Raw genomic sequence first — 72,089 nt, 5'->3', positions numbered from 1 at the left:
AAATGAACCAGTTCAAATGAACCAGTTCAAATTAACCAGTTCAAATGAACCAGTTCAAATGAACCAGTTCAAAGTAACTATTTTAAATGAAGTAGTTCAAATGAACCAGCTCAAATGAACCAGTTCAAATGAATCAGTTCAAATGAACCAGTTCAAATGAATCAGTTCAAATAATCAAGTTCAAATGAACAAGTTCAACCAGCTCAAATGAACCAGTTCAAATGAACCAGTTCAACCAGCTCAAATGAACCAGTTCAAATGAACCAGTTCAAATTAACCAGTTCAAATGAACCAGTTCAAATGAACCAGTTCAAAGTAACTATTTTAAATGAAGTAGTTCAAATGAACCAGCTCAAATGAACCAGTTCAAATGAATCAGTTCAAATGAACCAGTTCAAATGAATCAGTTCAAATAATCAAGTTCAAATGAACAAGTTCAACCAGCTCAAATGAACCAGTTCAAATTAACCAGTTCAAATGAACCAGTTCAAATGAACCAGTTCAAATTAACCAGTTCAAATGAACCAGTTCAAATGAACCAGTTCAAATGAACTAGTTCAAATGAACAAGTTCAAATGAACTAATTCAAATGAATCAGTTCACATAAACAAGTTCAACTGAACTAGTTCAAATGAACAAGTTCAGATGAACTAGTTCAAATGAACAAGTTCAAATGAACTAGTTCAAATGAACAAGTTCAAATGAACTAGTTCAAATGAACAAGTTTAAATGAACTAATTCAAATGAACCAGTTCAAATGAACTAATTCAAATGAACAAGTTCAAATTAACTAGTTCAAATGAACTAATTCAACTGATCCAGTTCAACCAGCTCAAATGAAACAGTTCAAATGAACAAGTTCAAATGAACTAGTTCAAATGAACAAGTTCAAATGAATCAGTTCAAATGAACAAGTTCAACTGAACTAGTTCAAATGAACTAATTCAAATGAATCAGTTCAAATGAACTAGTTCAAATAAACAAGTTCAAATGAACCAGTTCAAATGAACAAGTTCAAATGAATCAGTTAAAATGAACCAGTACAAATGAACCAGTTCAAATGAACCAGTTCAAATGAATCAGTTCAAATGAACCAGTTCAAATGAGTCAGTTCAAATAATCAAGTTCAAATGAACAAGTTCAACCAGCTCAAATGAACCAGTTCAAATGAACCAGATCAAATGAACCAGTTCAAATTAATCAGTTCAAATTAATCAGTTCAAATGAACCAGTTCAACCAGCGCAAATGAACCAGTTCAAATGAACCAGTTCAAATGAACCAGTTCAAATTAACCAGTTCAAGTGAACCAGTTAAAATGAACCAGTTCAAATGAATCAGTTCAAATAATCAAGTTCAAATGAACAAGTTTAACCAGCTCAAATGCACCAGTTCAAATGAACCAGTTCAAATTAACCAGTTCAAATGAACCAGTTCAACCAGCTCAAATGAACCAGTTCAAATGAACCAGTTCAAATTAACCAGTTCAAATGAACCAGTTCAAATGAACCAGTTCAAAGTAACTATTTTAAATGAAGTAGTTCAAATGAACCAGCTCAAATGAACCAGTTCAAATGAATCAGTTCAAATGAACCAGTTCAAATGAATCAGTTCAAATAATCAAGTTCAAATGAACAAGTTCAACCAGCTCAAATGAACCAGTTCAAATTAACCAGTTCAAATGAACCAGTTCAAATGAACCAGTTCAAATGAACTAGTTCAAATGAACAAGTTAAATGAACTAGTTCAAATGAACAAGTTCAAATGAACTAGTTCAAATGAACAAGTTCAAATGAACTAGTTCAAATGAACAAGTTTAAATGAACTAATTCAAATGAACCAGTTCAAATGAACTAATTCAAATGAACAAGTTCAAATTAACTAGTTCAAATGAACTAATTCAACTGATCCAGTTCAACCAGCTCAAATGAAACAGTTCAAATGAACAAGTTCAAATGAACTAGTTCAAATGAACAAGTTCAAATGAATCAGTTCAAATGAACAAGTTCAACTGAACTAGTTCAAATGAACTAATTCAAATGAATCAGTTCAAATGAACTAGTTCAAATGAACAAGTTCAAATGAACCAGTTCAAATGAACAAGTTCAAATGAATCAGTTAAAATGAACCAGTACAAATGAACCAGTTCAAATGAACCAGTTCAAATGAATCAGTTCAAATGAACCAGTTCAAATGAGTCAGTTCAAATAATCAAGTTCAAATGAACAAGTTCAACCAGCTCAAATGAACCAGTTCAAATGAACCAGTTCAAATGAACCAGTTCAAATTAATCAGTTCAAATTAATCAGTTCAAATGAACCAGTTCAACCAGCTCAAATGAACCAGTTCAAATGAACCAGTTCAAATGAACCAGTTCAAATTAACCAGTTCAAGTGAACCAGTTAAAATGAACCAGTTCAAATGAATCAGTTCAAATAATCAAGTTCAAATGAACAAGTTTAACCAGCTCAAATGCACCAGTTCAAATGAACCAGTTCAAATTAACCAGTTCAAATGAACCAGTTCAACCAGCTCAAATGAACCAGTTCAAATGAACCAGTTCAAATTAACCAGTTCAAATGAACCAGTTCAAATGAACCAGTTCAAAGTAACTATTTTAAATGAAGTAGTTCAAATGAACCAGCTCAAATGAACCAGTTCAAATGAATCAGTTCAAATGAACCAGTTCAAATGAATCAGTTCAAATAATCAAGTTCAAATGAACAAGTTCAACCAGCTCAAATGAACCAGTTCAAATTAACCAGTTCAAATGAACCAGTTCAAATGAACCAGTTCAAATGAACTAGTTCAAATGAACAAGTTAAATGAACTAGTTCAAATGAACAAGTTCAAATGAACTAGTTCAAATGAACAAGTTCAAATGAACTAGTTCAAATGAACAAGTTTAAATGAACTAATTCAAATGAACCAGTTCAAATGAACTAATTCAAATGAACAAGTTCAAATTAACTAGTTCAAATGAACTAATTCAACTGATCCAGTTCAACCAGCTCAAATGAAACAGTTCAAATGAACAAGTTCAAATGAACTAGTTCAAATGAACAAGTTCAAATGAATCAGTTCAAATGAACAAGTTCAACTGAACTAGTTCAAATGAACTAATTCAAATGAATCAGTTCAAATGAACTAGTTCAAATGAACAAGTTCAAATGAACCAGTTCAAATGAACAAGTTCAAATGAATCAGTTAAAATGAACCAGTACAAATGAACCAGTTCAAATGAACCAGTTCAAATGAATCAGTTCAAATGAACCAGTTCAAATGAGTCAGTTCAAATAATCAAGTTCAAATGAACAAGTTCAACCAGCTCAAATGAACCAGTTCAAATGAACCAGTTCAAATGAACCAGTTCAAATTAATCAGTTCAAATTAATCAGTTCAAATGAACCAGTTCAACCAGCTCAAATGAACCAGTTCAAATGAACCAGTTCAAATGAACCAGTTCAAATTAACCAGTTCAAATTAACCAGTTCAAGTGAACCAGTTAAAATGAACCATTTCAAAGTAACTATTTTAAATGAAGTAGTTCAAATGAACCAGCTCAAATGAACCAGTTCAAATGAACCAGTTCTAATGAACCAGTTCAAATGAACTAGTTCAAATGAACAAGTTCAAATGAACCAGTTCAAATGAACTAGTTCAAATGAGAAAGTACTAATGAGCTAGTTCAAATAAACTAGTTCAAATAAACTAGTTCAAATGAACTAGTTCAAATGAACTACTTCAAATGAACCAGTTCAATCAGCTCAAATGAACAAGTTCAAATGAACCAGTTCAAATGAACTGTTTCAAAGGAAGAAGTTCAAATGAACTAGTTCACATGAACAAGTTCAACTGAACTAATTCAAATGAATCAGTTCAAATGAACTAATTCAAATGAACAAGTTCAAATGAACAAGTTCAAATGAACAAGTTCAAATGAATCAGTTCAAATGAACAAGTTCAACTGAACTAGTTCAAATGAACAAGTTCAAATGCTCAAGTTCAAATGAATTAGTTAAAATGAACAAGTTCTAATGAACTAATTCCAATGAATCAGTTCAGATGAACTAATTCAAATGAACAAGTTCAAATTAACTAGTTCAAATGAACTCGTTCAACTGAACCAGTTCAACCAGCTCAAATGAACCATTTCAAATGAACCAGTTCAAATGAACTATTTTAAATGAAGTAGTTCAAATGAACCAGCTCAAATGAACCAGTTCAAATGAACCAGTTCAAACGAACCAGTTCAAATGAACTAATTCAAATAAATCAGTTCAAATGAACTAGTTCAAATGAACCAGTTCAAATGAACAAGTTCAAATGAATCAGTTCAAATGAATAAGTTCAACTGAACTGGTTCAAATGAACAAGTTCAAATGAACTAGTTCAAATGAACAAGTTTAAATGAATCAGTTCAAATGAACAGGTTTAAATGAATCAGTTCAAATGAACAAGTTCAACTGAACTAGTTCAAATGAACAAGTTCAAATGAACTAGTTCAAATGACCAAGTTCAAATGAACTAGTTGAAATAAACAAGTTCAATTGAACTAGTTCAAATGAACCAGTTGATATGAACAAGTTCAAATGAATCAGTTAAAATGAACCAGTACAAATGAACCAGTTCAAATGAACTAGTTCAAATGAACTAGTTCAAATGAACAAGTTCAAATGAATCAGTTCAAATGAACTAGTTCAAATGAACTAGTTCAAATGAATCGGTTCAAATGAACTAGTTCAAATGAACAAGTTAAATGAACTAGTTCAAATGAACAAGTTCAAATGAACTAGTTCAAATGAACAAGTTCAAATGAACTAGTTCAAATGAACAAGTTTAAATGAACTAATTCAAATGAACCAGTTCAAATGAACTAATTCAAATGAACAAGTTCAAATTAACTAGTTCAAATGAACTAATTCAACTGATCCAGTTCAACCAGCTCAAATGAAACAGTTCAAATGAACAAGTTCAAATGAACTAGTTCAAATGAACAAGTTCAAATGAATCAGTTCAAATGAACAAGTTCAACTGAACTAGTTCAAATGAACTAATTCAAATGAATCAGTTCAAATGAACTAGTTCAAATGAACAAGTTCAAATGAACCAGTTCAAATGAACAAGTTCAAATGAATCAGTTAAAATGAACCAGTACAAATGAACCAGTTCAAATGAACCAGTTCAAATGAATCAGTTCAAATGAACCAGTTCAAATGAGTCAGTTCAAATAATCAAGTTCAAATGAACAAGTTCAACCAGCTCAAATGAACCAGTTCAAATGAACCAGTTCAAATGAACCAGTTCAAATTAATCAGTTCAAATTAATCAGTTCAAATGAACCAGTTCAACCAGCTCAAATGAACCAGTTCAAATGAACCAGTTCAAATGAACCAGTTCAAATTAACCAGTTCAAATTAACCAGTTCAAGTGAACCAGTTAAAATGAACCATTTCAAAGTAACTATTTTAAATGAAGTAGTTCAAATGAACCAGCTCAAATGAACCAGTTCAAATGAACCAGTTCTAATGAACCAGTTCAAATGAACTAGTTCAAATGAACAAGTTCAAATGAACCAGTTCAAATGAACTAGTTCAAATGAGAAAGTACTAATGAGCTAGTTCAAATAAACTAGTTCAAATAAACTAGTTCAAATGAACTAGTTCAAATGAACTACTTCAAATGAACCAGTTCAATCAGCTCAAATGAACAAGTTCAAATGAACCAGTTCAAATGAACTGTTTCAAAGGAAGAAGTTCAAATGAACTAGTTCACATGAACAAGTTCAACTGAACTAATTCAAATGAATCAGTTCAAATGAACTAATTCAAATGAACAAGTTCAAATGAACAAGTTCAAATGAACAAGTTCAAATGAACTAGTTCAAATGAACAAGTTCAACTGAATCAGTTCAAATGAACCAGTTCAAATGAATCAGTTCAAATGAACAAGTTCAACTGAACTAGTTCAAATGAACAAGTTCAAATGCTCAAGTTCAAATGAATTAGTTAAAATGAACAAGTTCTAATGAACTAATTCCAATGAATCAGTTCAGATGAACTAATTCAAATGAACAAGTTCAAATTAACTAGTTCAAATGAACTCGTTCAACTGAACCAGTTCAACCAGCTCAAATGAACCATTTCAAATGAACCAGTTCAAATGAACTATTTTAAATGAAGTAGTTCAAATGAACCAGCTCAAATGAACCAGTTCAAATGAACCAGTTCAAACGAACCAGTTCAAATGAACTAATTCAAATAAATCAGTTCAAATGAACTAGTTCAAATGAACCAGTTCAAATGAACAAGTTCAAATGAATCAGTTCAAATGAATAAGTTCAACTGAACTGGTTCAAATGAACAAGTTCAAATGAACTAGTTCAAATGAACAAGTTTAAATGAATCAGTTCAAATGAACAGGTTTAAATGAATCAGTTCAAATGAACAAGTTCAACTGAACTAGTTCAAATGAACAAGTTCAAATGAACTAGTTCAAATGACCAAGTTCAAATGAACTAGTTGAAATAAACAAGTTCAATTGAACTAGTTCAAATGAACCAGTTGATATGAACAAGTTCAAATGAATCAGTTAAAATGAACCAGTACAAATGAACCAGTTCAAATGAACTAGTTCAAATGAACTAGTTCAAATGAACTAGTTCAAATGAACAAGTTCAAATGAATCAGTTCAAATGAACTAGTTCAAATGAACTAGTTCAAATGAATCGGTTAAAAGGTAAAAATTTCAAATGAATCAGTTCAAATGAACAAGTTCAAATGAACTAGTTCAAATGAACAAGTTTAAATGAATCAGTTCAAATGAACAGGTTTAAATGAATCAGTTCAAATGAACAAGTTCAACTGAACTAGTTCAAATGACCAAGTTCAAATGAACTAGTTGAAATAAACAAGTTCAACTGAACTAGTTCAAATGAACCAGTTGATATGAACAAGTTCAAATGAATCAGTTAAAATGAACCAGTACAAATGAACCAGTTCAAATGAACCAGTTCAAATTAACCAGTTCAAATGAACCAGTTAAAATGAACCATTTCAAAGTAACTATTTTAAATGAAGTAGTTCAAATGAACCAGCTCAAATGAACCATTTCAAATGAACCAGTTCAAATGAACAAGTTCAAATGAACTAGTTCAAATGAACAAGTTCAAATGAATCAGTTCAAATAAACTAGTTCAAACGAATCAGTTCACATGAACATGTTCAAATGAACTAGTTTAAATGAACAAGTTCAAATGAATCAGTTCAAATGAACAAGTTCAAATGAGAAAGTACAAATGAACTAGTTCAAATGAACCAGTTCAAATGAACCAGTTCAAAGTAACTATTTTAAATGAAGTAGTTCAAATGAACCAGCTCAAATGAACCAGTTCAAATGAATCAGTTCAAATGAACCAGTTCAAATGAATCAGTTCAAATAATCAAGTTCAAATGAACAAGTTCAACCAGCTCAAATGAACCAGTTCAAATTAACCAGTTCAAATGAACCAGTTCAAATGAACCAGTTCAAATGAACCAGTTCAAATTAACCAGTTCAAATGAACCAGTTCAAATGAACCAGTTCAAATGAACTAGTTCAAATGAACAAGTTCAAATGAACTAATTCAAATGAATCAGTTCACATAAACAAGTTCAACTGAACTAGTTCAAATGAACAAGTTCAAATGAACTAGTTCAAATGAACAAGTTAAATGAACTAGTTCAAATGAACAAGCTCAAATGAACTAGTTCAAATGAACAAGTTTAAATGAACTAATTCAAATGAACCAGTTCAAATGAACTAATTCAAATGAACAAGTTCAAATTAACTAGTTCAAATGAACTAATTCAACTGATCCAGTTCAACCAGCTCAAATGAAACAGTTCAAATGAACAAGTTCAAATGAACTAGTTCAAATGAACAAGTTCAAATGAATCAGTTCAAATGAACAAGTTCAACTGAACTAGTTCAAATGAACTAATTCAAATGAATCAGTTCAAATGAACTAGTTCAAATGAACAAGTTCAAATGAACCAGTTCAAATGAACAAGTTCAAATGAATCAGTTAAAATGAACCAGTACAAATGAACCAGTTCAAATGAACCAGTTCAAATGAATCAGTTCAAATGAACCAGTTCAAATGAGTCAGTTCAAATAATCAAGTTCAAATGAACAAGTTCAACCAGCTCAAATGAACCAGTTCAAATGAACCAGTTCAAATGAACCAGTTCAAATTAATCAGTTCAAATTAATCAGTTCAAATGAACCAGTTCAACCAGCTCAAATGAACCAGTTCAAATGAACCAGTTCAAATGAACCAGTTCAAATTAACCAGTTCAAATTAACCAGTTCAAGTGAACCAGTTAAAATGAACCATTTCAAAGTAACTATTTTAAATGAAGTAGTTCAAATGAACCAGCTCAAATGAACCAGTTCAAATGAACCAGTTCTAATGAACCAGTTCAAATGAACTAGTTCAAATGAACAAGTTCAAATGAACCAGTTCAAATGAACTAGTTCAAATGAGAAAGTACTAATGAGCTAGTTCAAATAAACTAGTTCAAATAAACTAGTTCAAATGAACTAGTTCAAATGAACTACTTCAAATGAACCAGTTCAATCAGCTCAAATGAACAAGTTCAAATGAACCAGTTCAAATGAACTGTTTCAAATGAAGAAGTTCAAATGAACTAGTTCACATGAACAAGTTCAATTGAACTAATTCAAATGAATCAGTTCAAATGAACTAATTCAATTGAACAAGTTCAAATGAACAAGTTCAAATGAACAAGTTCAAATGAACTAGTTCAAATGAACAAGTTCAACTGAATCAGTTCAAATGAACCAGTTCAAATGAATCAGTTCAAATGAACAAGTTCAACTGAACTAGTTCAAATGAACAAGTTCAAATGCTCAAGTTCAAATGAATTAGTTAAAATGAACAAGTTCTAATGAACTAATTCCAATGAATCAGTTCAGATGAACTAATTCAAATGAACAAGTTCAAATTAACTAGTTCAAATGAACTCGTTCAACTGAACCAGTTCAACCAGCTCAAATGAACCATTTCAAATGAACCAGTTCAAATGAACTATTTTAAATGAAGTAGTTCAAATGAACCAGCTCAAATGAACCAGTTCAAATGAACCAGTTCAAACGAACCAGTTCAAATGAACTAATTCAAATAAATCAGTTCAAATGAACTAGTTCAAATGAACCAGTTCAAATGAACAAGTTCAAATGAATCAGTTCAAATGAATAAGTTCAACTGAACTGGTTCAAATGAACAAGTTCAAATGAACTAGTTCAAATGAACAAGTTTAAATGAATCAGTTCAAATGAACAGGTTTAAATGAATCAGTTCAAATGAACAAGTTCAACTGAACTAGTTCAAATGAACAAGTTCAAATGAACTAGTTCAAATGACCAAGTTCAAATGAACTAGTTGAAATAAACAAGTTCAATTGAACTAGTTCAAATGAACCAGTTGATATGAACAAGTTCAAATGAATCAGTTAAAATGAACCAGTACAAATGAACCAGTTCAAATGAACTAGTTCAAATGAACTAGTTCAAATGAACAAGTTCAAATGAATCAGTTCAAATGAACTAGTTCAAATGAACTAGTTCAAATGAATCGGTTCAAATGAACAAGTTCAAATGAATCAGTTCAAATGAACAAGTTCAAATGAACTAGTTCAAATGAACAAGTTTAAATGAATCAGTTCAAATGAACAGGTTTAAATGAATCAGTTCAAATGAACAAGTTCAACTGAACTAGTTCAAATGACCAAGTTCAAATGAACTAGTTGAAATAAACAAGTTCAACTGAACTAGTTCAAATGAACCAGTTGATATGAACAAGTTCAAATGAATCAGTTAAAATGAACCAGTACAAATGAACCAGTTCAAATGAACCAGTTCAAATTAACCAGTTCAAATGAACCAGTTAAAATGAACCATTTCAAAGTAACTATTTTAAATGAAGTAGTTCAAATGAACCAGCTCAAATGAACCATTTCAAATTAACCAGTTCAAATGAACAAGTTCAAATGAACTAGTTCAAATGAACAAGTTCAAATGAATCAGTTCAAATGAACTAGTTCAAACGAATCAGTTCACATGAACATGTTCAAATGAACTAGTTTAAATGAACAAGTTCAAATGAATCAGTTCAAATGAACAAGTTCAAATGAGAAAGTACAAATGAACTAGTTCAAATGAACCAGTTCAAATGAACCAGTTCAAAGTAACTATTTTAAATGAAGTAGTTCAAATGAACCAGCTCAAATGAACCAGTTCAAATGAATCAGTTCAAATGAACCAGTTCAAATGAATCAGTTCAAATAATCAAGTTCAAATGAACAAGTTCAACCAGCTCAAATGAACCAGTTCAAATTAACCAGTTCAAATGAACCAGTTCAAATGAACCAGTTCAAATTAACCAGTTCAAATGAACCAGTTCAAATGAACCAGTTCAAATAAACGAGTTCAAATGAACTAGTTCAAATGAACAAGTTCAAATGAACTAATTCAAATGAATCAGTTCACATAAACAAGTTTAACTGAACTAGTTCAAATGAACAAGTTCAAATGAACTAGTTCAAATGAACAAGTTCAAATGAACTAGTTCAAATGAACAAGTTCAAATAAACTAGTTCAAATGAACAAGTTTAAATGAACTAATTCAAATGAACCAGTTCAAATGAACTAATTCAAATGAACAAGTTCAAATTAACTAGTTCAAATGAACTAATTCAACTTATAAAGTTCAACCAGCTCAAATGAAACAGTTCAAATGAACAAGTTCAAATGAACTAGTTCAAATGAACAAGTTCAAATGAATCAGTTCAAATGAACCAGTTCAAATGAACCAGTTCAAATTAATCAGTTCAAATTAATCAATTCAAATGAACCAGTTCAACCAGCTCAAATGAACCAGTTCAAATGAACCAGTTCAAATTAACCAGTTCAAATGAGTCAGTTCAAATAATCAAGTTCAAATGAACAAGTTCAACCAGCTCAAATGAACCGGTTCAAATGAACCAGTTCAAATGAACCAGTTCAAATGAACCAGTTCAAATTAATCAGTTCAAATTAATCAATTCAAATGAACCAGTTCAACCAGCTCAAATGAACCAGTTCAAATGAAATGAACCAGTTCAAATTAACCAGTTCAAGTGAACCAGTTAAAATGAACCATTTCAAAGTAACTATTTTAAATGAAGTAGTTCAAATGAACCAGCTCAAATGAACCAGTTCAAATGAACAAGTTCAAATGAACCAGTTCAAATGAACAAGTTCAAATGAATCAGTTAAAATGAACCAGTACAAATGAACCAGTTCAAATGAACCAGTTCAAATGAATCAGTTCAAATGAACCAGTTCAAATGAGTCAGTTCAAATAATCAAGTTCAAATGAACAAGTTCAACCAGCTCAAATGAACCAGTTCAAATGAACCAGTTCAAATGAACCAGTTCAAATGAACCAGTTCAAATGAACCAGTTCAAATTAATCAGTTCAAATTAATCAATTCAAATGAACCAGTTCAAATGAACTAGTTCAAATGAGAAAGTACTAATGAGCTAGTTCAAATAAACTAGTTCAAATAAACTAGTTCAAATGAACTACTTCAACTGAACCAGTTCAATCAGCTCAAATGAACAAGTTCAAATGAACCAGTTCAAATGAACTGTTTCAAATGAAGAAGTTCAAATGAACTAGTTCACATGAACAAGTTCAATTGAACTAATTCAAATGAATCAGTTCAAATGAACTAATTCAAATGAACAAATTCAAATGAACAAGTTCAAATGAACAAGTTCAAATGAACAAGTTCAAATGAACTAGTTCAAATGAACAAGTTCAACTGAATCAGTTCAAATGAACAAGTTCAAATGCTCAAGTTCAAATGAATTAGTTAAAATGAACAAGTTCTAATTAACTAATTCCAATGAATCAGTTCAGATGAACTAATTCAAATGAACAAGTTCAAATTAACTAGTTCAAATGAACTCGTTCAACTGAACCAGTTCAACCAGCTCAAATGAACCATTTCAAATGAACCAGTTCAAATGAACTATTTTAAATGAAGTAGTTCAAATGAACCAGCTCAAATGAACCAGTTCAAATGAACCAGTTCAAACGAACCAGTTCAAATGAACTAATTCAAATAAATCAGTTCAAATGAACTAGTTCAAATGAACCAGTTCAAATGAACAAGTTCAAATGAATCAGTTCAAATGAATAAGTTCAACTGAACTAGTTCAAATGAACAAGTTCAAATGAACTAGTTCAAATGAACAAGTTTAAATGAATCAGTTCAAATGAACAGGTTTAAATGAATCAGTTCAAATGAACAAGTTCAACTGAACTAGTTCAAATGAACAAGTTCAAATGAACTAGTTCAAATGACCAAGTTCAAATGAAATAGTTGAAATAAACAAGTTCAACTGAACTAGTTCAAATGAACCAGTTGATATGAACAAGTTCAAATGAGTCAGTTAAAATGAACCAGTACAAATGAACCAGTTCAAATGAACTAGTTCAAATGAACTAGTTCAAATGAACAAGTTCAAATGAATCAGTTCAAATGAACTAGTTCAAATGAACTAGTTCAAATGAATCGGTTCAAATGAACAAGTTCAAATGAATCAGTTCAAATGAACAAGTTCAAATGAACTAGTTCAAATGAACAAGTTCAAATGAACTAGTTCAAATGACCAAGTTCAAATGAACTAGTTGAAATAAACAAGTTCAACTGAACTAGTTCAAATGAACCAGTTGATATGAACAAGTTCAAATGAATCAGTTAAAATGAACCAGTACAAATGAACCAGTTCAAATGAAACAGTTCAAATGATCCAGTTCAAATTAACCAGTTCAAATGAACCAGTTAAAATGAACCATTTCAAAGTAACTATTTTAAATGAAGTAGTTCAAATGAACCAGCTCAAATGAACCATTTCAAATGAGCCAGTTCAAATGAACAAGTTCAAATGAACAAGTTCAAATGAACTAGTTCAAATGAACAAGCTCAAATGAATCAGTTCAAATGAACTAGTTCAAACGAATCATTTCACATGAACATGTTCAAATGAACTAGTTTAAATGAACAAATTCAAATGAATCAGTTCAAATGAACAAGTTCAAATGAGAAAGTACAAATGAACTAGTTAAAATGAACCAGTTCAAATGAACAAGTTCAACTGAACTAGTTCAAATGAACTAGTTCAAATGAGCAAGTTCAAATGAACTAATTCAAATGAATCATTTCAAATGAACCAGTTCAAATGAAGTAGTTTAAATGAACAAGTTCAAATGAATCAGTTCAAAAGAAAAGGTTCAAATGAGAAAGTACAAATGAACTAGTTCAAATGAACCAGTTCAAATGAACAAGTTCAACTGAACTAGTTCAAATGAACAAGTTCAAATGAACTAGTTCAAATGACCAAGTTCAAATGAACTAGTTGAAATAAACAAGTTCAACTGAACTAGTTCAAATGAACCAATTGATATGAACATGTTCAAATGAATCAGTTAAAATGAACCAGTACAAATGAACCAGTTCAAATGAACCAGTTCAAATGAACCAGTTCAAATTAACCAGTTCAAATGAACCAGTTAAAATTAACCAGTTCAAATGAACCAGTTCAACCAGCTCAAATGAACCAGTTCAAATGAACCAGTTCAAATGAACCAGTTCAAATTAACCAGTTCAAATGAACCAGTTAAAATGAACCAGTTCAAAGTAACTATTTTAAATGAAGTAGTTCAAATGAACCAGCTCAAATGAACCAGTTCAAATGAACCAGTTCAAATGAACAAGTTCAAATGAATCAGTTCAAATGAACCAGTTAAAATGAACCATTTCAAAGTAACTATTTTAAATGAAGTAGTTCAAATGAACCAGCTCAAATGAACCAGTTCAAATGAACCAGTTCAAATGAACAAGTTCAAATGAATCAGTTCAAATAATCAAGTTCAAATGAACAAGTTCAACCAGCTCAAATGCACCAGTTCAAATGAACCAGTTCAAATGAACCAGTTCAAATTAACCAGTTCAGATGAACCAGTTCAACCAGCTCAAATGAACCAGTTCAAATGAACCAGTTCAAATGAACCAGTTTAAATTAACCTGTTCAAATGAACCAGTTCAAATGAACCAGTTCAAAGTAACTATTTTAAATGAAGTAGTTCAAATGAACCAGCTCAAATGAACCAGTTCAAATGAACCAGTTCAAATGAACAAGTTCAAATGAATCAGTTCAAATAATCAAGTTCAAATGAACAAGTTCAACCAGCTCAAATGCACCAGTTCAAATGAACCAGTTCAAATGAACCATTTCAAATTAACCAGTTCAGATGAACCAGTTCAACCAGCTCAAATGAACCAGTTCAAATGAACCAGTTCAAATGAACCAGTTTAAATTAACCTGTTCAAATGAACCAGTTCAAAGTAACTATTTTAAATGAAGTAGTTCAAATGAACGAGCTCAAATGAACCAGTTCAAATAAACCAGTTCAAAGTAACTATTTTAAATGAAGTAGTTCAAATGAACCAGCTCAAATGAACCAGTTCAAATAAATCAGTTCAAATGAACCAGTTCAAATGAACCAGTTCAAATGAACCAGTTCAAATGAACCAGTTCAAATGAACCAGTTCAAATGAACCAGTTCAAATTAACCAGTTCAAATGAACCAGTTCAAATGAAACAGTTCAAATGAACCAGTTCAAATGAATCAGCTCAAATGAACTAACTCAAATGAACAAGTTCAAATGAACAAGTTCAAATGAACTAGTTCAAATGAACTAGTTCAACTGATCCAGTTCAATCAGCTCAAATGAACCAGTTCAAATGAACAAGTTCAAATGAACTAGTTCAAATGAACAAGTTCAAATGAACAAGTTCAAATGAATCAATTCAAATGAACAAGTTCAACTGAACTAGTTCAAATGAACTAATTCAAATGAATCAGTTCAAATGAACTAGTTCAAATGAACAAGTTTAAATGAACAAATTCAAATGAACAAGTTCAAATGAACTAGTTCAAATGAATCATTTCAAATGAACCAGTTCAAATGAACCAGTTCAAATGAACAAGTTCAAATAAATCAGTTAAAATGAACCAGTTCAAATGAACCAGTTCAAATTAACCAGTTCAAATGAACCAGTTCAAATGAACCAGTTCAAAGTAACTATTTTAAATGAAGTAGTTCAAATGAACCAGCTCAAATGAACCAGTTCAAATGAATCAGTTAAAATGAACCAGTTCAAATGAATCAGTTCAAATAATCAAGTTCAAATGAACAAGTTCAACCAGCTCAAATGCACCAGTTCAATTGAACCAGTTCAAATGAACCAGTTCAAATTAACCAGTTCAAATGAACCAGTTCAACCAGCTCAAATGAACCAGTTCAAATGAACCAGTTCAAATGAACCAGTTCAAATTAACCAGTTCAAATGAACCAGTTAAAATGAACCAGTTCAAAGTAACTATTTTAAATGAAGTAGTTCAAATGAACCAGCTAAAATGAACCAGTTCAAATGAATCAGTTCAAATGAACAAGTTCAAATGAATCAGTTCAAATAATCAAGTTCAAATGAACAAGTTCAACCAGCTCAAATGCACCAGTTCAAATGAACAAATTCAAATGAACCAGTTCAAATGAACCAGTTCAAATTAACCAGTTCAAATGAACCAGTTCAACCAGCTCAAATGAACCAGTTCAAATGAACCAGTTCAAATGAACCAGTTCAAATGAACCAGTTCAAATGAAACAGTTCAAATGAACCAGTTCAAATGAACTAGTTCAAATGAACTAGTTCAAATGAACAAGTTCAAATGAATCAGTTCAAATGAACTAGTTCAAATGAACTAGTTCAAATGAACTAGTTCAAATGAACTAGTTCAAATGAATCAGTTCAAATGAACCAGTTCAAATGAATCAGTTCAAATAAAGAAGTTCAACTGAACTATTTCAAATGAACAAGTTCAAATGAACTGGTTCAAATGAACAAGTTCAAATGAACTAGTTCAAATGAACTAATTCAAATGAATCAGTTCAACTGAACTAGTTCAAATGAACAAGTTCAAATGAACTAGTTCAAATGAACTAGTTCAATTGAACAAGTTCAAATGAACTAATTCAAATGAATCAGTTCAAATGACCTAATTCAAATGAACAAGTTCTAATGAACTAGTTCAAATGAACAAGTTCAAATGAACTAGTTCAAATGAACTAGTTCAACCAGCTCAAATGAACCAGTTCAAATGAACAAGTTCAAATGAACAAATTCAAATGAACAAGTTCAAATGAACTAGTTCAAATGAACAAGTTCAAATGAACTAGTTCAAATGAACAAGTTCAAATGAATCAGTTCAAATGAACAAGTTCAACTGAACTAGTTCAAATGAACCAGTTAAAATTAACCAGTTCAAATGAACCAGTTCAACCAGCTCAAATGAACCAGTTCAAATGAACCAGTTCAAATGAACCAGTTCAAATTAACCAGTTCAAATGAACCAGTTAAAATGAACCAGTTCAAAGTAACTATTTTAAATGAAGTAGTTCAAATGAACCAGCTCAAATGAACCAGTTCAAATGAACCAGTTCAAATGAACAAGTTCAAATGAATCAGTTCAAATGAACCAGTTAAAATGAACCATTTCAAAGTAACTATTTTAAATGAAGTAGTTCAAATGAACCAGCTCAAATGAACCAGTTCAAATGAACCAGTTCAAATGAACAAGTTCAAATGAATCAGTTCAAATAATCAAGTTCAAATGAACAAGTTCAACCAGCTCAAATGCACCAGTTCAAATGAACCAGTTCAAATGAACCAGTTCAAATTAACCAGTTCAGATGAACCAGTTCAACCAGCTCAAATGAACCAGTTCAAATGAACCAGTTCAAATGAACCAGTTTAAATTAACCTGTTCAAATGAACCAGTTCAAATGAACCAGTTCAAAGTAACTATTTTAAATGAAGTAGTTCAAATGAACCAGCTCAAATGAACCAGTTCAAATGAACCAGTTCAAATGAACAAGTTCAAATGAATCAGTTCAAATAATCAAGTTCAAATGAACAAGTTCAACCAGCTCAAATGCACCAGTTCAAATGAACCAGTTCAAATGAACCATTTCAAATTAACCAGTTCAGATGAACCAGTTCAACCAGCTCAAATGAACCAGTTCAAATGAACCAGTTCAAATGAACCAGTTTAAATTAACCTGTTCAAATGAACCAGTTCAAAGTAACTATTTTAAATGAAGTAGTTCAAATGAACGAGCTCAAATGAACCAGTTCAAATAAACCAGTTCAAAGTAACTATTTTAAATGAAGTAGTTCAAATGAACCAGCTCAAATGAACCAGTTCAAATAAATCAGTTCAAATGAACCAGTTCAAATGAACCAGTTCAAATGAACCAGTTCAAATGAACCAGTTCAAATGAACCAGTTCAAATGAACCAGTTCAAATTAACCAGTTCAAATGAACCAGTTCAAATGAAACAGTTCAAATGAACCAGTTCAAATGAATCAGCTCAAATGAACTAACTCAAATGAACAAGTTCAAATGAACAAGTTCAAATGAACTAGTTCAAATGAACTAGTTCAACTGATCCAGTTCAATCAGCTCAAATGAACCAGTTCAAATGAACCAGTTCAAATGAACTAGTTCAAATGAACAAGTTCAAATGAACAAGTTCAAATGAATCAATTCAAATGAACAAGTTCAACTGAACTAGTTCAAATGAACTAATTCAAATGAATCAGTTCAAATGAACTAGTTCAAATGAACAAGTTTAAATGAACAAATTCAAATGAACAAGTTCAAATGAACTAGTTCAAATGAATCATTTCAAATGAACCAGTTCAAATGAACCAGTTCAAATGAACAAGTTCAAATAAATCAGTTAAAATGAACCAGTTCAAATGAACCAGTTCAAATTAACCAGTTCAAATGAACCAGTTCAAATGAACCAGTTCAAAGTAACTATTTTAAATGAAGTAGTTCAAATGAACCAGCTCAAATGAACCAGTTCAAATGAATCAGTTAAAATGAACCAGTTCAAATGAATCAGTTCAAATAATCAAGTTCAAATGAACAAGTTCAACCAGCTCAAATGCACCAGTTCAATTGAACCAGTTCAAATGAACCAGTTCAAATTAACCAGTTCAAATGAACCAGTTCAACCAGCTCAAATGAACCAGTTCAAATGAACCAGTTCAAATGAACCAGTTCAAATTAACCAGTTCAAATGAACCAGTTAAAATGAACCAGTTCAAAGTAACTATTTTAAATGAAGTAGTTCAAATGAACCAGCTAAAATGAACCAGTTCAAATGAATCAGTTCAAATGAACAAGTTCAAATGAATCAGTTCAAATAATCAAGTTCAAATGAACAAGTTCAACCAGCTCAAATGCACCAGTTCAAATGAACAAATTCAAATGAACCAGTTCAAATGAACCAGTTCAAATTAACCAGTTCAAATGAACCAGTTCAACCAGCTCAAATGAACCAGTTCAAATGAACCAGTTCAAATGAACCAGTTCAAATGAACCAGTTCAAATGAACCAGTTCAAATGAACCAGTTCAAATGAACTAGTTCAAATGAACTAGTTCAAATGAACAAGTTCAAATGAATCAGTTCAAATGAACTAGTTCAAATGAACTAGTTCAAATGAACTAGTTCAAATGAACTAGTTCAAATGAATCAGTTCAAATGAACCAGTTCAAATGAATCAGTTCAAATAAACAAGTTCAACTGAACTATTTCAAATGAACAAGTTCAAATGAACTGGTTCAAATGAACAAGTTCAAATGAACTAGTTCAAATGAACTAATTCAAATGAATCAGTTCAACTGAACTAGTTCAAATGAACAAGTTCAAATGAACTAGTTCAAATGAACTAGTTCAATTGAACAAGTTCAAATGAACTAATTCAAATGAATCAGTTCAAATGACCTAATTCAAATGAACAAGTTCTAATGAACTAGTTCAAATGAACAAGTTCAAATGAACTAGTTCAAATGAACTAGTTCAACCAGCTCAAATGAACCAGTTCAAATGAACAAGTTCAAATGAACAAATTCAAATGAACAAGTTCAAATGAACTAGTTCAAATGAACAAGTTCAAATGAACTAGTTCAAATGAACAAGTTCAAATGAATCAGTTCAAATGAACAAGTTCAACTGAACTAGTTCAAATGAACTAGTTCAAATGAACAAGTTCAAATGAACTAATTCAAATGAATCATTTCAAATGAACCAGTTCAAATGAACCAGTTCAAATGAACAAGTTCAAATAAATCAGTTAAAATGAACCAGTTCAAATGAATCAGTTCAAATAATCAAGTTCAAATGAACAAGTTCAACCAGCTCAAGTGCACCAGTTCAAATGAACCAGTTCAAATGAACCAGTTCAAATTAACCAGTTCAAATGAACCAGTTCAACCAGCTCAAATGAACCAGTTCAAATGAACCAGTTCAAATGAACCAGTTCAAATTAACCAGTTCAAATGAACCAGTTCAAATGAACTATTTTAAATGAAGTAGTTCAAATGAACCAGCTCAAATGAACCAGTTCAAATGAATCAGTTCAAATGAACCAGTTCAAATGAATCAGTTCAAATAATCAAGTTCAAATGAACAAGTTCAACCAGCTCAAATGAACCAGTTCAAATTAACCAGTTCAAATTAACCAGTTCAAATGAACCAGTTCAAATGAACCAGTTCAAATTAACCAGTTCAAATGAACCAGTTCAAATGAACCAGTTCAAATAAACGAGTTCAAATGAACAAGTTCAAATGAACTAATTCAAATGAATCAGTTCAAATACACCAGTTCAAATGAATCAGTTCAAATGAACCAGTTCAAATGAACAATTTCAATTAAATCAGTTAAAATGAACCAGTTCAAATGAATCAGTTCAAATAATCAAGTTCAAATGAACAAGTTCAACCAGCTCAAATGCACCAGTTCAAATGAACAAGTTCAAATGAACTAATTCAAATGAATCATTTCAAATGAACCAGTTCAAATGAACCAGTTCAAATGAACAAGTTCAAATAAATCAGTTAAAATGAACCAGTTCAAATGAACCAGTTCAAATTAACCAGTTCAAATGAACCAGTTCAAATGAACCAGTTCAAAGTAACTATTTTAAATGAAGTAGTTCAAATGAACCAGCTCAAATGAACCAGTTCAAATGAATCAGTTCAAATGAACCAGTTCAAATGAATCAGTTCAAATAATCAAGTTCAAATGAACAAGTTCAACCAGCTCAAATGCACCAGTTCAAATGAACCAGTTCAAATGAACCAGTTCAAATTAACCAGTTCAAATGAACCAGTTCAACCAGCTCAAATGAACCAGTTCAAATGAACCAGTTCAAATGAACCAGTTCAAATTACCCAGTTCAAATGAACCAGTTAAAATGAACCAGTTCAAAGTAACTATTTTAAATGAAGTAGTTCAAATGAACCAGCTAAAATGAACCAGTTCAAATGAATCAGTTCAAATGAACCAGTTCAAATGAATCAGTTCAAATAATCAAGTTCAAATGAACAAGTTCAACCAGCTCAAATGCACCAGTTCAAATGAACAAATTCAAATGAACCAGTTCAAATGAACCAGTTCAAATTAACCAGTTCAAATGAACCAGTTCAACCAGCTCAAATGAACCAGTTCAAATGAACCAGTTCAAATGAACCAGTTCAAATGAAACAGTTCAAATGAACCAGTTCAAATGAACTAGTTCAAATGAACTAGTTCAAATGAACAAGTTCAAATGAATCAGTTCAAATGAACTAATTCAAATGAACTAGTTCAAATGAACTAGTTCAAATGAACTAGTTCAAATGAATCAGTTCAAATGAACCAGTTCAAATGAATCAGTTCAAATAAAGAAGTTCAACTGAACTATTTCAAATGAACAAGTTCAAATGAACTGGTTCAAATGAACAAGTTCAAATGAACTAGTTCAAATGAACTAATTCAAATGAATCAGTTCAACTGAACTAGTTCAAATGAACAAGTTCAAATGAACTAGTTCAAATGAACTAGTTCAATTGAACAAGTTCAAATGAACTAATTCAAATGAATCAGTTCAAATGACCTAATTCAAATGAACAAGTTCTAATGAACTAGTTCAAATGAACAAGTTCAAATGAACTAGTTCAAATGAACTAGTTCAACCAGCTCAAATGAACCAGTTCAAATGAACAAGTTCAAATGAACAAATTCAAATGAACAAGTTCAAATGAACTAGTTCAAATGAACAAGTTCAAATGAACTAGTTCAAATGAACAAGTTCAAGTGAATCAGTTCAAATGAACAAGTTCAACTGAACTAGTTCAAATGAACTAGTTCAAATGAACAAGTTCAAATGAACTAATTCAAATGAATCATTTCAAATGAACCAGTTCAAATGAACCAGTTCAAATGAACAAGTTCAAATAAATCAGTTAAAATGAACCAGTTCAAATGAATCAGTTCAAATAATCACGTTCAAATCAGTTCAAATGAACAAGTTCAACTGAACTAGTTCAAATGAACTAGTTCAAATGAACAAGTTCAAATGAACTAATTCAAATGAATCATTTCAAATGAACCAGTTCAAATGAACCAGTTCAAATGAACAAGTTCAAATAAATCAGTTAAAATGAACCAGTTCAAATGAATCAGTTCAAATAATCACGTTCAAATGAACAAGTTCAACCAGCTCAAGTGCACCAGTTCAAATGAACCAGTTCAAATGAACCAGTTCAAATTAACCAGTTCAAATGAACCAGTTCAACCAGCTCAAATGAACCAGTTCAAATGAACCAGTTCAAATGAACCAGTTCAAATTAACCAGTTCAAATGAACCAGTTCAAATGAACCAGTTCAAAGTAACTATTTTAAATGAAGTAGTTCAAATGAACCAGCTCAAATGAACCAGTTCAAATGAATCAGTTCAAATGAACCAGTTCAAATGAATCAGTTCAAATAATCAAGTTCAAATGAACAAGTTCAACCAGCTCAAATGAACCAGTTCAAATTAACCAGTTCAAATGAACCAGTTCAAATGAACCAGTTCAAATGAACCAGTTCAAATTAACCAGTTCAAATGAACCAGTTCAAATGAACCAGTTCAAATAAACGAGTTCAAATGAACAAGTTCAAATGAACTAATTCAAATGAATCAGTTCAAATACACCAGTTCAAATGAATCAGTTCAAATGAACCAGTTCAAATGAACAAGTTCAAATAAATCAGTTAAAATGAACCAGTTCAAATGAATCAGTTCAAATAATCAAGTTCAAATGAACAAGTTCAACCAGCTCAAATGCACCAGTTCAAATGAACAAGTTCAAATGAACTAATTCAAATGAATCATTTCAAATGAACCAGTTCCAATGAACCAGTTCAAATGAACAAGTTCAAATAAATCAGTTAAAATGAACCAGTTCAAATGAACCAGTTCAAATTAACCAGTTCAAATGAACCAGTTCAAATGAACCAGTTCAAAGTAACTATTTTAAATGAAGTAGTTCAAATGAACCAGCTCAAATGAACCAGTTCAAATGAATCAGTTCAAATGAACCAGTTCAAATGAATCAGTTCAACTAATCAAGTTCAAATGAACAAGTTCAACCAGCTCAAATGCACCAGTTCAAATGAACCAGTTCAAGTGAACCAGTTCAAATTAACCAGTTCAAATGAACCAGTTCAACCAGCTCAAATGAACCAGTTCAAATGAACCAGTTCAAATTAACCAGTTCAAATGAACCAGATAAAATGAACCAGTTCAAAGTAACTATTTTAAATGAAGTAGTTCAAATGAACCAGTTCAAATTAACCAGTTCAAATGAATCAGTTCAAATGAACCAGTTCAAATGAATCAGTTCAAATAATCAAGTTCAAATGAACAAGTTCAACCAGCTCAAATGCACCAGTTCAAATGAACCAGCTAAAATGAACCAGTTCAAATGAATCAGTTCAAATGAACCAGTTCAAATGAATCAGTTCAAATAATCAAGTTCAAATGATCAAGTTCAACCAGTTCAAATTAACCAGTTCAAATGAACCAGTTCAAATGAACCAGTTCAAATGAACCAGTTCAAATTAACCAGTTCAAATGAACCAGTTCAAATGAACCAGTTCAAATAAACGAGTTCAAATGAACTAGTTCAAATGAACAAGTTCAAATGAACTAATTCAAATGAATCAGTTCAAATACACCAGTTCAAATGAATCAGTTCAAATAAACAAGTTCAACTGAACTAGTTCAAATGAACAAGTTCAAATGAACTAGTTCAAATGAACAAGTTCAAATGAACTAGTTCAAATGAACAAGTTTAAATGAACTAATTCAAATGAACCAGTTCAAATGAACTAACTCAAATGAACAAGTTCAAATGAACTAGTTCAAAGGAACTAATTCAACTGATCCAGTTCAACCAGCTCAAATGAACCAGTTCAAATGAACAAGTTCAAATGAACCAGTTCAAATGAACAAGTTCAAATGAACTAGTTCAAATGAACAAGTTCAAATGAACAAGTTCAAATGAACAAGTTCAAATGAATCAGTTCAAATGAACAAGTTCAACTGAACTAGTTCAAATGAACTAATTCAAATGAATCAGTTCAAATGAACTAGTTCAAATGAACCAGTTCAAATGAACCAGTTCAAATGAACAAGTTCAAATGAATCAGTAAAAATGAACCAGCTCAAATGAACCAGTTCAAATGAACCAGTTCAAAGTAACTATTTTAAATGAAGTAGTTCAAATGAACCAGCTCAAATGAACCAGTTCAAATGAATCAGTTCAAATGAACCAGTTCAAATGAATCAGTTCAACTAATCAAGTTCAAATGAACAAGTTCAACCAGCTCAAATGCACCAGTTCAAATGAACCAGTTCAAATGAACCAGTTCAAATTAACCAGTTCAAATGAACCAGTTCAACCAGCTCAAATGAACCAGTTCAAATGAACCAGTTCAAATGAACCAGTTCAAATTAACCAGTTCAAATGAACCAGATAAAATGAACCAGTTCAAAGTAACTATTTTAAATGAAGTAGTTCAAATGAACCAGTTCAAATTAACCAGTTCAAATGAATCAGTTCAAATGAACCAGTTCAAATGAATCAGTTCAAATAATCAAGTTCAAATGAACAAGTTCAACCAGCTCAAATGCACCAGTTCAAATGAACCAGCTAAAATGAACCAGTTCAAATGAATCAGTTCAAATGAACCAGTTCAAATGAATCAGTTCAAATAATCAAGTTCAAATGAACAAGTTCAACCAGTTCAAATTAACCAGTTCAAATGAACCAGTTCAAATGAACCAGTTCAAATGAACCAGTTCAAATTAACCAGTTCAAATGAACCAGTTCAAATGAACCAGTTCAAATGAACCAGTTCAAATAAACGAGTTCAAATGAACTAGTTCAAATGAACAAGTTCAAATGAACTAATTCAAATGAATCAGTTCAAATACACCAGTTCAAATGAATCAGTTCAAATAAACAAGTTCAACTGAACTAGTTCAAATGAACAAGTTCAAATGAACTAGTTCAAATGAACAAGTTCAAATGAACTAGTTCAAATGAACAAGTTTAAATGAACTAATTCAAATGAACCAGTTCAAATGAACTAACTCAAATGAACAAGTTCAAATGAACTAGTTCAAAGGAACTAATTCAACTGATCCAGTTCAACCAGCTCAAATGAACCAGTTCAAATGAACAAGTTCAAATGAACCAGTTCAAATGAACAAGTTCAAATGAACTAGTTCAAATGAACAAGTTCAAATGAACAAGTTCAAATGAACAAGTTCAAATGAATCAGTTCAAATGAACAAGTTCAACTGAACTAGTTCAAATGAACTAATTCAAATGAATCAGTTCAAATGAACTAGTTCAAATGAACCAGTTCAAATGAACCAGTTCAAATGAACAAGTTCAAATGAATCAGTAAAAATGAACCAGCTCAAATGAACCAGTTCAAATGAACCAGTTCAACCAGCTCAAATGAACCAGTTCAAATGAACCAGTTCAAATGAACCAGTTCAAATTAACCAGTTCAAATGAACCAGTTCAAATGAACCAGTTCAAATGAACCAGTTCAAATGAACTAGTTCAAATGAACAAGTTCAAATGAATCAGTTCAAATGAACTAGTTCAAATGAGAAAGTACTAATGAACTAGTTCAAATGAGCTAGTTCAAATAAACTAGTTCAAATGAACTAGTTCAAATGAACTACTTCAAATGAACTTGTTCAAATGAACCAGTTCAATCAGCTCAAATGAACAAGTTCAAATGAACCAGTTCAAATGAACTGTTTCAAATGAAGAAGTTCAAATGAACTAGTTCACATGAACAAGTTCAAATGAACTAATTCAAATGAATCAGTTCAAATGAACTAATTCAAATGAACAAGTTCAAATGAACTAGTTCAAATGAACAAGTTCAAATGAACAAGTTTAAATGAACTAGTTCAAATGAACAAGTTCAACTGAATCAGTTCAAATGAACCAGTTCAAATGAATCAGTTCAAATGAACAAGTTCAAATGAACAAGTTCAACTGAACAAGTTCAAATGAACTCGTTCAATTGCTCAAGTTCAAATGAACTAGTTAAAATGAACAAGTTTTAATGAACTAATTCCAATGAATCAGTTCAGATGAACTAATTCAAATGAACAAGTTAAAATCGTTCAACTGAACCAGTTCAACCAGCTCAAATGAACCATTTCAAATGAACCAGTTCAAATGAACTATTTTAAATGAAGTAGTTCAAATGAACCAGCTCAAATGAACCAGTTCAAAGGAACCAGTTCAAATGAACTAATTCAAGTTAATCAGTTCATATGAACTAGTTCAAATGAACCATTTCAAATGAACAAGTTCAAATGAATCAGTTCAAATGAATAAGTTCAACTGAACTAGTTCAAATGAACAAGTTCAAATGAACTAGTTCAAATGAACATGTTTAAATGAATCAGTTCAAATGAACAGGTTTAAATGAATCAGTTCAAATGAACACGTTCAACTGAACTAGTTCAAATGAACAAGTTCAAATGAACTAGTTCAAATGACCAAGTTCAAATGAACTAGTTGAAATAAACAAGTTCAACTGAACTAGTTCAATTGAACCAGTTGATATGAACAAGTTCAAATGAATCAGTTAAAATGAACCAGTACAAATGAACCAGTTCAAATGAACAAGTTCAAATGAACTAGTTCAAATGAACTAATTCAAATGAATCAGTTCAAATGAACTAGTTCAAATGAACAAGTTGAAATGAACTAGTTCAAATGAACAAGTTCAAATGAATCAGTTAAAATGAACCAGTACAAATGAACCAGTTCAAATGAACCAGTTCAAATGAATCAGTTCAAATGAACCAGTTCAAATGAGTCAGTTCAAATAATCAAGTTCAAATGAACAAGTTCAACCAGCTCAAATGAACCAGTTCAAATGAACCAGTTCAAATTAATCAGTTCAAATGGACCAGAGTAGTAAGGAACTGTCTGTTTTGGAGCGGAAGTCTGTTTTGGAGCGGAAGTGACGTCACATCCGGTTTAGATAAGGTTTTTTGGGAGTGGAAGTCTGTTTTGGAGCGGAAGTCTGTTTTGGAGCGGAAGTGACGTCACATCCGGTTTAGATAAGGTTTTTTGGGAGTGGAAGTCTGTTTTGGAGCGGAAGTCTGTTTTGGAGCGGAAGTGACGTCACATCCGGTTTAGATAAGGTTTTTTGAAATGAAATGAAGTAGTTCAAATGAACCAGTTCAAATTAACCAGTTCAAATGAATCAGTTCAAATGAACCAGTTCAAATGAATCAGTTCAAATAATCAAGTTCAAATGAACAAGTTCAACCAGCTCAAATGCACCAGTTCAAATGAACCAGCTAAAATGAACCAGTTCAAATGAATCAGTTCAAATGAACCAGTTCAAATGAATCAGTTCAAATAATCAAGTTCAAATGAACAAGTTCAACCAGTTCAAATTAACCAGTTCAAATGAACCAGTTCAAATGAACCAGTTCAAATGAACCAGTTCAAATTAACCAGTTCAAATGAACCAGTTCAAATGAACCAGTTCAAATAAACGAGTTCAAATGAACTAGTTCAAATGAACAAGTTCAAATGAACAAGTTCAAATGAACTAGTTCAAATGAACTAGTTCAAATGAACAAGTTTAAATGAACTAATTCAAATGAACCAGTTCAAATGAACTAACTCAAATGAACAAGTTCAAATGAACTAGTTCAAAGGAACTAATTCAACTGATCCAGTTCAACCAGCTCAAATGAACCAGTTCAAATGAACAAGTTCAAATGAACTAGTTCAAATGAACAAGTTCAAATGAACAAGTTCAAATGAACAAGTTCAAATGAATCAGTTCAAATGAACAAGTTCAACTGAACTAGTTCAAATGAACTAATTCAAATGAATCAGTTCAAATGAACTAGTTCAAATGAACCAGTTCAAATGAACCAGTTCAAATGAACAAGTTCAAATGAATCAGTAAAAATGAACCAGCGCAAATGAACCAGTTCAAATGAACCAGTTCAACCAGCTCAAATGAACCAGTTCAAATGAACCAGTTCAAATGAACCAGTTCAAATTAACCAGTTCAAATGAACCAGTTCAAATGAACCAGTTCAAATGAACCAGTTCAAATGAACTAGTTCAAATGAACAAGTTCAAATGAATCAGTTCAAATGAACTAGTTCAAATGAGAAAGTACTAATGAACTAGTTCAAATGAGCTAGTTCAAATAAACTAGTTCAAATGAACTAGTTCAAATGAACTACTTCAAATGAACTTGTTCAAATGAACCAGTTCAATCAGCTCAAATGAACAAGTTCAAATGAACCAGTTCAAATGAACTGTTTCAAATGAAGAAGTTCAAATGAACTAGCTCACATGAACAAGTTCAAATGAACTAATTCAAATGAATCAGTTCAAATGAACTAATTCAAATGAACAAGTTCAAATGAACTAGTTCAAATGAACAATTTCAAATGAACAAGTTCAAATGAACTAGTTCAAATGAACAAGTTCAACTGAATCAGTTCAAATGAACCAGTTCAAATGAATCAGTTCAAATGAACAAGTTCAAATGAACAAGTTCAACTGAACAAGTTCAAATGAACTCGTTCAATTGCTCAAGTTCAAATGAACTAGTTAAAATGAACAAGTTTTAATGAACTAATTCCAATGAATCAGTTCAGATGAACTAATTCAAATGAACAAGTTAAAATCGTTCAACTGAACCAGTTCAACCAGCTCAAATGAACCATTTCAAATGAACCAGTTCAAATGAACTATTTTAAATGAAGTAGTTCAAATGAACCAGCTCAAATGAACCAGTTCAAAGGAACCAGTTCAAATGAACTAATTCAAGTAAATCAGTTCATATGAACTAGTTCAAATGAACCATTTCAAATGAACAAGTTCAAATGAATCAGTTCGAATGAATAAGTTCAACTGAACTAGTTCAAATGAACAAGTTCAAATGAACTAGTTCAAATGAACAAGTTTAAATGAATCAGTTCAAATGAACAGGTTTAAATGAATCAGTTCAAATGAACACGTTCAACTGAACTAGTTCAAATGAACAAGTTCAAATGAACTAGTTCAAATGACCAAGTTCAAATGAACTAGTTGAAATAAACAAGTTCAACTGAACTAGTTCAATTGAACCAGTTGATATGAACAAGTTCAAATGAATCAGTTAAAATGAACCAGTACAAATGAACCAGTTCAAATGAACAAGTTCAAATGAACTAGTTCAAATGAACTAATTCAAATGAATCAGTTCAAATGAACTAGTTCAAATGAACAAGTTGAAATGAACCAGTTCAAATGAACAAGTTCAAATGAATCAGTTAAAATGAACCAGTACAAATGAACCAGTTCAAATGAACCAGTTCAAATGAATCAGTTCAAATGAACCAGTTCAAATGAGTCAGTTCAAATAATCAAGTTCAAATGAACAAGTTCAACCAGCTCAAATGAACCAGTTCAAATGAACCAGTTCAAATGAACCAGTTCAAATGAACCAGTTCAAATTAATCAGTTCAAATGGACCAGAGTAGTAAGGAACTGTCTGTTTTGGAGCGGAAGTCTGTTTTGGAGCGGAAGTGACGTCACATCCGGTTTAGATAAGGTTTTTTGGGAGTGGAAGTCTGTTTTGGAGCGGAAGTCTGTTTTGGAGCGGAAGTGACGTCACATCCGGTTTAGATAAGGTTTTTTGGGAGTGGAAGTCTGTTTTGGAGCGGAAGTCTGTTTTGGAGCGGAAGTGACGTCACATCCGGTTTAGATAAGGTTTTTTGGGAGTGGAAGTCTGTTTTGGAGCGGAAGTCTGTTATGGAGCGGAAGTGACGTCATATCCGCTTTAGACAAGGTTTTTTTTTTGGAGTGGAAGTCTGTTTTGGAGCGGAAGTCTGTTTTGAAGTGGAAGTGACATCATATCCTGTTTGTATATTTTTTTCAAGGTCACGTGATGACTTAACAACAATAACAACAAACATAACTCTTACATCTCATGGCAATTTTGTTCAAGATCACGTGGTGGCTCAACAACAATAGCTTGAGATAAGAACGTGATGACTCAGCAACAATAGCTTGAGATATGGGTGGAGGCGACGCGTGGAACCAAGATCAAGGTCAGCAGCCAAGATCAAGGCCAGCAAAGCCAAGGTGATGACTCAGCAACAATAGCTTGAGATAAGGGTGGAGGCGACGCGTGGAACCAAGATCAAGGTTAGCAGCCAAGATCAAGGCCAGCAAAGCCAAGTTTGAGATAAGGGGGCGTGAGAGTTTTTTTTGTGAGTGATATGCATGCGTAAAAACAAAAAACAAAAAAACAAAAAAAAGTTGTGATAAGGGGTAGTGATGGCGCGTGGGACCAAGATCAAGGCCAGCAAAGCCAAGCTTGAGATAAGGTATGCATACGTAAAAACAAAAAAAAAATGTTGTGATAAGGAGGGTGATGGCGCGTGGAGTGTGAGAAAAAATGAGAAGAAATGCTTACTAAAATAACCGAAAGAGGTTTTAGAATAGCTTTACATTTTCGGGAAATCACTTCATTGACAAGCGCAAGTGAGTGTAGTGTTTCTGAAAAAATGGTGCGATATTGTGTAACGTGTAATCTGCGTGTAAATAAAACTCGATGGAGCAATCATCTTCGAACAAACGAGCACAAGAATAACGCGTTTAAGTCGTTGGATGGACGTGTAAAGCTGTCTTCGAGCGGCTTTCAAAACCGCATCTGTACATATCGTTTTGAGGCATAGTCTGTGGTACTTGGTCCCTAATACTTCGTACCTAGCAGCTGGTACAGGGGTACCCAAGTCACAATGTACCACACTTCCAAGTACCATTTGTTAAGGTATTACTAATCACGAATCTGGCAAGTGCAGCAAGCTTGCATTTTGATTCATTGGACTGTGGTAATCTATATATAGATATAGATATACATATATAGCTATATATATATATGTATATATTTATATATATAGATAAGTAAGAGAGTTGTATGCAGCACTTCTTTATATGGAAGTCTTATATGCAACGTCTTTTGTTTATGTTTTTTTGTTGTTGTTTATGTTTATGTATGTGCAGTCAAACTTTGGATCTACTCGTAGCATTATCATAGATTATAGTATTAGTTAACTGTGCTTGCAGAACCAAAATCAACTTCATTTTACATTTTGTTTGAAATGCGAAACTTAAATAGTCAGAACTCGGGCTACAAAACAATTTCAAGTTACGTGTAAATGTGTCTTCTGTGTGTGTGTGTGTGTGTGTGTGTGTTGGGCATGATATATGTCTCTAGTTAACTGTTATTGGTGTTTGTGTATTGTTCTTTTAAACGCTTCTGGGAAAACTAACTAACTGATCTGATCTGATCTAATCTGGTCGAACCGGATCGAATCGGATCTGATCTGATCTGATCTGGTTTGCCGATCTAGCTGTGCACAAACTGTTGGAGCAGTATTAGCCATGGCATTGTGATGATTAGTATGATTTGTTGATAACCGTTAGCGAATGAGTATAAACTTTTACTAGAATTGCACATATCTTCCTCACAAAAGCACATATGTCCATTGCCTGAACTTTCCATCATGCACACGTGATCGACCTTGAATAAATTGATTTGTAATTGTGACGTACACATGCGTCGCACCACCTCGTAGGCTGCAAGAACAAGGACAAGCATAAAATCACATATCGGGACGTGTGTGACTCGTGACTCGTGACACGTGACTCGTGGCTCGTGACCCATGACGCGTTACTTACGTGATCGCTGATGTCGCACCATCTTCACACAGCAGCCATTGCAGGTCATCAAAGGCGGCTGATCATGCGGCAGCGCCGTATAGTTGAACGGATCCTTGCAACGTGCATCCGTCCACGAATCGCACTCGTAACAGTAAATCGAACGCGCTGCAGTATAAAGCACAACATATATATTAACGAACAGCATTAATCACGCCTGAAAACAGAATTCGGCTGCTCATCTGGAATACAGCAAGCGTATCACTATATATATACATATATCAACTCTAACTATGTCATTCCTACAAAATTGCATGCAATTACAGTGTTAAATTGGAACAAGTATGCGACAACGTGAAACAGAAAAAAGTGAATTTGTTGGCAAAATTTATTGCAACTTTTATAGCAATCAAATTTTTATATATATATATATCAAATTTTATAGCGATATTTATAGCAACTTTTATGATAACTTTTATAGCAATGTTTATAGCAACTTTTATAACAAAGTCTATAGCGACTAGTATGTCAATTTTTATAGCAACTTTTACATCAACTTTTCTAGCAACTTTTATAAAAAATTTTTTAGCATCCTTTTTACAATTATAGATAATTTTATAGCAGATTTTGTATAGCATTATTGTAGCATTGCGTTAGGTGCATTATCGAAAACCTTTTCATTGTGTTTTGCCTTGGCTGTAAGCGTAAATAATGTTCTAAATATATACAAGATGTTCGACTAACAAATACCCTGCCTTCTTCAATTTATGTACATAAAGTTTTTTCAAGTATTTGCCTATATTGATACTCGTTCAAGGAGTAAGAAGAGTATATTAGCTTTGGAGCAATTTATGTTTATCTTTGTTTAAATGTTGCATGTCATGTCTCAAAAAGTGTAAAGAGATCTGGAAAATTACTTATATAAATTGGATTTTACTTTATCATGCTTAGCATAAAAATTATAATTTTATTGACGAACATCAAATCTGAAATATATCCTTGTGTATAGAGCTTCCCTTTAGAAATTCTTGAAGACCAATTCTTCTTCTTCAACAATTTTGCTCGACAGGAGCTGCTGAGCTTAATTGTTAAGTCACTCTTTATATTTATTTAAAATAATATATACAACACTATTGGAGGGCGTGGCAAATATATAAGAAATATTTTAAATAAATTTGTATTTATACATTTTGTTTAATGATTTGGGGTGGGTTATTCGCTTTGTCTTGGATCTTGAATTGTGAAAGCTTTCTAAGATTACATAGAAACTGCATCTAAGAATAATTTTCAAAATCAAGACCAAAGGCTAGGGAGTCATAATTACATCAGCTTTAGCTGTCAAGAAATCTTCAGATAAGGTCTTCAGATTAGACTTAAAGTTAAAATTTGAGCATAAGCCTTCAACTTAGATATATTGAGGTATATTTCAGCTATACTTGTGTCATCTTTTCAGACTAGCCTTTAAATAGGATGCTATAAATATTTATATATATATATCTGCTCTTTTATGGATCTTCTATTGTGTAACTTAAGTTAAAAGTTTCAGCATTAAATATTTTATAGACACTAATTTTTCGACTACATCTGATTGTTTAACTAATACAGATTATCTACAAGATGCTATTTGATAGGCCAGAAAAAATTGTTTTTTATTTCAATATATTTTTCAATAACTAAATATTAATCATTCATATGAAATGTGAAGAGATAAAAGCAGAAAGAAGTGTTCATTGCACATTCAGTGATAAGGAAATGTGAATTAGTTAGTCAAAGCAACTGCAACATGTGTTATCTAGTTAAACTACCAAATTCACATTTCCTTATCACTGAATGTGCAATGAACACTTCATAAAAGATCCATAAAAGAGCAGATATATATACATAAATATTTATAGCATTCTATTTAAAGGCTAGTCTGAAAAGATGACACAAGTATAGCTGAAATATACCTCAATATATCTAAGTTGAAGGCTTATGCTCAAATCAACTTTAAGTCTAATCTGAAGACCTTATCTGAAGATTTCTTGACAGCTAAAGCTGATGTAATTATGATTCCCTAGCCTTTGGTCTTGATTTTGAAAATTATTCTTAGATGCAGTTTCTATGTAATATTAGAAAGCTTTCACAATTCAAGATCCAAGACAAAGCGAATAACCCACCCCAAATCATTAAACAAAATGTATAAATACAAATTTATTTAAAATATTTCTTATATATTTGCCACGCCCTCCAATAGTGTTGTATATATTATTTTAAATAAATATAAAGAGTGACTTAACAATTAAGCTCAGCAGCTCCTGTCGAGCAAAATTGTTGAAGAAGAAGAATTGGTCTTCAAGAATTTCTAAAGGGAAGCTCTATACACAAGGATATATTTCAGATTTGATGTTCGTCAATAAAATTATAATTTTTATGCTAAGCATGATAAAGTAAAATCCAATTTATATAAGTAATTTTCCAGATCTCTTTACACTTTTTGAGACATGACATGCAACATTTAAACAAAGATAAACATAAATTGCTCCAAAGCTAATATACTCTTCTTACTCCTTGAACGAGTATCAATATAGGCAAATACTTGAAAAAACTTTATGTACATAAATTGAAGAAGGCAGGGTATTTGTTAGTCGAACATCTTGTATATATTTAGAACATTATTTACGCTTACAGCCAAGGCAAAACACAATGAAAAGGTTTTCGATAATGCACCTAACGCAATGCTACAATAATGCTATACAAAATCTGCTATAAAATTATCTATAATTGTAAAAAGGATGCTAAAAAATTTTTTATAAAAGTTGCTAGAAAAGTTGATGTAAAAGTTGCTATAAAAATTGACATACTAGTCGCTATAGACTTTGTTATAAAAGTTGCTATAAACATTGCTATAAAAGTTATCATAAAAGTTGCTATAAATATCGCTATAAAATTTGATATATATATATATAAAAATTTGATTGCTATAAAAGTTGCTATAAATTTTGCCAACAAATTCACTTTTTTCTGTTTCACGTTGTCGCATACTTGTTCCAATTTAACACTGTAATTGCATGCAATTTTGTAGGAATGACATAGTTAGAGTTGATATATGTATATATATAGTGATACGCTTGCTGTATTCCAGATGAGCAGCCGAATTCTGTTTTCAGGCGTGATTAATGCTGTTCGTTAATATATATGTTGTGCTTTATACTGCAGCGCGTTCGATTTACTGTTACGAGTGCGATTCGTGGACGGATGCACGTTGCAAGGATCCGTTCAACTATACGGCGCTGCCGCATGATCAGCCGCCTTTGATGACCTGCAATGGCTGCTGTGTGAAGATGGTGCGACATCAGCGATCACGTAAGTAACGCGTCATGGGTCACGAGCCACGAGTCACGTGTCACGAGTCACGAGTCACACACGTCCCGATATGTGATTTTATGCTTGTCCTTGTTCTTGCAGCCTACGAGGTGGTGCGACGCATGTGTACGTCACAATTACAAATCAATTTATTCAAGGTCGATCACGTGTGCATGATGGAAAGTTCAGGCAATGGACATATGTGCTTTTGTGAGGAAGATATGTGCAATTCTAGTAAAAGTTTATACTCATTCGCTAACGGTTATCAACAAATCATACTAATCATCACAATGCCATGGCTAATACTGCTCCAACAGTTTGTGCACAGCTAGATCGGCAAACCAGATCAGATCAGATCAGATCCGATTCGATCCGGTTCGACCAGATTAGATCAGATCAGATCAGTTAGTTAGTTTTCCCAGAAGCGTTTAAAAGAACAATACACAAACACCAATAACAGTTAACTAGAGACATATATCATGCCCAACACACACACACACACACACACACACACACACAGAAGACACATTTACACGTAACTTGAAATTGTTTTGTAGCCCGAGTTCTGACTATTTAAGTTTCGCATTTCAAACAAAATGTAAAATGAAGTTGATTTTGGTTCTGCAAGCACAGTTAACTAATACTATAATCTATGATAATGCTACGAGTAGATCCAAAGTTTGACTGCACATACATAAACATAAACAACAACAAAAAAACATAAACAAAAGACGTTGCATATAAGACTTCCATATAAAGAAGTGCTGCATACAACTCTCTTACTTATCTATATATATAAATATATACATATATATATATATAGCTATATATGTATATCTATATCTATATATAGATTACCACAGTCCAATGAATCAAAATGCAAGCTTGCTGCACTTGCCAGATTCGTGATTAGTAATACCTTAACAAATGGTACTTGGAAGTGTGGTACATTGTGACTTGGGTACCCCTGTACCAGCTGCTAGGTACGAAGTATTAGGGACCAAGTACCACAGACTATGCCTCAAAACGATATGTACAGATGCGGTTTTGAAAGCCGCTCGAAGACAGCTTTACACGTCCATCCAACGACTTAAACGCGTTATTCTTGTGCTCGTTTGTTCGAAGATGATTGCTCCATCGAGTTTTATTTACACGCAGATTACACGTTACACAATATCGCACCATTTTTTCAGAAACACTACACTCACTTGCGCTTGTCAATGAAGTGATTTCCCGAAAATGTAAAGCTATTCTAAAACCTCTTTCGGTTATTTTAGTAAGCATTTCTTCTCATTTTTTCTCACACTCCACGCGCCATCACCCTCCTTATCACAACATTTTTTTTTTGTTTTTACGTATGCATACCTTATCTCAAGCTTGGCTTTGCTGGCCTTGATCTTGGTCCCACGCGCCATCACTACCCCTTATCACAACTTTTTTTTGTTTTTTTGTTTTTTGTTTTTACGCATGCATATCACTCACAAAAAAAACTCTCACGCCCCCTTATCTCAAACTTGGCTTTGCTGGCCTTGATCTTGGCTGCTAACCTTGATCTTGGCTCCACGCGTCGCCTCCACCCTTATCTCAAGCTATTGTTGCTGAGTCATCACCTTGGCTTTGCTGGCCTTGATCTTGGCTGCTGACCTTGATCTTGGTTCCACGCGTCGCCTCCACCCATATCTCAAGCTATTGTTGCTGAGTCATCACGTTCTTATCTCAAGCTATTGTTGTTGAGCCACCACGTGATCTTGAACAAAATTGCCATGAGATGTAAGAGTTATGTTTGTTGTTATTGTTGTTAAGTCATCACGTGACCTTGAAAAAAATATACAAACAGGATATGACGTCACTTCCACTTCAAAACAGACTTCCGCTCCAAAACAGACTTCCACTCCAAAAAAAAAACCTTGTCTAAAGCGGATATGACGTCACTTCCGCTCCAAAACAGACTTCCGCTCCAAAACAGACTTCCACTCCCAAAAAACCTTATCTAAACCGGATGTGACGTCACTTCCGCTCCAAAACAGACTTCCGCTCCAAAACAGACTTCCACTCCCAAAAAACCTTATCTAAACCGGATGTGACGTCACTTCCGCTCCAAAACAGACTTCCGCTCCAAAACAGACTTCCACTCCCAAAAAACCTTATCTAAACCGGATGTGACGTCACTTCCGCTCCAAAACAGACAGTTCCTTACTACTGACCAGTTCAACCAGCTCAAATGAACCAGTTCAAATGAACCAGTTCAAATTAACCAGTTCAAATGAACCAGTTCAAATAAACCAGTTCAAATGAACCAGTTCAAATGAACTAGTTAAAATGAACAAGTTCTAATGAACTAATTCCAATGAATCAGTTCAGATGAACTAATTCAAATGAACAAGTTCAAATTAACTAGTTCAAATGAACTCGTTCAACTGAACCAGTTCAACCAGCTCAAATGAACCATTTCAAATGAACCAGTTCAAATGAACTATTTTAAATGAAGTAGTTCAAATGAACCAGCTCAAATGAACCAGTTCAAATGAACCAGTTCAAATGAACTAATTCAAGTAAATCAGTTCATATGAACTAGTTCAAATGAACCAGTTCAAATGAACAAGTTCAAATGAATCAGTTCAAATGAATAAGTTCAACTGAACTAGTTCAAATGAACAAGTTCAAATGAACTAGTTCAAATGAACAAGTTTAAATGAATCAGTTCAAATGAACAGGTTTAAATGAATCAGTTCAAATGAACACGTTCAACTGAACTAGTTCAAATGAACAAGTTCAACTGAACTAGTTCAAATGAACCAGTTGATATGAACAAGTTCAAATGAATCAGTTAAAATGAACCAGTACAAATGAACCAATTCAAATGAACTAGTTCAAATGAACTAGTTCAAATGAACAAGTTCAAATGAATCAGTTCAAATGAACTAGTTCAAATGAACTAGTTCAAATGAATCGGTTCAAATGAACAAACTCAAATGAACTAGTTCAAATGAACTGATTCAAATGAATCAGTTCAAATGAACTATTTCAAATGAACAAGTTCAAATGAATCAGTTCAAATACACCAGTTCAAATGAATCAGTTCAAATGAACTAATTCAAATGAACAAGTTCAAATGAACTAGTTCAAATGAACTAGTTCAACTGATCCAGTTCAACCAGCTCAAATGAACCAGTTCAAATGAACAAGTTCAAATGAACAAGTTCAAATGAACAAGTTCAAATGAACTAGTTCAAATGAACAAGTTCAAATGAACCAGTTTAAATGAACCAGTTCAAATGAACTAGTTCAAATGAATAAGTTCAAATGAATCAGTTCAAATGAACTAGTTCAAATGAGAAAGTACTAATGAACTAGTTCAAATGAGCTAGTTCAAATAAACTAGCTCAAATGAACTAGTTCAAATGAACTACTTCAAATGAACTTGTTCAAATGAACCAGTTCAATCAGCTCAAATGAACAAGTTCAAATGAACCAGTTCAAATGAACTGTTTCAAATGAAGAAGTTCAAATGAACTAGTTCACATGAACAAGTTCAAATGAACAAATTCAAATGAATCAGTTCAAATGAACTAATTCAAATGAACAAGTTCAAATGAACTACTTCAAATGAACTTGTTCAAATGAACCAGTTCAATCAGCTCAAATGAACAAGTTCAAATGCACCAGTTCAAATGAACTGTTTCAAATGAAGAAGTTCAAATGAACTAGTTCACATGAACAAGTTCAAATGAACTAAATCAAATGAATCAGTTCAAATGAACTAATTCAAATGAACAAGTTCAAATGAACTAGTTCAAATGAACAAGTTCAAATGAACTAGTTCAAATGAACAAGTTCAACTGAATCAGTTCAAATGAACCAGTTCAAATGAATCAGTTCAAATGAACAAGTTCAATTGAACTAGTTCAAATGAACAAGTTCAAATGAACTCGTTCAAATGCTCAAGTTCAAATGAACTAGTTAAAATGAACAAGTTCTAATGATCTAATTCCAATGAATCAGTTCAGATGAAATAATTCAAATGAACAAGTTCAAATTAACTAGTTCAAATGAACTCGTTCAACTGAACCAGTTCAACCAGCTCAAATGAACCATTTCAAATGAACCAGTTCAAATGAACCAGTTCAAATGAACTATTTTATATGAAGTAGTTCAAATGAACCAGCTCAAATGAACCAGTTCAAATGAACCAGTTCAAATGAACCAGTTCAAATGAACCAGTTCAAATGAACTAATTCAAATAAATCAGTTCAACTGAACTAGTTCAAATGAGCAAGTTCAAATGAACTAGTTCAACTAAACCAGTTCAAACAGCTCGAATGAACTAGTTCATATGAACCAGTTCAAATGAACAAGTTCAAATGAACTACTTCAAATGAATAAGTTCAAATGAACTAGTTCAAATGAACAAGTTTAAATGAATCAGTTCAAATGAACAGGTTTAAATGAATCAGTTCAAATGAACAAGTTCAACTGAACTAGTTCAAATGAACTAGTTCAGATTACCAAGTTCAAATGAACTAGTTCAGATGACCAAGTTCAAATGAACTAGTTGAAATAAACAAGTTCAACTGAACTAGTTCAAATGAACCAGTTGATATGAACAAATTCAAATGAATCAGTTAAAATGAACCAGATCAAATGAATCAGTTCAAATAATCAAGTTCAACTGAACTAGTTCAAATGAACAAGTTCAAATGAACTAGTTCAAATGAACATGTTCAAATGAACTAGTTCAAATTAACTAATTCAAATGAATCAGTTCAAATGAACTATTTCAAATGAACAAGTTCAAATGAATCAGTTCAAATACACCAGTTCAAATGAATCAGTTCAAATAAACAAGTTCAACTGAACTAGTTCAAATGAACAAGTTCAAATGAACTAGTTCAAATGAACAAGTTCAAATGAACTAGTTCAAATGAACAAGTTCAAATGAACAAGTTCAAATGAACTAATTCAAATGAATCAGTTCAAATGAACTAATTCAAATGAACAAGTTCAAATGAACTAGTTCAAATGAACTAGTTCAACTGATCCAGTTCAACCAGCTCAAATGAACCAGTTCAAATGAACAAGTTCAAATGAACTAGTTCAAATGAACAAGTTCAAATGAACTAGTTCAAATGAACAAGTTCAAATGAATCAGTTCAAATGAACAAGTTCAACTGAACAAGTTCAACTGAACTAGTTCAAATGAACAAGTTCAAATGAACTAATTCAAATGAATCAGTTCAAATGAACTAGTTCAAATGAACAAGTTCAAATGAACCAGTTCAAATGAACGAGTTCAAATGAATCAGTTAAAATGAACCAGTACAAATGAACCAGTTCAAATGAACCAGTTCAAATGAATCAGTTCAAATGAACCAGTTCAAATGAAACAGTTCAAATAAACAAGTTTAACTGACCTAGTTCAAATGAACAAGTTCAACCAGATCAAATGAACCAGTTCAAATGAACCAGTTCAAATGAACCAGTTCAAATTAACTAGTTTAAATGAACCAGTTCAACCAGCTCAAATGAACCAGCTCAAATAAACCAGTTCAAATGAACCAGTTCAAATTAACCAGTTCAAATGAGCCAGTTCAAAAGAACCAGTTCAAAGTAACTATTTTAAATGTAGTAGTTCAAATGAACCAGCTCAAATGAACCAGTTCAAATTAACCAGTTCAAATGAACAAGTTCAAATGAACTAGTTCAAATGAACAAGTTCAAATGAATCAGTTTAATTGAACTAGTTCAAATGAGAAAGTACAAATGAACTAGTTCAAATGAACCAGCTCAAATGAACCAGTTCAAATGAACCAGTTCAAATGAACTAGTTCAAATGAACAAGTTCAAATGAACTAGTTCAAATGAACAAGTTCAAATGAATCAGTTCAAATGAACTAGTTCAAATGAGAAAGTACTAATGAACTAGTTCAAATGAGCTAGTTCAAATAAACTAGTTCAAATGAACTAGTTCAAATTAACTTGTTCAAATGAACCAGTTCAACCAGCTCAAATGAACAAGTGCAAATGAACCAGTTCAAATGAACTGTTTCAAATGAAGAAATTCAAATGAACTAGTTCACATGAACAAGTTCAAATGAACTAATTCAAATGAACAAGTTCAAATGAACTAGTTCAAATGAACAAGTTCAAATGAACAAGTTCAAATGAACTAGTTCAAATGAACAAGTTCAACTGAATCATTTCAAATGAAGCAGTTCAAATGAACCAGTTCAAATGAACCAGTTCAAATGAACTAGTTCAAATGAACAAGTTCAAATGAATCAGTTCAAATGAACTAGTTCAAATGAGCTAGTTCAAATAAACTAGTTCAAATGAACTAGTTCAAATGAACTAGTTCAAATTAACTTGTTCAAATGAACCAGTTCAACCAGCTCAAATGAACAACTTCAAATGAACCAGTTCAAATGAACTGTTTCAAATGAAGAAGATCAAATGAACTAGTTCACATGAACAAGTTGAAATGAACCAATTCAAATGAATCAGTTCAAGTGAACTAATTCAAATGAAGAAGTTCAAATGAACTAGTTCATATGAAAAAGTTCAAATGAACTAATTCAAATGAATCAGTTCAACCAGCTCAAATGGACAAGTTCAAATGAACCAGTTCAAATGATCCAGTTCAAATGAACTGTTTCAAATGAAGAAGTTCAAATGAACTAGTTCACATGAACAAGTTTAAATGAACTAATTCAAATGAATCAGTTCAAATGAACTAATTCAAATGAACAAGTTCAAATGAACTCGTTCAAATGCTCAAGTTCAAATGAACTAGTTAAAATGAACAAGTTCTAGTGAACTAATTCCAATGAATCAGTTCAGATGAACTAATTCAAATGAACAAGTTCAAATTAACTAGTTCAAAAGAACTCGTTCAACTGAACCAGTTCAACCAGCTCAAATGAACCATTTCAAATGAACCAGTTCAAATGAACTAGTTCAAATGAACAAGTTCAAATGAATCAGTTCAATTGAACTAGTTCAAATGAGAAAGTACAAATGAACTAGTTCAAATGAACCAGCTCAAATGAATCAGTTCAAATGAACCAGTTCAAATGAACCAGTTCAGATGAACTAATTCAAATGAACAAGTTCAAATTAACTAGTTCAAATGAACTCGTTCAACTGAACCAGTTCAACCAGCTCAAATGAACCATTTCAAATGAACCAGTTCAAATGAACTATTTTAAATGAAGTAGTTTAAATGAACCAGCTCAAATGAACCAGTTCAAATGAACCAGTTCAAATGAACTAATTCAAATAAATCAGTTCAAATGAACTAGTTGAAATGAACCAGTTCAAATGAACAAGTTCAAATGAACAAGTTCAAATGAACAAGTTCAAATGAATCAGTTCAAATGAATAAGTTCAACTGAACTAGTTCAAATGAACAAGTTCAAATGAACAAGTTCAAATGAACTAGTTCAAATGAACAAGTTTAAATGAATCAGTTCAAATGAACAGGTTTAAATGAATCAGTTCAAATGAACAAGTTCAACTGAACTAGTTCAAATGAACAAGTTCAAATGAACTAGTTCAAATGACCAAGTTCAAATGAACTAGTTGAAATAAACAAGTTCAACTGAACTAGTTCAAATGAACCAGTTGATATGAACAAGTTCAAATGAATCAGTTAAAATGAACCAGTACAAATGAGCCAGTTCAAATGAACTAGTTCAAGTGAACTAGTTCAAATGAACAAGTTCAAATGAACAAGTTCAAATGAATCAGTTCAAATGAACTAGTTCAAATGAATCAGATCAAATGAACCAGTTCAAATGAATCAGTTCAAATAATCAAGTTCAACTGAACTAGTTCAAATGAACAAGTTTAAATGAACTGGTTCAAATGAACAAGTTCAAATGAACAAGTTCAAATGAACTAGTTCAAATGAACTAATTCAAATGATTCAGTTCAAATGAACTAGTTCAAATGAACAAGTTCAAATGAATCAGTTCAAATACACCAGTTCAAATGAATCAGTTCAAATAAACAAGTTCAACTGAACTAGTTCACATAAACAAGTTCAACTGAACTAGTTCACATGAACAAGTTCAAATGAACTAGTTCAAATGAACAAGTTCAAATGAACTAGTTCAAATGAACAAGTTCAAATGAACTAGTTCAAATGAAAAAGTTCAAATGAACTAATTCAAATGAATCAGTTCAAATGAACTAATTCAAATGAACAAGTTCAAATGAACTAGTTCAAATGAACTAGTTCAACTGATCCAGTTCAACCAGCTCAAATGAATGAGAAAGTACAAATGAACTAGTTCATATGAACCAGTTTATATGAACCAGTTCAAATGAACTAGTTCAAATGAACCAGTACAAATGAACAAGTTCAAGTGAACTAGTTCAAATGAACAATTTCAAATGAACTAGTTCAAGTGAACAAGTTCAAATGAACTAGTTCAAGTGAACAAGTTCAAATGAATCAGTTCAAATGAACCAGTTCAAATGAATCAGTTCAAATTAACAAGGTCAACTGAACTTGTTCAAATGAACAAGTTCAAATGAACTCGTTCAACTAAACCAGTTCAACCAGCTTAAATGAACTAGTTCATATGAACCAGTTCAAATGAACAAGTTCAAATGAACTAGTTCAAATGAACAAGTTGAAATGAACTAGTTCAAATGAACAAGTTCAAATGATTCAGATCAATTGAACTAGTTCAAATGAGAAAGTTCAAATGAACCAGTTCAAATGAACCAGCTCAAATGAACCAGTTCAAATGAATCAGTTCAAATGAACCAGTTCAAATGAATCAGTTCAAATAATCAAGTTCAAAAGAACAAGTTCAACCAGCTCAAATGAACCAGTTCCAATATACCAGTTCAAATGAACCAGTTCAAATGAACCAGTTCAAATGAACCAGTTCAAATGAACCAGTTCAAATGAACCAGTTCAAATGAACCAGTTCAAATGAACCAGTTCAAATGAACCAGTTCAAATGAACCAGTTCAAATGAACCAGTTCAAATGAACCAGTTCAAATGAACCAGTTCAAATGAACGAGTTCAAATGAACTAGTTCAAATGAACAAGTTCAAATGAACAAATTCAAATGGACAAGCTCAAATGAACTAGTTCAAATGAACAAATTTAAATGAACCAGTTCAAATGAACCAGTTCAAATGAACCAGTTCAAATGAACCAGTTCAAATGAACCAGTTCAAATGAACCAGTTCAAATGAACAAGTTCAAATGAACTAATTCAAATGAACCAGTTCAAATGAACGAGTTCAAATGAACTAGTTCAAATGAACAAGTTCAAATGAACAAATTCAAATGGACAAGCATAATGAACTAGTTCAAATAAACAAGTTCAACTGACCTAGTTCAAATGAACCAGTTCAACCAGCTCAAATGAACCAGTTCAAATTAACCAGTTTAAATTAACCAGTTCAAATGAACCAGTTCAAATGAACCAGTTCAAATGAACCAGTTCAAATGAACTAGTTCAAATGAACAAGTTCAAATGAACCAGTTCAAATGAACCAGTTCAAATGAACCAGTTCAAATGAACGAGTTCAAATGAACTAGTTCAAATGAACTAGTTCAAATGAACTAGTTCAACTGATCCAGTTCAACCAGCTCAAATGAACCAGTTCAAATGAACAAGTTCAAATGAACTAGTTCAAATGAACTAGTTCAAATGAACAAGTTCAAATGAACAAGTTCAAATGAACAAGTTCAAATGAACAAGTTCAAATGGAGCAGTTCAAATGAACAAGTTCAACTGAACTAGTTCAAATGAACTAATTCAAATGAATCAGTTCAAATGAACGAGTTCAAATGAACAAGTTCAAATGAACCAATTCAAATGACCAAGTTCAAATGAATCAGTTAAAATGAACCAGTACAAATGAACCAGTTCAAATGAACCAGTTCAAATGAATCAGTTCAAATGAACCAGTTCAAATGAATCAGTTCAAATAATCAAGTTCAAATGAACAAGTTCAACCAGCTCAAATGAACCAGTTCAAATGAACCAGTTCAAATGAACCAGTTCAAATTAATCAGTTTAAATGTACCAGTTCAACCCGCTCAAATGAACAAGTTCAAATGAACCAGTTCAAATGAACGGTTTAAAATGAAGAAGTTCAAATGAACTAGTTCACATGAACAAGTTCAAATGAAAGTAGTAAGGAACTGTCTGTTTTGGAGCGGAAGTCTGTTTTGGAGCGGAAGTGACGTCACATCCGGTTTAGATAAGGTTTTTTGGGAGTGGAAGTCTGTTTTGGAGCGGAAGTCTGTTTTGGAGCGGAAGTGACGTCACATCCGGTTTAGATAAGGTTTTTTGGGAGTGGAAGTCTGTTTTGGAGCGGAAGTCTGTTTTGGAGCGGAAGTGACGTCATATCCGCTTTAGACAAGGTTTTTTTTTTGGAGTGGAAGTCTGTTTTGGAGCGGAAGTCTGTTTTGAAGTGGAAGTGACGTCATATCCTGTTTGTATATTTTTTTCAAGGTCACGTGATGACTTAACAACAATAACAACAAACATAACTCTTACATCTCATGGCAATTTTGTTCAAGATCACGTGGTGGCTCAACAACAATAGCTTGAGATAAGAACGTGATGACTCAGCAACAATAGCTTGAGATATGGGTGGAGGCGACGCGTGGAACCAAGATCAAGGTCAGCAGCCAAGATCAAGGCCAGCAAAGCCAAGGTGATGACTCAGCAACAATAGCTTGAGATAAGGGTGGAGGCGACGCGTGGAGCCAAGATCAAGGTTAGCAGCCAAGATCAAGGCCAGCAAAGCCAAGTTTGAGATAAGGGGGCGTGAGAGTTTTTTTTGTGAGTGATATGCATGCGTAAAAACAAAAAACAAAAAAACAAAAAAAAGTTGTGATAAGGGGTAGTGATGGCGCGTGGGACCAAGATCAAGGCCAGCAAAGCCAAGCTTGAGATAAGGTATGCATACGTAAAAACAAAAAAAAAATGTTGTGATAAGGAGGGTGATGGCGCGTGGAGTGTGAGAAAAAATGAGAAGAAATGCTTACTAAAATAACCGAAAGAGGTTTTAGAATAGCTTTACATTTTCGGGAAATCACTTCATTGACAAGCGCAAGTGAGTCAGTGTAGTGTTTCTGAAAAAATGGTGCGATATTGTGTAACGTTTAATCTGCGTGTAAATAAAACTCGATGGAGCAATCATCTTCGAACAAACGAGCACAAGAATAAGGCGTTTAAGTCGTTGGATGGACGTGTAAAGCTGTCTTCGAGCGGCTTTCAAAACCGCATCTGTACATATCGTTTTGAGGCATAGTCTGTGGTACTTGGTCCCTAATACTTCGTACCTAGCAGCTGGTACAGGGGTACCCAAGTCACAATGTACCACACTTCCAAGTACCATTTGTTAAGGTATTACTAATCACGAATCTGGCAAGTGCAGCAAGCTTGCATTTTGATTCATTGGACTGTGGTAATCTATATATAGATATAGATATACATATATAGCTATATATATATATATATGTATATATTTATATATATAGATAAGTAAGAGAGTTGTATGCAGCACTTCTTTATATGGAAGTCTTATATGCAACGTCTTTTGTTTATGATTTTTTGTTGTTGTTTATGTTTATGTATGTGCAGTCAAACTTTGGATCTACTCGTAGCATTATCATAGATTATAGTATTAGTTAACTGTGCTTGCAGAACCAAAATCAACTTCATTTTACATTTTGTTTGAAATGCGAAACTTAAATAGTCAGAACTCGGGCTACAAAACAATTTCAAGTTACGTGTAAATGTGTCTTCTGTGTGTGTGTGTGTGTGTGTGTGTGTGTTGGGCATGATATATGTCTCTAGTTAACTGTTATTGGTGTTTGTGTATTGTTCTTTTAAACGCTTCTGGGAAAACTAACTAACTGATCTGATCTGATCTAATCTGGTCGAACCGGATCGAATCGGATCTGATCTGATCTGATCTGGTTTGCTGATCTAGCTGTGCACAAACTGTTGGAGCAGTATTAGCCATGGCATTGTGATGATTAGTATGATTTGTTGATAACCGTTAGCGAATGAGTATAAACTTTTACTAGAATTGCACATATCTTCCTCACAAAAGCACATATGTCCATTGCCTGAACTTTCCATCATGCACACGTGATCGACCATGAATAAATTGATTTGTAATTGTGACGTACACATGCTTCGCACCACCTCGTAGGCTGCAAGAACAAGGACAAGCATAAAATCACATATCGGGACGTGTGTGACTCGTGACTCGTGACACGTGACTCGTGGCTCGTGACCCATGACGCGTTACTTACGTGATCGCTGATGTCGCACCATCTTCACACAGCAGCCATTGCAGGTCATCAAAGGCGGCTGATCATGCGGCAGCGCCGTATAGTTGAACGGATCCTTGCAACGTGCATCCGTCCACGAATCGCACTCGTAACAGTAAATCGAACGCGCTGCAGTATAAAGCACAACATATATATTAACGAACAGCATTAATCACGCCTGAAAGCAGAATTCGGCTGCTCATCTGGAATACAGCAAGCGTATCACTATATATATACATATATCAACTCTAACTATGTCATTCCTACAAAATTGCATGCAATTACAGTGTTAAATTGGAACAAGTATGCGACAACGTGAAACAGAAAAAAGTGAATTTGTTGGCAAAATTTATAGCAACTTTTATAGCAACTTTTATAGCAATGTTTATAGCAACTTTATATCAAATTTTATAGCGATATTTATAGCAACTTTTATGACAACTTTTATAGCAATGTTTATAGCAACTTTTATAACAAAGTCTATAGCGACTAGTATGTCAATTTTTATAGCAACTTTTACATCAACTTTTCTAGCAACTTTTATAAAAAATTTTTTAGCATCCTTTTTACAATTATAGATAATTTTATAGCAGATTTTGTATAGCATTATTGTAGCATTGCGTTAGGTGCATTATCGAAAACCTTTTCATTGTGTTTTGCCTTGGCTGTAAGCGTAAATAATGTTCTAAATATATACAAGATGTTCGACTAACAAATACCCTGCCTTCTTCAATTTATGTACATAAAGTTTTTTCAAGTATTTGCCTATATTGATACTCGTTCAAGGAGTAAGAAGAGTATATTAGCTTTGGAGCAATTTATGTTTATCTTTGTTTAAATGTTGCATGTCATGTCTCAAAAAGTGTAAAGAGATCTGGAAAATTACTTATATAAATTGGATTTTACTTTATCATGCTTAGCATAAAAATTATAATTTTATTGACGAACATCAAATCTGAAATATATCCTTGTGTATAGAGCTTCCCTTTAGAAATTCTTGAAGACCAATTCTTCTTCTTCAACAATTTTGCTCGACAGGAGCTGCTGAGCTTAATTGTTAAGTCACTCTTTATATTTATTTAAAATAATATATACAACACTATTGGAGGGCGTGGCAAATATATAAGAAATATTTTAAATAAATTTGTATTTATACATTTTGTTTAATGATTTGGGGTGGGTTATTCGCTTTGTCTTGGATCTTGAATTGTGAAAGCTTTCTAATATTACATAGAAACTGCATCTAAGAATAATTTTCAAAATCAAGACCAAAGGCTAGGGAATCATAATTACATCAGCTTTAGCTGTCAAGAAATCTTCAGATAAGGTCTTCAGATTAGACTTAAAGTTGATTTGAGCATAAGCCTTCAACTTAGATATATTGAGGTATATTTCAGCTATACTTGTGTCATCTTTTCAGACTAGCCTTTAAATAGAATGCTATAAATATTTATGTATATATATCTGCTCTTTTATGGATCTTTTATGAAGTGTTCATTGCACATTCAGTGATAAGGAAATGTGAATTTGGTAGTTTAACTAGATAACACATGTTGCAGTTGCTTTGACTAACTAATTCACATTTCCTTATCACTGAATGTGCAATGAACACTTCTTTCTGCTTTTATCTCTTCACATTTCATATGAATGATTAATATTTAGTTATTGAAAAATATATTGAAATAAAAAACAATTTTTTCTGGCCTATCAAATAGCATCTTGTAGATAATCTGTATTAGTTAAACAATCAGATGTAGTCGAAAAATTAGTGTCTATAAAATATTTAATGCTGAAACTTTTAACTTAAGTTACACAATAGAAGATCCATAAAAGAGCAGATATATATATATAAATATTTATAGCATCCTATTTAAAGGCTAGTCTGAAAAGATGACACAAGTATAGCTGAAATATACCTCAATATATCTAAGTTGAAGGCTTATGCTCAAATTTTAACTTTAAGTCTAATCTGAAGACCTTATCTGAAGATTTCTTGACAGCTAAAGCTGATGTAATTATGACTCCCTAGCCTTTGGTCTTGATTTTGAAAATTATTCTTAGATGCAGTTTCTATGTAATCTTAGAAAGCTTTCACAATTCAAGATCCAAGACAAAGCGAATAACCCACCCCAAATCATTAAACAAAATGTATAAATACAAATTTATTTAAAATATTTCTTATATATTTGCCACGCCCTCCAATAGTGTTGTATATATTATTTTAAATAAATATAAAGAGTGACTTAACAATTAAGCTCAGCAGCTCCTGTCGAGCAAAATTGTTGAAGAAGAAGAATTGGTCTTCAAGAATTTCTAAAGGGAAGCTCTATACACAAGGATATATTTCAGATTTGATGTTCGTCAATAAAATTATAATTTTTATGCTAAGCATGATAAAGTAAAATCCAATTTATATAAGTAATTTTCCAGATCTCTTTACACTTTTTGAGACATGACATGCAACATTTAAACAAAGATAAACATAAATTGCTCCAAAGCTAATATACTCTTCTTACTCCTTGAACGAGTATCAATATAGGCAAATACTTGAAAAAACTTTATGTACATAAATTGAAGAAGGCAGGGTATTTGTTAGTCGAACATCTTGTATATATTTAGAACATTATTTACGCTTACAGCCAAGGCAAAACACAATGAAAAGGTTTTCGATAATGCACCTAACGCAATGCTACAATAATGCTATACAAAATCTGCTATAAAATTATCTATAATTGTAAAAAGGATGCTAAAAAATTTTTTATAAAAGTTGCTAGAAAAGTTGATGTAAAAGTTGCTATAAAAATTGACATACTAGTCGCTATAGACTTTGTTATAAAAGTTGCTATAAACATTGCTATAAAAGTTATCATAAAAGTTGCTATAAATATCGCTATAAAATTTGATATATATATATATAAAAATTTGATTGCTATAAAAGTTGCTATAAATTTTGCCAACAAATTCACTTTTTTCTGTTTCACGTTGTCGCATACTTGTTCCAATTTAACACTGTAATTGCATGCAATTTTGTAGGAATGACATAGTTAGAGTTGATATATGTATATATATAGTGATACGCTTGCTGTATTCCAGATGAGCAGCCGAATTCTGTTTTCAGGCGTGATTAATGCTGTTCGTTAATATATATGTTGTGCTTTATACTGCAGCGCGTTCGATTTACTGTTACGAGTGCGATTCGTGGACGGATGCACGTTGCAAGGATCCGTTCAACTATACGGCGCTGCCGCATGATCAGCCGCCTTTGATGACCTGCAATGGCTGCTGTGTGAAGATGGTGCGACATCAGCGATCACGTAAGTAACGCGTCATGGGTCACGAGCCACGAGTCACGTGTCACGAGTCACGAGTCACACACGTCCCGATATGTGATTTTATGCTTGTCCTTGTTCTTGCAGCCTACGAGGTGGTGCGACGCATGTGTACGTCACAATTACAAATCAATTTATTCATGGTCGATCACGTGTGCATGATGGAAAGTTCAGGCAATGGACATATGTGCTTTTGTGAGGAAGATATGTGCAATTCTAGTAAAAGTTTATACTCATTCGCTAACGGTTATCAACAAATCATACTAATCATCACAATGCCATGGCTAATACTGCTCCAACAGTTTGTGCACAGCTAGATCAGCAAACCAGATCAGATCAGATCAGATCCGATTCGATCCGGTTCGACCAGATTAGATCAGATCAGATCAGTTAGTTAGTTTTCCCAGAAGCGTTTAAAAGAACAATACACAAACACCAATAACAGTTAACTAGAGACATATATCATGCCCAACACAGACACACACACACACACACACACACAGAAGACACATTTACACGTAACTTGAAATTGTTTTGTAGCCCGAGTTCTGACTATTTAAGTTTCGCATTTCAAACAAAATGTAAAATGAAGTTGATTTTGGTTCTGCAAGCACAGTTAACTAATACTATAATCTATGATAATGCTACGAGTAGATCCAAAGTTTGACTGCACATACATAAACATAAACAACAACAAAAAATCATAAACAAAAGACGTTGCATATAAGACTTCCATATAAAGAAGTGCTGCATACAACTCTCTTACTTATCTATATATATAAATATATACATATATATATATATATAGCTATATATGTATATCTATATCTATATATAGATTACCACAGTCCAATGAATCAAAATGCAAGCTTGCTGCACTTGCCAGATTCGTGATTAGTAATACCTTAACAAATGGTACTTGGAAGTGTGGTACATTGTGACTTGGGTACCCCTGTACCAGCTGCTAGGTACGAAGTATTAGGGACCAAGTACCACAGACTATGCCTCAAAACGATATGTACAGATGCGGTTTTGAAAGCCGCTCGAAGACAGCTTTACACGTCCATCCAACGACTTAAACGCGTTATTCTTGTGCTCGTTTGTTCGAAGATGATTGCTCCATCGAGTTTTATTTACACGCAGATTACACGTTACACAATATCGCACCATTTTTTCAGAAACACTACACTCACTTGCGCTTGTCAATGAAGTGATTTCCCGAAAATGTAAAGCTATTCTAAAACCTCTTTCGGTTATTTTAGTAAGCATTTCTTCTCATTTTTTCTCACACTCCACGCGCCATCACCCTCCTTATCACAACATTTTTTTTTTGTTTTTACGTATGCATACCTTATCTCAAGCTTGGCTTTGCTGGCCTTGATCTTGGTCCCACGCGCCATCACTACCCCTTATCACAACTTTTTTTTGTTTTTTTGTTTTTTGTTTTTACGCATGCATATCACTCACAAAAAAAACTCTCACGCCCCCTTATCTCAAACTTGGCTTTGCTGGCCTTGATCTTGGCTGCTAACCTTGATCTTGGCTCCACGAGTCGCCTCCACCCTTATCTCAAGCTATTGTTGCTGAGTCATCACCTTGGCTTTGCTGGCCTTGATCTTGGCTGCTGACCTTGATCTTGGTTCCACGCGTCGCCTCCACCCATATCTCAAGCTATTGTTGCTGAGTCATCACGTTCTTATCTCAAGCTATTGTTGTTGAGCCACCACGTGATCTTGAACAAAATTGCCATGAGATGTAAGAGTTATGTTTGTTGTTATTGTTGTTAAGTCATCACGTGACCTTGAAAAAAATATACAAACAGGATATGACGTCACTTCCACTTCAAAACAGACTTCCGCTCCAAAACAGACTTCCACTCCAAAAAAAAAACCTTGTCTAAAGCGGATATGACGTCACTTCCGCTCCAAAACAGACTTCCGCTCCAAAACAGACTTCCACTCCCAAAAAACCTTATCTAAACCGGATGTGACGTCACTTCCGCTCCAAAACAGACTTCCGCTCCAAAACAGACAGTTCCTTACTACTAATGAACTAATTCAAATGAATCAGTTCAAATGAACTAATTCAAATGAACAAGTGCAAATGAACTAGTTCAAATGAACAAGTTCAAATGAACAAGTTCAAATGAACAAGTTCAAATGAACTGGTTCAAATGAACAAGCTCAACTGAATCTGTTCAAATGAACCAGTTCAAATGAATCAGTTCAAATGAACAAGTTCAACTGAACTAGTTCAAATTAACTAGTTCAAATGAACTCGTTCAACTGAACCAGTTCAACCAGCTCAAATGAACTAATTCAAATAAATCAGTTCAAATGAACTAGTTCAAATGAACCAGTTCAAATGAACAAGTTCAAATGAATCAGCTCAAATGAACAAGTTCAACTGAACTAGTTCAAATGAACAAGTTCAAATGAACTAGTTCAAATGAACCAGTTGAAATGAACAAGTTCAAATGAATCAGTTCAAATGAACAACTTCAACTGAACTAGTTCAAATGAACAAGTTCAAATGAACTAGCTCAAATGAACAAGTTTAAATGAATCAGTTCAAATCAACAGGTTTAAATGAATCAGTTCAAATGAACAAGATCAACTGAACTAGTTCAAATGAACAAGTTCAAATGAACTAGTTCAAATGACCACGTTTAAATGAACTAGTTGAAATAAACAAGTTCAACTGAACTAGTTCAAATAAACCAGTTGAAATGAACAAGTTCAAATGAATCAGTTCAAATGAACTAGTTCAAGTGAACTAGTTCAAATGAATCAGTTCAAATGAACCAGTTCAAATGAATCAATTCAAATAATCAAGTTCAACTGAACTAGTTCAAATGAACAAGTTCAAATGAACTAGTTCAAATGAACAAGTTCAAATGAACTAGTTCAAATGAACTAATTCAAATGAATCAGTTCAAATGAACTAGTTCAAATCAACAAGTTCAAATGAATCAGTTCAAATACACCAGTTCAAATGAATCAGTTCAAATAAACAAGTTCAACTGAACTAGTTCACATGAACAAGTTCAAATGAACCAGTTCACATGAACAAGTTCAAATGAACCAGTTCAAATGAACAAGTTCAAATGAACAAGTTCAAATGAACAAGTTCAAATGAACTAATTCAAATGAATCAGTTCAAATGAACTAATTCAAATGAACAAGTTCAAATGAACTAGTTCAAATGAACTAGTTTAACTGATCCAGTTCAACCAGCTCAAATAAACCAGTTCAAATGAACAAGTTCAAATGAACTAGTTCAAATAAACAAGTTCAAATGAACTAGTTCAACTGATCCAGTTCAACCAGCTCAAATGAACCAGTTCAAATGAACAAGTTCAAATGAACTAGTTCAAATGAACAAGTTCAAATGAACAAGTTCAAATGAACAAGTTCAAATGAACAAGTTCAAATGGATCAGTTCAAATGAACAAGTTCAACTGAACTAGTTCAAATGAACAAGTTCAAATGAACTAATTCAAATGAATCAGTTCAAATGAACTAACTCAAATGAACAAGTTCAAATGAACTAGTTCAAATGAACTAGTTCAACTGATCCAGTTCAACCAGCTCAAATGAACCAGTTCAAATGAACAAGTTCAAATGAATCAGCTCAAATGAACAAGTTCAACTGAACTAGTTCAAATGAACTAGGTCAAATGAACTAATTCAAATGAATCAGTTCAAATGAACTAGTTCAAATCAACAAGTTCAAATGAATCAGTTCAAATACACCAGTTCAAATGAATCAGTTCAAATAAACAAGTTCAACTGAACTAGTTCACATGAACAAGTTCAAATGAACCAGTTCACATGAACAAGTTCAAATGAACCAGTTCAAATGAACAAGTTCAAATGAACAAGTTCAAATGAACAAGTTCAAATGAACTAATTCAAATGAATCAGTTCAAATGAACTAATTCAAATGAACAAGTTCAAATGAACTAGTTCAAATGAACTAGTTCAACTGATCCAGTTCAACCAGCTCAAATGAACCAGTTCAAATGAACAAGTTCAAATGAACTAGTTCAAATGAACAAGTTCAAATGAACAAGTTCAAATGAACAAGTTCAAATGGATCAGTTCAACTGAACTAGTTCAAATGAACAAGTTCAAATGAACTAATTCAAATGAATCAGTTCAAATGAACTAACTCAAATGAACAAGTTCAAATGAACTAGTTCAAATGAACTAGTTAAACTGATCCAGTTCAACCAGCTCAAATGAACCAGTTCAAATGAACTAGTTCAAATGAACAAGTTCAAATGAACAAGTTCAAATGAACAAGTTCAAATGGATCAGTTCAAATGAACAAGTTCAACTGAACTAGTTCAAATGAACTAATTCAAATGAATCAGTTCAAATGAACGAGTTCAAATGAACAAGTTCAAATGAACCAATTCAAATGAACAAGTTCAAATGAATCAGTTAAAATGAACCAGTACAAATGAACCAGTTCAAATGAACCAGTTCAAATGAATCAGTTCAAATGAACCAGTTCAAATGAATCAGTTCAAATAATCAAGTTCAAATGAACAAGTTCAACCAGCTCAAATGAACCAGTTCAAATGAACCAGTTCAAATTAATCAGTTTAAATGAACCAGTTCAACCCGCTCAAATGAACCAGTTCAAATGAACCAGCTCAAATGAACCAGTTCAAGTAAACCAGTTCAAATTAACCAGTTCAAATTAACCAGTTCAAATGAACCAGTTCAAATGAACCAGTTCAAATTAATCAGTTCAAATGAACCAGTTCAAATTAACCAGTTCAACCCGCTCAAATGAACCAGTTCAAATGAACCAGATCAAATGAACTAGTTCAAATGAACCAGTTCAAATGAACAAGTTCAAATGAATCAGTTCAAATGAACAAGTTCAACTGAACTAGTTCAAATGAACAAGTTCAAATGAACCAGTTCAACCAGCTCAAATGAACCAGTTCAAATGAACCATTTCAAAGTAACTATTTTAAATGAAGTAGTTCAAATGAACCAGCTCAAATGAACCAGTTCAAATGAACCAGTTCAAATGAACCATTTCAAATGAACTAGTTCAAATGAACAAGTTCAAATGAATCAGTTCAAATGAACCAGTTGAAATGAACAAGTTCAAATGAATCAGTTCAAATGAACTAGTTCAAATAAACTAGTTCAAATGAATCAGTTCAAATGAACCAGTTCAAATGAATCAATTCAAATAATCAAGTTCAACTGAACCAGTTCAAATGAACAAGTTCAAATGAACTAGTTCAAATGAACAAGTTCAAATGAACTAGGTCAAATGAACTAATTCAAATGAACCAGTTCAAATGAACCAGTTCAACCAGCTCAAATGAACCAGTTCAAATGAACCATTTCAAAGTAACTATTTTAAATGAAGTAGTTCAAATGAACCAGCTCAAATGAACCAGTTCAAATGAACCAGTTCAAATGAACCATTTCAAATGAACTAGTTCAAATGAACAAGTTCAAATGAATCAGTTCAAATGAACCAGTTCAAATGAGAAAGTACTAATGAACTAGTTCAAATCAGCTGAACGAGTTCATTTGAACTAGTTAATTTGAACTTGTTCATTTGAATTAGTTCATCTGAACTGATTCATTGGAATTAGTTCATTAGAACTTGTTCATTTTAACTAGTTCATTTGAACGAGTTCATTTGAACTTGTTCATTTGAACTAGTTCAGTTGAACTTGTTCATTTGAACTGATTCATTTGAACTGGTTCATTTGAACAGATTCAGTTGAGCTTGTTCATTTGAACCAGTTCATTTGAACTTGTTCATTTGAACTTGTTCATTTGAACTAGTTCATTTGAACTTGTTCATTTGAATTAGTTCATTTGAACTGATTCATTTGAATTAGTTCATTTGAACTTGTTCATGTGAACTTGTTCATTTGAACTGATTCATTTGAACTGGTTCATTTGAACTTGTTCATTTGAGCTGGTTGAACTGGTTCATTTGAACAAGTTCATTTGAACTAGTTCATTTGAACTAGTTTATTTGATCTAGCTGATTTGAACTAGTTCATTAGTACTTTCTCATTTGAACTGGTTCATTTGAACTGATTCATTTGAACTTGTTCATTTGAACTAGTTCATTTGAAATGGTTCATTTGAACTGGTTCATTTGAACTGGTTCATTTGAGCTGGTTCATTTGAACTACTTCATTTAAAATAGTTACTTTGAAATGGTTCATTTGAACTGGTTCATTTGAGCTGGTTGAACTGGTTCATTTGAACTGGTTCAATTGAATTAGTTCATTTGACCTAGTTCATTTGAACTTGTTCATTTGAACTAGTTCATTTGAACTTGTTCATTTGAACTAGTTCAGTTGAACTTGATTATTTGAATTGATTCATTTGAACTGGTTCATTTGAACTGATTCATTTGAACTAGTTTATTTGAACTAGTTCATTTGAAATGGTTCATTTGAACTGGTTCATTTGAACTGGTTCATTTGAGCTGGTTCATTTGAACTACTTCATTTAAAATAGTTACTTTGAAATGGTTCATTTGAACTGGTTCATTTGAGCTGGTTGAACTGGTTCATTTGAACTGGTTCATTTGAATTAGTTCATTTGACCTAGTTCATTTGAACTTGTTCATTTGAACTAGTTCATTTGAACTTGTTCATTTGAATTAGTTCATTTGAACTGATTCATTTGAATTAGTTCATTTGAACTTGTTCATGTGAACTAGTTCATTTGAACTTCTTCATTTTAAACAGTTCATTTGAACTGGTTCATTTGAACTTGTTCATTTGAGCTGGTTGAACTGGTTCATTTGAACAAGTTCATTTGAACTAGTTCATTTGAACTAGTTTATTTGATCTAGCTGATTTGAACTAGTTCATTAGTACTTTCTCATTTGAACTGGTTCATTTGAACTGATTCATTTGAACTTGTTCATTTGAACTAGTTCATTTGAAATGGTTCATTTGAACTGGTTCATTTGAACTGGTTCATTTGAGCTGGTTCATTTGAACTACTTCATTTAAAATAGTTACTTTGAAATGGTTCATTTGAACTGGTTCATTTGAGCTGGTTGAACTGGTTCATTTGAACTTGTTCATTTGAACTAGTTCAGTTGAACTTGTTCATTTGAACTGATTCATTTGAACTTGTTCATTTGAACTGGTTCATTTGAACTGGTTCATTTGAACTAGTTCATTTGATCTGGTTCATTTGAACTGGTTCATTTGAGCGGGTTGAACTGGTTAATTTGAACTGGTTCATTTGAACTGATTAATTTGAACTGGTTCATTTGAACTGGTTCATTTGAACTGGTTAATTTGAACTGGTTAATTTGAACTGGTTTACTTGAACTGGTTCATTTGAGCTGGTTCATTTGAACTGGTTCATTTGAGCGGGTTGAACTGGTTCATTTAAACTGATTAATTTGAACTGGTTCATTTGAACTGGTTCATTTGAGCTGGTTGAACTTGTTCATTTGAACTTGATTATTTGAACTGATTCATTTGAACTGGTTTATTTGAACTGATTCATTTGAACTGGTTCATTTGAACTGGTTCATTTGTACTGGTTCATTTTAACTGATTCATTTGAACTTGTTCATTTGAATTGGTTCATTTGAACTTGTTCATTTGAACTCGTTCATTTGAACTGATTCATTTGAATTAGTTCATTTGAACTAGTTCAGTTGAACTTGTTCATTTGAACTGATCCATTTGAACTTGTTCATTTGAACTTGTTCATTTGAACTTGTTCATTTGAACTTGTTCATTTGAACTAGTTCATTTGAACTGGTTCATTTGAGCTGGTTGAACTGGATCAGTTTAACTAGTTCATTTGAACTAGTTCATTTGAACTTGTTCATTTGAGTTAGTTCATTTGAACTGATTCATTTGAATTAGTTCATTTGAACTTGTTCATTTGAACTAGTTCAGTTGAACTTGTTCATTTGAACTGATCCATTTGAACTTGTTCATTTGAACTTGTTCATTTGAACTAGTTCATTTGAACTTGTTCATTTGAACTTGTTCATTTGAACTATTTCAGTTGAACTTGTTTATTTGAGCTGATTCATTTGAACTTGTTCATTTGAACTGGTTCATTTGAACTAGTTCATTTGAACTAGTTCATTTGAACTGATTTATTTGAATTAGTTCATTTGAGCTGGTTGAACTGGTTCAGTTGAACGAGTTCATTTGAACTAGTTAATTTGAACTTGTTCATTTGATTTAGTTCATCTGAACTGATTCATTGGAATTAGTTCATTAGAACTTGTTCATTTTAACTAGTTCATTTGAACGAGTTCATTTGAACTTGTTCATTTGAACTAGTTCAGTTGAACTTGTTCATTTGAACTGATTCATTTGAACTGGTTCATTTGAACAGATTCAGTTGAGCTTGTTCATTTGAACCAGTTCATTTGAACTTGTTCATTTGAACTTGTTCATTTGAACTAGTTCATTTGAACTTGTTCATTTGAATTAGTTCATTTGAACTGATTCATTTGAATTAGTTCATTTGAACTTGTTCATGTGAACTAGTTCATTTGAACTTCTTCATTTTAAACAGTTCATTTGAACTGGTTCATTTGAACTTGTTCATTTGAGCTGGTTGAACTGGTTCATTTGAACAAGTTCATTTGAACTAGTTCAAATCAGCTAGATCAAATAAACTAGTTCAAATGAACTAGTTCAATTGAACTTGTTCAAATGAACCAGTTCAACCAGCTCAAATGAACAAGTTCAAATGAACCAGTTCAAATGAACTGTTTAAAATGAAGAAGTTCAAATGAACTAGTTCACATGAACAAGTTCAAATGAACTAATTCAAATGAATCAGTTCAAATGAACTAATTCAAATGAACAAGTTCAAATGAACTAGTTCAAATGAACAAGTTCAAATGAACTGGTTCAAATGAACAAGCTCAACTGAATCTGTTCAAATGAACCAGTTCAAATGAATCAGTTCAAATGAACAAGTTCAACTGAACTAGTTCAAATGAACAAGTTCAAATGAACTCGTTCAAATGAACTAGTTAAAATGAACAAGTTCTAATGAACTAATTCCAATGAATCAGTTCAGATGAACTAATTCAAATGAACAAGTTCAAATTAACTAGTTCAAATGAACTCGTTCAACTGAACCAGTTCAACCAGCTCAAATGAACTAATTCAAATAAATCAGTTCAAATGAACTAGTTCAAATGAACCAGTTCAAATGAACAAGTTCAAATGAATCAGCTCAAATGAACAAGTTCAACTGAAATAGTTCAAATGAACAAGTTCAAATGAACAAGTTCAAATGAACTAGTTCAAATGAACAAGTTCAAATGAACAAGTTCAAATGAACAAGTTCAAATGAACAAGTTCAAATGGATCAGTTCAAATGAACAAGTTCAACTGAACTAGTTCAAATGAACAAGTTCAAATGAACTAATTCAAATGAATCAGTTCAAATGAACTAACTCAAATGAACAAGTTCAAATGAACTAGTTCAAATGAACTAGTTAAACTGATCCAGTTCAACCAGCTCAAATGAACCAGTTCAAATGAACTAGTTCAAATGAACAAGTTCAAATGAACAAGTTCAAATGAACAAGTTCAAATGAACAAGTTCAAATGGATCAGTTCAAATGAACAAGTTCAACTGAACTAGTTCAAATGAACTAATTCAAATGAATCAGTTCAAATGAACGAGTTCAAATGAACAAGTTCAAATGAACCAATTCAAATGAACAAGTTCAAATGAATCAGTTAAAATGAACCAGTACAAATGAACCAGTTCAAATGAACCAGTTCAAATGAATCAGTTCAAATGAACCAGTTCAAATGAATCAGTTCAAATAATCAAGTTCAAATGAACAAGTTCAACCAGCTCAAATGAACCAGTTCAAATGAACCAGTTCAAATTAATCAGTTTAAATGAACCAGTTCAACCCGCTCAAATGAACCAGTTCAAATGAACCAGCTCAAATGAACCAGTTCAAGTAAACCAGTTCAAATTAACCAGTTCAAATTAACCAGTTCAAATGAACCAGTTCAAATGAACCAGTTCAAATTAATCAGTTCAAATGAACCAGTTCAAATTAACCAGTTCAACCCGCTCAAATAAACCAGTTCAAATGAACCAGATCAAATGAACTAGTTCAAATGAACCAGTTCAAATGAACAAGTTCAAATGAATCAGTTCAAATGAACAAGTTCAACTGAACTAGTTCAAATGAACAAGTTCAAATGAACCAGTTCAACCAGCTCAAATGAACCAGTTCAAATGAACCATTTCAAAGTAACTATTTTAAATGAAGTAGTTCAAATGAACCAGCTCAAATGAACCAGTTCAAATGAACCAGTTCAAATGAACCATTTCAAATGAACTAGTTCAAATGAACAAGTTCAAATGAATCAGTTCAAATGAACCAGTTCAAATGAGAAAGTACTAATGAACTAGTTCAAATCAGTTAGATCAAATAGACTAGTTCAAATGAACTAGTTCAAATGAACTTGTTCAAATGAACTAGTTCAACCAGCTCAAATGAACAAGTTCAAATGAACCAGTTCAAATGAACTGTTTAAAATGAAGAAGTTCAAATGAACTAGTTCACATGAACAAGTTCAAATGAACTAATTCAAATGAATCAGTTCAAATGAACTAATTCAAATGAACAAGTTCAAATGAACTAGTTCAAATGAACAAGTTCAAATGAACTAGGTCAAATGAACTAATTCAAATGAACCAGTTCAAATGAACCAGTTCAACCAGCTCAAATGAACCAGTTCAAATGAACCATTTCAAAGTAACTATTTTAAATGAAGTAGTTCAAATGAACCAGCTCAAATGAACCAGTTCAAATGAACCAGTTCAAATGAACCATTTCAAATGAACTAGTTCAAATAAACTAGTTCAAATGAATCAGTTCAAATGAACCAGTTCAAATGAATCAATTCAAATAATCAAGTTCAACTGAACTAGTTCAAATGAACAAGTTCAAATGAACTAGTTCAAATGAACAAGTTCAAATGAACTAGGTCAAATGAACTAATTCAAATGAACCAGTTCAAATGAACCAGTTCAACCAGCTCAAATGAACCATTTCAAAGTAACTATTTTAAATGAAGTAGTTCAAATGAACCAGCTCAAATGAACCAGTTCAAATGAACCAGTTCAAATGAACCATTTCAAATGAACTAGTTCAAATGAACAAGTTCAAATGAATCAGTTCAAATGAACCAGTTCAAATGAGAAAGTACTAATGAACTAGTTCAAATCAGCTAGATCAAATAAACTAGTTCAAATGAACTAGTTCAAATGAACTTGTTCAAATGAACCAGTTCAACCAGCTCAAATGAACAAGTTCAAATGAACCAGTTCAAATGAACTGTTTAAAATGAAGAAGTTCAAAGGAACTAGTTCACATGAACAAGTTCAAATGAACTAATTCAAATGAATCAGTTCAAATGAACTAATTCAAATGAACAAGTTCAAATGAACTAGTTCAAATGAACAAGTTCAAATGAACAAGTTCAAATGAACTGGTTCAAATGAACAAGCTCAACTGAATCTGTTCAAATGAACCAGTTCAAATGAATCAGTTCAAATGAACAAGTTCAACTGAACTAGTTCAAATGAACAAGTTCAAATGAACTCGTTCAAATGAACTAGTTAAAATGAACAAGTTCTAATGAACTAATTCCAATGAATCAGTTCAGATGAACTAATTCAAATGAACAAGTTCAAATTAACTAGTTCAAATGAACTCGTTCAACTGAACCAGTTCAACCAGCTCAAATGAACTAATTCAAATAAATCAGTTCAAATGAACTCGTTCAAATGAACCAGTTCAAATGAACAAGTTCAAATGAATCAGCTCAAATGAACAAGTTCAACTGAACTAGTTCAAATGAACAAGTTCAAATGAACTAGTTCAAATGAACCAGTTGAAATGAACAAGTTCAAATGAATCAGTTCAAATGAACAAGTTCAACTGAACTAGTTCAAATGAACAAGTTCCAATGAACTAGCTCAAATGAACAAGTTTAAATGAATCAGTTCAAATCAACAGGTTTAAATGAATCAGTTCAAATGAACAAGATCAACTGAACTAGTTCAAATGAACAAGTTCAAATGAACTAGTTCAAATGACCACGTTCAAATGAACTAGTTGAAATAAACAAGTTCAACTGAACTAGTTCAAATAAACCAGTTGAAATGAACAAGTTCAAATGAATCAGTTCAAATGAACTAGTTCAAATGAACTAGTTCAAATGAATCAGTTCAAATGAACCAGTTCAAATGAATCAATTCAAATAATCAAGTTCAACTGAACTAGTTCAAATGAACAAGTTCAAATGAACTAGTTCAAATGAACAAGTTCAAATGAACTAGTTCAAATGAACTAATTCAAATGAATCAGTTCAAATGAACTAGTTCAAATCAACAAGTTCAAATGAATCAGTTCAAATACACCAGTTCAAATGAATCAGTTCAAATAAACAAGATCAACTGAACTAGTTCACATGAACAAGTTCAAATGAACCAGTTCACATGAACAAGTTCAAATGAACCGGTTCAAATGAACAAGTTCAAATGAACAAGTTCAAATGAACAAGTTCAAATGAACTAATTCCAATGAATCAGTTCAAATGAACTAATTCAAATGAACAAGTTCAAATGAACTAGTTCAAATGAACTAGTTCAACTGATCCAGTTCAACCAGCTCAAATAAACCAGTTCAAATGAACAAGTTCAAATGAACTAGTTCAAATAAACAAGTTCAAATGAACTAGTTCAAATGAACAAGTTCAAATGAATCAGTTCAAATGAACAAGTTCAACTGAACTAGTTCAAATGAACAAGTTCAAATGAACTAATTCAAATGAATCAGTTCAAATGAACTAGTTCAAATGAACAAGTTCAAATGAACCAGTTCAAATGAACAAGTTGAAATGAATCAGTTAAAATGATCTAGTTCAAGTGAACCAGTTCAAATGAATCAGTTAAAATGAACCAGTTCAAATGAATCAGTTCAAATAAACAAGTTCAACTGACCTAGTTCAAATGAACAAGTTCAACCAGCTCAAATGAACCAGTTCAAATTAACCAGTTTAAATGAACCAGTTCAACGAGCTCAAATGAACCAGTTCAAATAAACCAGTTCAAATGAACCAGTTCAAATTAACCAGTTCAAATGAACCAGTTCAAAAGAACCAGTTCAAAGTAACTATTTTAAATGTAGTAGTTCAAATGAACCAGCTCAAATGAACCAGTTCAAATGAGCCAGTTCAAATGAACAAGTTCAAATGAACTAGTTCAAATGAAAAAGTTCAAATGAATCAGTTCAAATGAACTAGTTCAAATGAGAAAGCACAAATGAACTAGTTCAAATGAACTAGTTCAAATAAACTAGTTAAAATGAACTAGTTCAAATGAACCAGTTCAACCAGCTCAAATGAACAAGTTCAAATGAACCAGTTCAAATGAACTGTTTCAAATGAAGTAGTTCAATTGAACTAGTTCACATGAACAAGTTCAAATGAACTTATTCAAATGAATCAGTTCAAATGAACTAATTCAAATGAACAAGTTCAAATGAACTAGTTCAACTAAACCAGTTCAACCAGCTTAAATGAACTAGTTCATATGAACCAGTTCAAATGAACTAGTTCATATGAACCAGTTCAAATGAACAAGTTCAAGTGAACTAGTTCAAATGAACAAGTTCAAATGAACTAGTTCAAGTGAACAAGTTCAAATGAATCAGTTCAAATGAACCAGTTCAAATGAATCAGTTCAAATGAACATGTTCAACTGAACTAGTTCAAATGAACAAGTTCAAATGAACTCGTTCAACTAAACCAGTTCAACCAGCTTAAATGAACTAGTTCATATGAACCAGTTCAAATGAACAAGTTCAAATGAACTAGTTTAAATGAACAAGTTCAAATGACCTAGCTCAAGTGAACAAGTTCTAATGAACAAATTCCAATGAATCAGTTCAGATGAACTAATTCAAATGAACAAGTTCAAATTAACTAGTTCAGTTCAACCAGCTCAAATGAACCAGTTCAAATGAACAAGTTCAAATGAACTAGTTCAAATGAACAAGTTCAAATGAACTAGTTCAAATGAACAAGTTCAACTGAACTAGTTCAAATGAACAAGTTCAAATGAATCAGTTCAAATAAACAAGTTCAACTGAACTAGTTCAAATGAACAAGTTCAAATGAACTAGTTCAAATGGACAAGCTCAAATGAACTAGTTCAAATGAACAAGTTGAAATGAACTAGTTCAAATGAACAAGTTCAAATGAACTAATTCAAATGAATCAGTTCAAATGAACTAACTCAAATGAACAAGTTCAAATGAACTAGTTCAAATGAACTAGTTCAAATGAACTAGTTCAACTGATCCAGTTCAACCAGCTCAAATGAACCAGTTCAAATGAATAAGTTCAAATGAACAAGTTCAAATGAACTAGTTCAAATGAACAAGTTCAAATGAACAAGTTCAAATGAACAAGTTCAAATGGATCAGTTCAAATGAACAAGTTCAAATGAACTAGTTCAAATGAGAAAGTACTAATGAACTAGTTCAAATCAGCTAGATCAAATAAACTAGTTCAAATGAACTAGTTCAAATGAACTTGTTCAAATGAACCAGTTCAAATTAACCAGTTCAAATGAGCCAGTTCAAAAGAACCAGTTCAAAGTAACTATTTTAAATGTAGTAGTTCAAATGAACCAGCTCAAATGAACCAGTTCAAATGAACCAGTTCAAATGAACAAGTTCAAATGAACTAGTTCAAATGAAAAAGTTCAAATGAATCAGTTCAAATTAACTAGTTCAAATGAGAAAGCACAAATGAACTAGTTCAAATGAACTAGTTCAAATAAACTAGTTAAAATGAACTAGTTCAAATGAACCAGTTCAACCAGCTCAAATGAACAAGTTCAAATGAACCAGTTCAAATGAACTGTTTCAAATGAAGTAGTTCAATTGAACTAGTTCACATGAACAAGTTCAAATGAACTTATTCAAATGAATCAGTTCAAATGAACTAATTCAAATGAACAAGTTCAAATGAACTAGTTCAACTAAACCAGTTCAACCAGCTTAAATGAACTAGTTCATATGAACCAGTTCAAATGAACTAGTTCATATGAACCAGTTCAAATGAACAAGTTCAAATGAACTAGTTCAAATGAACCAGTTCAAATGAACAAGTTCAAGTGAACTAGTTCAAATGAACAAGTTCAAATGAACTAGTTCAAGTGAACAAGTTCAAATGAATCAGTTCAAATGAAACAGTTCAAATGAATCAGTTCAAATGAACATGTTCAACTGAACTAGTTCAAATGAACAAGTTCAAATGAACTCGTTCAACTAAACCAGTTCAACCAGCTTAAATGAACTAGTTCATATGAACCAGTTCAAATGAACAAGTTCAAATGAACTAGTTTAAATGAACAAGTTCAAATGACCTAGCTCAAGTGAACAAGTTCTAATGAACAAATTCCAATGAATCAGTTCAGATGAACTAATTCAAATGAACAAGTTCAAATTAACTAGTTCAAATGAACTCGTTCAACTGAACCAGTTCAACCAGCTCAAATGAACCAGTTCAAATGAACAAGTTCAAATGAACTAGTTCAAATGAACAAGTTCAAATGAACTAGTTCAAATGAACAAGTTCAAATGAACTAGTTCAAATGAACAAGTTCAAATGAATCAGTTCAAATAAACAAGTTCAACTGAACTAGTTCAAATGAACAAGTTCAAATGAACTAGTTCAAATGGACAAGCTCAAATGAACTAGTTCAAATGAACAAGTTGAAATGAACTAGTTCAAATGAAAAAGTTCAAATGAACTAATTCAAATGAATCAGTTCAAATGAACTAACTCAAATGAACAAGTTCAATTGAACAAGTTCAAAGGGACTAGTTCAAATGAACTAGTTCAAATGAACTAGTTCAACTGATCCAGTTCAACCAGCTCAAATGAACCAGTTCAAATGAACAAGTTCAAATGAACTAGTTCAAATGAACAAGTTCAAATGAACAAGTTCAAATGAACAAGTTCAAATGGATCAGTTCAAATGAACAAGTTCAACTGAACTAGTTCAAATGAACTAATTCAAATGAATCAGTTCAAATGAACGAGTTCAAATGAACAAGTTCAAATGAACCAATTCAAATAAACAAGTTCAAATGAATCAGTTAAAATGAACCAGTACAAATGAACCAGTTCAAATGAACCAGTTCAAATGAATCAGTTGAAATCAACCAGTTCAAATGAATCAGTTCAAATAATCAAGTTCAAATGAACAAGTTCAATCAGCTCAAATGAACCAGTTCAAATGAACCAGTTCAAATTACTCAGTTTAAATGAACCAGTTCAACCCGCTCAAATGAACCAGTTCAAATGAACCAGCTCAAATGAACCAGTTCAAATAAACCAGTTCAAATTAACCAGTTCAAATTAAACAGTTCAAATGAACCAGTTCAAATTAATCAGTTCAAATGAACCAGTTCAAATGAACCAGTTCAACCCGCTCAAATGAACCAGTTCAAATGAACCAGATCAAATGAACTAGTTCAAATGAACCAGTTCAAATGAACAAGTTCAAATGAATCAGTTCAAATGAACAAGTTCAACTGAACTAGTTCAAATGAACAAGTTCAAATAAACCAGTTCAAATGAACCAGTTCAACCAGCTCAAATGAACCAGTTCAAATGAACCATTTCAAAGTAACTATTTTAAATGAAGTAGTTCAAATGAACCAGCTCAAATGAACCAGTTCAAATGAACCAGTTCAAATGAACCATTTCAAATGAACTAGTTCAAATGAACAAGTTCAAATGAATCAGTTCAAATGAACTAGTTCAAATGAGAAAGTACTAATGAACTAGTTCAAATCAGCTAGATCAAATAAACTAGTTCAAATGAACTAGTTCAAATGAACTTGTTCAAATGAACCAGTTCAACCAGCTCAAATGAACAAGTTCAAATGAACCAGTTCAAATGAACTGTTTAAAATGAAGAAGTTCAAATGAACTAGTTCACATGAACAAGTTCAAATGAACTAATTCAAATGAATCAGTTCAAATGAACTAATTCAAATGAACAAGTTCAAATGAACTAGTTCAAATGAACAAGTTCAAATGAACAAGTTCAAATGAACTGGTTCAAATGAACAAGTTCAACTGAATCTGTTCAAATGAACCAGTTCAAATGAATCAGTTCAAATGAACTAGTTCAAATGAACTTGTTCAAATGAACCAGTTCAAATTAACCAGTTCAAATGAACCAGTTCAAATGAACAAGTTCAAATGAATCAGTTCAAATGAACAAGTTCAACTGAACTAGTTCAAATGAACAAGTTCAAATGAACCAGTTCAAATGAACCAGTTCAACCAGCTCAAATGAACCAGTTCAAATGAACCATTTCAAAGTAACTATTTTAAATGAAGTAGTTCAAATGAACCAGCTCAAATGAACCAGTTCAAATGAACCAGTTCAAATGAACCATTTCAAATGAACTAGTTCAAATGAACAAGTTCAAATGAATCAGTTCAAATGAACTAGTTCAAATGAGAAAGTACTAATGAACTAGTTCAAATCAGCTAGATCAAATAAACTAGTTCAAATGAACTAGTTCAAATGAACTTGTTCAAATGAACCAGTTCAACCAGCTCAAATGAACAAGTTCAAATGAACCAGTTCAAATGAACTGTTTAAAATGAAGAAGTTCAAATGAACTAGTTCACATGAACAAGTTCAAATGAACTAATTCAAATGAATCAGTTCAAATGAACTAATTCAAATGAACAAGTTCAAATGAACTAGTTCAAATGAACAAGTTCAAATGAACAAGTTCAAATGAACTGGTTCAAATGAACAAGTTCAACTGAATCTGTTCAAATGAACCAGTTCAAATGAATCAGTTCAAATGAACAAGTTCAACTGAACTAGTTCAAATGAACAAGTTCAAATGAACTCGTTCAAATGAACTAGTTAAAATGAACAAGTTCTAATGAACTAATTCCAATGAATCAGTTCAGATGAACTAATTCAAATGAACAAGTTCAAATTAACTAGTTCAAATCAACAAGTTCAAATGAATCAGTTCAAATACACCAGTTCAAATGAATCAGTTCAAATAAACAAGTTCAACTGAACTAGTTCACATGATCAAGTTCAAATGAACCAGTTCACATGAACAAGTTCAAATGAACCAGTTCAAAAGAACAAGTTCAAATGAACAAGTTCAAATGAACAAGTTCAAATGAACTAATTCAAATGAATCAGTTCAAATGAACTAATTCAAATGAACAAGTTCAAATGAACTAGTTCAAATGAACTAGTTCAACTAATCCAGTTCAACCAGCTCAAATGAACCAGTTCAAATGAACCATTTCAAAGTAACTATTTTAAATGAAGTAGTTCAAATGAACCAGCTCAAATGAACCAGTTCAAATGAACCAGTTCAAATGAACCATTTCAAATGAACTAGCTCAAATGAACAAGTTCAAATGAATCAGTTCAAATGAACTAGTTCAAATGAGAAAGTACTAATGAACTAGTTCAAATCAGCTAGATCAAATAAACTAGTTCAAATGAACTAGTTCAAATGAACTTGTTCAAATGAACCAGTTCAACCAGCTCAAATGAACAAGTTCAAATGAACCAGTTCAAATGAACTGTTTAAAATGAAGAAGTTCAAATGAACTAGTTCACATGAACAAGTTCAAATGAACTAATTCAAATGAATCAGTTCAAATGAACTAATTCAAATGAACAAGTTCAAATGAACTAGTTCAAATGAAAAAGTTCAAATGAACAAGTTCAAATGAACTGGTTCAAATGAACAAGTTCAACTGAATCTGTTCAAATGAACCAGTTCAAATGAATCAGTTCAAATGAACAAGTTCAACTGAACTAGTTCAAATGAACAAGTTCAAATGAACTCGTTCAAATGAACTAGTTAAAATGAACAAGTTCTAATGAACTAATTCCAATGAATCAGTTCAGATGAACTAATTCAAATGAACAAGTTCAAATTAACTAGTTCAAATCAACAAGTTCAAATGAATCAGTTCAAATACACCAGTTCAAATGAATCAGTTCAAATAAACAAGTTCAACTGAACTAGTTCACATGAACAAGTTCAAATGAACCAGTTCACATGAACAAGTTCAAATGAACCAGTTCAAATGAACAAGTTCAAATGATCAAGTTCAAATGAACAAGTTCAAATGAACAAGTTCAAATGAACTAATTCAAATGAATCAGTTCAAATGAACTAATTCAAATGAACAAGTTCAAATGAACTAGTTCAAATGAACTAGTTCAACTAATCCAGTTCAACCAGCTCAAATGAACCAGTTCAAATGAACCATTTCAAAGTAACTATTTTAAATGAAGTAGTTCAAATGAACCAGCTCAAATGAACCAGTTCAAATGAACCAGTTCAAATGAACCATTTCAAATGAACTAGCTCAAATGAACAAGTTCACATGAATCAGTTCAAATGAACTAGTTCAAATGAGAAAGTACTAATGAACTAGTTCAAATCAGCTAGATCAAATAAACTAGTTCAAATGAACTAGTTCAAATGAACTTGTTCAAAGAACCAGTTCAACCAGCTCAAATGAACAAGTTCAAATGAACCAGTTTCAATGAAACAGTTCAAATGAACCAGTTCAAATGAACCAGTTCAAATGAACCAGCTCAAATGAACCAATTCAAATGAACCAGTTCAAATGAATCAATTGAAATGAACCAGTTCAAATGAACTATTTTAAATGAAGTAGTTCAAATGAACAAGTTCAAATGAACTGGTTCAAATGAACAAGTTCAACTGAATCTGTTCAAATGAACCAGTTCAAATGAATCAGTTCAAATGAACAAGTTCAACTGAACTAGTTCAAATGAACAAGTTCAAATGAACTCGTTCAAATGAACTAGTTAAAATGAACAAGTTCTAATAAACTAATTCCAATGAATCAGTTCAGATGAACTAATTCAAATGAACAAGTTCAAATTAACTAGTTCAAATCAATAAGTTCTAATGAATCAGTTCAAATACACCAGTTCAAATGAATCAGTTCAAATAAACAAGTTCAACTGAACTAGTTCACATGAACAAGTTCAAATGAACCAGTTCACATGAACAAGTTCAAATGAACCAGTTCAAATGAACAAGTTCAAATGAATAAGTTCAAATGAACAAGTTCAAATGAACAAGTTCAAATGAACTAATTCAAATGAATCAGTTCAAATGAACTAATTCAAATGAACAAGTTCAAATGAACTAGTTCAAATGAACTAGTTCAACTAATCCAGTTCAACCAGCTTAAATGAACCAGTTCAAATGAACAAGTTCAAATGAACTAGTTCAAATAAACAAGTTCAAATGAACTAGTTCAAATGAACAAGTTCAAATGAATCAGTTCAAATGAACAAGTTCAACTGAACTAGTTCAAATGAACAAGTTCAAATGAACAAGTTCAAATGATCAAGTTCAAATGAACAAGTTCAAATGAACAAGTTCAAATGAACTAATTCAAATGAATCAGTTCAAATGAACTAATTCAAATGAACAAGTTCAAATGAACTAGTTCAAATGAACTAGTTCAACTAATCCAGTTCAACCAGCTCAAATGAACCAGTTCAAATGAACCATTTCAAAGTAACTATTTTAAATGAAGTAGTTCAAATGAACCAGCTCAAATGAACCAGTTCAAATGAACCAGTTCAAATGAACCATTTCAAATGAACTAGCTCAAATGAACAAGTTCAAATGAATCAGTTCAAATGAACTAGTTCAAATGAGAAAGTACTAATGAACTAGTTCAAATCAGCTAGATCAAATAAACTAGTTCAAATGAACTAGTTCAAATGAACTTGTTCAAATGAACCAGTTCAACCAGCTCAAATGAACAAGTTCAAATGAACCAGTTTAAATGAAACAGTTCAAATGAACCAGTTCAAATGAACCAGTTCAAATGAACCAGCTCAAATGAACCAATTCAAATGAACCAGTTCAAATGAATCAATTGAAATGAACCAGTTCAAATGAACTATTTTAAATGAAGTAGTTCAAATGAACAAGTTCAAATGAACTGGTTCAAATGAACAAGTTCAACTGAATCTGTTCAAATGAACCAGTTCAAATGAATCAGTTCAAATGAACAAGTTCAACTGAACTAGTTCAAATGAACAAGTTCAAATGAACTCGTTCAAATGAACTAGTTAAAATGAACAAGTTCTAATGAACTAATTCCAATGAATCAGTTCAGATGAACTAATTCAAATGAACAAGTTCAAATTAACTAGTTCAAATCAATAAGTTCTAATGAATCAGTTCAAATATACCAGTTCAAATGAATCAGTTCAAATAAACAAGTTCAACTGAACTAGTTCACATGAACAAGTTCAAATGAACCAGTTCACATGAACAAGTTCAAATGAACCAGTTCAAATGAAAAAGTTCAAATGAATAAGTTCAAATGAACAAGTTCAAATGAACTAATTCAAATGAATCAGTTCAAATGAACTAATTCAAATAAACAAGTTCAAATGAACTAGTTCAAATGAACTAGTTCAACTAATCCAGTTCAACCAGCTTAAATGAATCAGTTCAAATGAACAAGTTCAAATGAACTAGTTCAAATAAACAAGTTCAAATGAACTAGTTCAAATGAACAAGTTCAAATGAATCAGTTCAAATGAACAAGTTCAACTGAACTAGTTCAAATGAACAAGTTCAAATGAACTAATTCAAATGAATCAGTTCAAATGAACTAGTTCA

The 72,089-nt window shown here is 32.1% G+C and overlaps 4 protein-coding genes across 4 annotated transcripts; 2 read left to right on the top strand and 2 right to left on the bottom strand.

The window, feature by feature from the left end:
- Positions 1–30,977: 30,977 nt before the first annotated feature.
- LOC115483167 (protein quiver-like) lies at positions 30,978–31,584 on the bottom strand. Its single transcript, XM_030224327.1, has 2 exons — positions 31,310–31,584; positions 30,978–31,207 (listed from the first exon to the last, which is right to left on the bottom strand). The coding sequence occupies exons 1-2, from the start codon at positions 31,494–31,496 to the stop codon at positions 30,978–30,980; spliced, it is 417 nt and encodes a 138-aa protein (XP_030080187.1). The 5' UTR covers positions 31,497–31,584.
- Positions 31,585–34,358: 2,774 nt separating this feature from the next.
- On the top strand, positions 34,359–34,965 carry LOC115483168 (protein quiver-like). Its single transcript, XM_030224328.1, has 2 exons — positions 34,359–34,633; positions 34,736–34,965. The coding sequence occupies exons 1-2, from the start codon at positions 34,447–34,449 to the stop codon at positions 34,963–34,965; spliced, it is 417 nt and encodes a 138-aa protein (XP_030080188.1). The 5' UTR covers positions 34,359–34,446.
- Positions 34,966–46,426: 11,461 nt separating this feature from the next.
- Positions 46,427–47,122, bottom strand: LOC115483165 (protein quiver-like). The gene is made up of 2 exons (XM_030224325.1): positions 46,936–47,122; positions 46,427–46,833 (listed from the first exon to the last, which is right to left on the bottom strand). Exons 1-2 carry the CDS (start codon positions 47,120–47,122, stop codon positions 46,604–46,606), a joined length of 417 nt encoding a protein of 138 aa, XP_030080185.1. The 3' UTR covers positions 46,427–46,603.
- Positions 47,123–49,992: 2,870 nt separating this feature from the next.
- On the top strand, positions 49,993–50,973 carry LOC115483166 (protein quiver-like). The gene is made up of 2 exons (XM_030224326.1): positions 49,993–50,267; positions 50,370–50,973. Exons 1-2 carry the CDS (start codon positions 50,081–50,083, stop codon positions 50,597–50,599), a joined length of 417 nt encoding a protein of 138 aa, XP_030080186.1. The 5' UTR covers positions 49,993–50,080; the 3' UTR covers positions 50,600–50,973.
- The last annotated feature ends 21,116 nt before the right edge of the window (positions 50,974–72,089 follow it).

The sequence above is a fragment of the Drosophila hydei genome, unplaced genomic scaffold (genome assembly GCF_003285905.1).
Source record: "Drosophila hydei strain 15085-1641.00,03,60 unplaced genomic scaffold, DhydRS2 tig00000576-arrow-arrow-pilon, whole genome shotgun sequence".
Classification (NCBI taxonomy): Eukaryota; Metazoa; Arthropoda; class Insecta; order Diptera; family Drosophilidae; genus Drosophila; species Drosophila hydei.
The sequence above is the reverse complement of the archived record's forward strand: the minus strand, read 5'-3'. Positions and strand labels throughout refer to the sequence as shown.

What these genes read in the sequence shown, in the direction of transcription:
- LOC115483167 (XM_030224327.1), bottom strand. Translation starts at nt 31,496, where the DNA reads ATGCTGTTCGTTAATATATATGTTGTGCTTTATACTGCAGCGCGTTCG. An exon ending in GGTGCGACATCAGCGATCAC is followed by an intron (nt 31,208 to 31,309) that starts GTAAGTAACGCG and finishes TTGTTCTTGCAG; the next exon opens with CCTACGAGGTGGTGCGACGC.
- LOC115483165 (XM_030224325.1), bottom strand. Translation starts at nt 47,122, where the DNA reads ATGCTGTTCGTTAATATATATGTTGTGCTTTATACTGCAGCGCGTTCG. An exon ending in GGTGCGACATCAGCGATCAC is followed by an intron (nt 46,834 to 46,935) that starts GTAAGTAACGCG and finishes TTGTTCTTGCAG; the next exon opens with CCTACGAGGTGGTGCGAAGC.
- LOC115483168 (XM_030224328.1), top strand. Translation starts at nt 34,447, where the DNA reads ATGCTGTTCGTTAATATATATGTTGTGCTTTATACTGCAGCGCGTTCG. An exon ending in GGTGCGACATCAGCGATCAC is followed by an intron (nt 34,634 to 34,735) that starts GTAAGTAACGCG and finishes TTGTTCTTGCAG; the next exon opens with CCTACGAGGTGGTGCGACGC.
- LOC115483166 (XM_030224326.1), top strand. Translation starts at nt 50,081, where the DNA reads ATGCTGTTCGTTAATATATATGTTGTGCTTTATACTGCAGCGCGTTCG. An exon ending in GGTGCGACATCAGCGATCAC is followed by an intron (nt 50,268 to 50,369) that starts GTAAGTAACGCG and finishes TTGTTCTTGCAG; the next exon opens with CCTACGAGGTGGTGCGACGC.